The sequence below is a fragment of the Aegilops tauschii genome, chromosome 6 (assembly GCF_002575655.3).
Source record: "Aegilops tauschii subsp. strangulata cultivar AL8/78 chromosome 6, Aet v6.0, whole genome shotgun sequence".
In the NCBI taxonomy this organism is placed as follows: domain Eukaryota; kingdom Viridiplantae; phylum Streptophyta; class Magnoliopsida; order Poales; family Poaceae; genus Aegilops; species Aegilops tauschii.
The window spans coordinates 165,195,020-165,255,967 of NC_053040.3; the positions used below are offsets into that span (position 1 = coordinate 165,195,020).

The 60,948-nt window shown below is 45.8% G+C and overlaps 4 protein-coding genes across 7 annotated transcripts in view; 2 read left to right on the forward strand and 2 right to left on the reverse strand.

Moving 5' to 3' along the window:
• LOC109754604 (D-amino-acid transaminase, chloroplastic) overlaps positions 1 to 4,258 on the reverse strand; it is a 5,309-nt gene extending 1,051 nt beyond the window's left edge. Inside the window, exons 1-4 of one of the 3 annotated variants that reach the window (XM_020313522.4) lie at positions 3,986 to 4,258; positions 2,867 to 2,922; positions 359 to 537; positions 1 to 75 (exon numbers count right to left, since the gene is read on the reverse strand). The exon at positions 1 to 75 is cut by the window's left edge and continues 599 nt beyond it. In XM_020313522.4, the coding sequence (XP_020169111.1) occupies positions 1 to 75; positions 359 to 537; positions 2,867 to 2,922; positions 3,986 to 4,160 (485 nt within the window). In that variant the 5' untranslated portion in view covers positions 4,161 to 4,258. Of the gene's footprint in view, positions 76 to 358; positions 538 to 1,189; positions 2,923 to 3,985 lie in introns of all 3 variants that reach the window. The other 2 variants (XM_073501246.1, XM_020313523.3) reach the window with 2 other exon arrangements.
• An 8,023-nt stretch (positions 4,259 to 12,281) lies between these two features.
• On the forward strand, positions 12,282 to 14,095 carry LOC109754616 (serine/threonine/tyrosine-protein kinase HT1-like). The gene has a single exon (XM_020313533.4). The coding sequence runs from the start codon at positions 12,812 to 12,814 to the stop codon at positions 13,988 to 13,990; it is 1,179 nt and encodes a 392-aa protein (XP_020169122.1). The 5' UTR covers positions 12,282 to 12,811; the 3' UTR covers positions 13,991 to 14,095.
• A 24,732-nt stretch (positions 14,096 to 38,827) lies between these two features.
• On the forward strand, positions 38,828 to 44,177 carry LOC109754617 (double-stranded RNA-binding protein 4). Its single transcript, XM_020313534.4, has 5 exons — positions 38,828 to 39,044; positions 41,189 to 41,460; positions 42,091 to 42,307; positions 42,432 to 42,733; positions 43,918 to 44,177. Exons 1-4 carry the CDS (start codon positions 38,951 to 38,953, stop codon positions 42,701 to 42,703), a joined length of 855 nt encoding a protein of 284 aa, XP_020169123.1. The 5' UTR covers positions 38,828 to 38,950; the 3' UTR covers positions 42,704 to 42,733; positions 43,918 to 44,177.
• A 2,274-nt stretch (positions 44,178 to 46,451) lies between these two features.
• Positions 46,452 to 59,502, reverse strand: LOC109754591 (branched-chain-amino-acid aminotransferase-like protein 1). 2 transcript variants are annotated; one of them, XM_020313506.3, is made up of 19 exons: positions 59,194 to 59,502; positions 58,771 to 58,869; positions 58,191 to 58,262; positions 58,004 to 58,096; positions 57,727 to 57,864; positions 57,205 to 57,263; positions 56,983 to 57,085; positions 55,623 to 55,811; positions 55,418 to 55,518; positions 55,274 to 55,328; positions 54,980 to 55,066; positions 54,802 to 54,853; positions 54,193 to 54,278; positions 54,006 to 54,059; positions 53,812 to 53,895; positions 53,660 to 53,731; positions 52,634 to 52,714; positions 48,701 to 48,736; positions 46,452 to 47,002 (listed from the first exon to the last, which is right to left on the reverse strand). In XM_020313506.3, the coding sequence occupies exons 1-19, from the start codon at positions 59,287 to 59,289 to the stop codon at positions 46,874 to 46,876; spliced, it is 1,686 nt and encodes a 561-aa protein (XP_020169095.1). In that variant the 5' UTR covers positions 59,290 to 59,502; the 3' UTR covers positions 46,452 to 46,873. The 2 variants fall into 2 exon arrangements, with proteins under 2 accessions (XP_020169095.1, XP_020169096.1); XM_020313507.4 differs by having other exon boundaries at positions 58,191 to 58,267.
• Positions 59,503 to 60,948: the final 1,446 nt, after the last annotated feature.

Genomic DNA, 60,948 nt, shown 5'->3' on the forward strand with positions numbered 1-60,948 from the left:
AATGGCAATGGGATTTTGGCCATCTGTGCAGAATTCAGGAAGCGGTCGATATGCTGTTCTAACTCATAAAGGTGACTGCCAGTAATATGGAAAGAAAAAAAAGTTAAGTAATTGATACTGATGAAGTTTGGACCATTACTTAAAAGAAATTGAGTAAGAAGAATAAACCCTTGTTCACTTGCCAAATTCACACACAACTGCATGCATGTGCGTCGACAAGAAGAAACTTACAAACTTAAACTTTTTTTTTTGCGGGGTACAAACTTTAGTATATATACTAAGAGTAAATGACGGGTTAAGCAGAAAAAAGAGAGACATCTTAGAAATTCATGCTAGTTGATAGAAGCAGATTTCTTACCCATCCATAATAGCAGCAGTATCAAAAACACCATGTCCTCTATGGACCATGTGATCATCAATCGGTATCACCATTGCTGAGGGATCTGTGGTAATTCCACCAAAAATACTAGAGTACATGGCCAGGTAATTTTGGCTTCTAGCACCAGATGCTTGGAACGCATCAAGCCGTTCTGCAATCTATAGCAAAAAAAAGTTCATTTTTTCGTAAGTTTGTGTTGTGGCACCACTTTTCAAGAGAAGATCCTACTTTCATCAATCGCTTCGTCAATACATCTTAGACAAATATTAAACTGATGGGAATAAAAAAATCTAATGCAGTTCAGATGCATAATTCATGTTTCCCGTTTTTTCTATACAATCTGATAAAGAAGTATAGAACTTAAGAAATGCTCCAAGGCAGTCTCTACTTTCATGTAAGTACTAGGGTATGCCTTGAAGGAAAACTTCTGACTGGAAACTTGCCAAATTGAACCCAATGGCAATCCCCAAATGTCTTTCTATAACTCTGCATATTGTTTACTATTTTTTTGAAACAAAGAAGGTGGCTGACTGCCGACCTTATATTTCAAAACAGGCAAAGCCTGATGAAGTAACAGTTACAAAGCAAGACTTGGCCGGTGCACCAAGGTGCAAGGCACAAGCAAAAACAGAGCAGAAGCATAGGAAAGAGACGAAGGGGGAAGAGGTTACATCAGGCATTCACAGACTAAGCGGTTATTTTTTGGCACCAAAACTGTAGATCATCCCTAGCAAGCTGACTATGAGCTCTGTGGCTCCAGAGACGGAGCATATTTGCTGCATAGAAACGAATGTAGGTCGCAGTCCAAACCTTTGAGTTGAAGACCCTGTCATTCCGAGCGTGCCATAGGGTAAGAGCACACGCCGCGAAAGCAACATTCCATTTGCGTTTGAAACTGAGCTGGTGCTGTGCTTGTTCTACAAAAGCTAGAATGTCAGGAGCTGAACAAGCCAAAGTATCCAGCACCAGCTTTCCCCATAGAACGGATGCTGAAGCACATCGTAGCAACAGGTGATCAGCTGACTCAACCGCAGGGCAGGCATCACAATGTGCAAACGGAGCAACCACAGACCATCCCTTCTTTACCATATTATCTCTAGTGTTGAGACGTCCTCTGAAGGCAAGCCAAAGGAAGATCCTATGCTTGAGGGGGATCAAAGAATCCCAAACCCAGGGTTCAAAAGTTGTCAAAACCCCACGGAAAGTAAGCAGGCTGTAGAAGTGTCTTGTACTAAGCTGACCAGAGCCCAAGGAAGGGATGCGCTTGTCTTCATTCAGTAAATTGGGAGTAACATCTGACAACAGTTCGTGCAAGGCCAACAGCTCAGTCGAAGCCATTTGAGAAAGATTAGGATGTAGTTGTATGGCCCATGCTCCATTGACATATTGTGAGTGCACTGAGCAAGCTGGGTAAGACGCAAAGGAAAACAGCGTGGGTTACATCAGACATAGACGGCCCACGTCAAGCCATTGATCTTTCCAGAAGGAGACCAAAGTTCCAGATCCCAAATCACACCTAGAGGAGTTAATGACCAAAGGAATAAGATCCTTGAAACCTTTCCAAATTGCCGTGTCCCTGCTACTGGTACCTTGAGGAAGAGCAGCCCGGCAGTAATGTGTGGCGAACCATTTATAGCATGGTATGTCAGAACTTTGTAGGATCTTGGAAACAAACTTGCACATCATAGCTTGGTTGTGAGCTTGCAGTTGTCGTATACCCAAACCACCGTTAATACGAGGCAGAGAAACCGTATCCCAGGCTACTAAACATTGGCCACCCTTAACCTTGCTCTTGCCTTGCCAGAAAAAAGCTCGCAACAGACATTCCAACTTTCCGAGGGACTCCATGGGCCAGGCAAAGCAAGACATGAAATAGCTCGGAATACCAGCAAGCACCGAGTTAATGAGGGTCAGCCTTCCCCCTAAGGATAAGAAAGTAGCTAACCAGCCAGAAAGGCGACGATCAACCTTATGTATGACTGGCAGCAACATACCATGTGTGATTTTGTGCAAAGAGAGAGGCAGGCCCAAGTACGTACACGGAAAGGATGAAACTGGGCAGCCTAGAATCTGGGCAATAGCAGAGGCTGTATTCGGATCCACGGAGACAGGTACAAGAGTGCTCTTGTGGAAATTTATAGTGAGCCCAGAAAAGTCAGAGAAAGCCATATTGTTTACTAATCAAGAAAGCTAAGTGAAGATGAAACAGTGCTTTGAGGTTGCCAAATATACTGTGGTTGCAACAAACAGCTCTGAAGAACTTCAATGCAGAATAGTGTCCATCTAGCGCATGCTAACAGTGTAATGTATAGTGTAGACAATTGTGCGCTAACAAAAGCATTAACTACGACGAGTGCAGGAGTAATGAGAACAAGTAGGACAGTTTGTTTCGAAAAGATGAAAGCATCAAACTTCCATGTTTTGCAAATGCCAGCAAAAGGTTCCAATTAAACTATAGCAGACAAGACAAGAGACAAAGAAGTCCACCTCAGAGAAAGACAAGAGAGGGACATCAATTGGATTGACAATGGTGCCGGCCGGTGCTGCAGAACAAAGTAGCTGTTTAGTTTAATATTGTTGCAACAGGGACTGCTAAGAGTAGTGTTGGTCTCGATACACACAACGGATTTCATGTATGTGAGAGCAGAGAGCTGAGAATTATGATATTTCCAAAAGTATCTAAATACAACTAGAGATACCTAATAAAAGGTATCAAAGGGTGAAACACGACCATTTGTGTTCAACTCAGCTGGTGTTAAATATATGCTGTTATTTCAAGCCCAACAAAATCAAGATGTAAGGAATAGGAAATTATCACTAATTTGTAGAAATACAGTTTTTTGGGGGGAAATTTTAGAGATACAGTTAATTACAGATTCCCATGTTTGACTAGAGGAACTGGCCTCACATTGCATCAGCCTATCGTGAAGGATCATCATGAAACAGAGTCACTAAAACGAACAACACATATCCTAATCAACATGAGCTCACGATACAACAAAACTACACATAAACGCAACACATATCCAGTCAAAAAAAAATCCAGTCTTGGTTGATGGTTGATGAAAATTCAGGTGGGCAGTTTTCTCTGTCCCCGGTGACGCTTAAAAAAAAGTATCTTCGCGGACTTAAACTAGTTCATCTTACCAGGAGAAACTTTCATAGACATGTACTGTCACTTAAAATACTCACATTATTGTAGAAAGGTAAGCCCAATTCAGATCAATGATCCATTACACATGAAAAAGAGTTCCAATTCAGCAACCTTTATCAGCCCGAACAATATATGTTAACTCGTATAGAAAGGAAACAGACTCAAAATCCAGGGCACTTCAGGCAAACTTGGAACGGAACTAATGTTCGTAAATCATGACTGATGAAAGGATATGGCACTCTTTAAGTTCGGGCGAACAAAATGCATGACTGAACAAATTCACTGGGCCACGGGAAAGCAAGGCTGGAAAAATGTTTAGTCCTTCTCTGGCACCAACGAAAGGTACGAGACGGCAGCCGCACGAAGCCGATCAGCACGGAGCTGGGCACACCCCGACTGTAACGATGCAGGAAGAACGAAAGGACAGAAGCGAGAAACTGCACGCTACAAACCTGCCCGATTGGAGCTCGCGGCGGCTCTAGCCACCGCCGCCCTCCACGAAGGAAGCCCTGCCGGCGCGATGGCTCGGCCCGATGACGGCGCGATTTTCTTCAAAGCGAGGAACGGCCGATGCGAAGGGGAGACGCGGTGGCCGGCGGCAGCAGGCGGGGCGGAGGGGTGGGCCATCGGAGGAGAATTGGGCAGAGGTGGAAGTGCAACCGTAGGCTATCAGCGACTCGGCACTTCGTCAGAGTCCATTCTGTTTTATGCACAAGTTGGGGGCCGTTGTAACCTGGGACCTGGTGGTCGCACCTCATATGATTATTTGGATTATTCAATTCACATGACTATGCAATTATAAAAGATGCCACTAATGAATTTATAGGCCCTGATCTAATTTTCTCTACAAGAATAAACCTCTAAAATCCCATATACTTGTGCTTTTATCCACGGTTATTATTTGTTCTAGAATGCAAATATTTTATTTACACTATTCTGCTCGTTACTTGCTGCAGCTAGCAAAACTACAACCACGAAGACAATTTCTTGGACGCTCCTTGGTAAGTTGGTCCTCGAAAAAACAAAATCTTGTTGCTCTTTCCACCGCCGAAGCTGAATACATTGCAACCGCCAGTTGTGCAACTCAATTACTATGGGTGAGACAAACTTTGAAGGATTACGGTATCACCTATAGAAATGTGCCTCTTCTATGTGATAATGAAAGTGCCATCAACATTGCTGAGAATCCCAAAGATCATACCCGAACCAAGCACATTGATATTAGGTATCATTTCTTGAGAGATCATGTGAAAAAGGGTGACATTGATATTGCTCATGTTGGTACAGATATGCAACTTGCAGACATTTTCACCAAGCCATTTGATGAAGCAGGGTTTTGTCAACTTAGGCATGAATTTGGTATTTTGGAGCTTGACAACATTATGTGAAATCTAGTACCCATCCATGCATTCACTTCATGTCTTGTTTAGATGTAGGCATATATTTAAGGGGAGACACTCAACTCATGAGTACTCTCACCCTATATAATGCATAAAAAGAACAAACACTCTCAAAGTTACCATGTTCTTCGAACTACGGTACTTTAAATGATGGAGTAGTGTTAGTGAGCCCAAGGACATTATCTTCGCGGCTTCACGACACCTATACTCACACATGGTGGCCTTTTGGCCACCGACTCTTCTCAAAGGAAAGGCGGTCCAATCATGTTTAGGGGTCTTAACATGTGTGTCTTGTTGCTCACCATGTGGTATTTTACATGTCTGATTGCCCATAGTATTTTGTCATATACCCATTCTTGTATTTTGGTTCCTCTAGGTTTTCTTGTGCTATTTGCCAAAAACTTTTGCCACCGGTCGTCCGACGGTTATCGGACGTCCGATGACTCACAGTCTCCCGGTCGTCCGACGTCACTCGGCTGTCCGGTTGCTGTGCAGAAATCGTGCACAGCCCAAAACCATTCCCCAGGTCTCGGACGTCTGTGGTTCTTCGGTCGTCCGTCGCCTGGTGCATCCACTAGTGCCCGGACGTCTGACCCCGGTCGGTCGCCCGACGTAGTTTGCGGCCCACATATATATCGTCGGGGTCGGGTTTGAGCAGTTGCCCTATCCAGTCTTTTCCCCTCTTCTCATCTGCGTCCGCTGCTGCGCCGCCAGGAGGGCGATTTTGCCCTCGTCGTCGCCGGGGGGGGGGGGGGGGGGGGGGGGCTGCCGCTTTGCCGCGCCCCCAGCCTCTTCTTCCTCGCCTCGTCCTGATCTGGTACCTCCCTCTGTCAGTTCCTCGGCTATCTCCCTCGTCTCCGTCACTTGCACGGACTCACGGTAGTGATCCCCTTTCTCTCTTGGTTAATCCCTCAGGTGAGGTTCGTCTCACGATGGTAAAATTCAAGCACACCGCTCGCAAGGATGCTAGGGGTTCCTCTGCCAGCGCCTCTCGTCGTGGTGGTTCCGATGACTCTCAGGAGGAGTTGCATCCTCGCAAGCGTGCTGGGAAACATGCCATGATCGAGGAGTCCTCCTCTGCCGAGGGCTCTGACTATGAAGAAGAGATGGAGGAGGAGGAGCGTGGTGTGCGTGTGATGTTTTCGTCCCGCCCCCGCGGTTCTCGAAGGGCCACTCACATGCCTGCTCCTCCTCCCGATCAGCCGCATGTCGATGGTCGTCACATACCCCTTGAGGCTCCTCAACTTCATGGACGTATCCTCAAGGATTTCACCAAAGTGCCCAAGCCTGCATATCTTAAGTTCCGGCGTGATGTTAATCAATTCGAGGTGGTTCAAGACTCTCTGGATCAACGCTTTCGCACAAATGTTCATGCAGATATTTACACTTCTGTTGTCCTTCCAAAGGGTCTCTCTCTGCACCACTTCATTGACTTGGCTCATATTCGAAAACATCCCGTGAAGTATCCGGGTGCCATTGAGCTCATTGAGTCATCCGGTCTTGCTACTCCATTCGCATTTCAGCATGATTTCAATCAGGCTGCTATCCATCAGTTTTATGCCACCTGCTTCTTTGCTCCTAACAAGACCGTCACCTGGATGACCTCTGACACCGAGCTCACTGCCACTTATGCTCAATTTGTCGCTGCTCTTGGGTTTCCAGACAGTGGATTCAAGATCCATAAAGAGGACCCAAATCACAAACCCAAAGCAGTTGAGGTGTGTGGCTATCTTCTTAAGGAACTTGATGAACTTACTGAGGAGGAAAAGATGAAGGATCTGAATCAGGTTTCTATTTGGAGATCACCCTACTACATCATCTATCAATGTATCATTCGTACCATCTATCCTAAGATGGGTGACCGGGGATCTTGCAACAGTTATTGCATTGATCTTATGTCTCGTCTCCATGAGTCTCCCAAAGGCAAGATCAATGTGCCTCATTTCCTATGGCATGAAATCCGTCTTGCTAGCTTTCAGTATAAGCGTGCCTTTCCTCATGCTCCGTTCATTCAGGCTCTTATTGAGAGTGTGGCTCCATTCTCTCTTATCCGCACCCATGTGCATCAGAAGTGGATTATTCCTCCTCACATGGCCAACGATTTTGCTCCCAAGGGTACCTCCAAGTCTTCCCCTGCTCGTAGGTCTGCTGCTCGGTCTCACCCTACTACTGCCAGCTCTGCGTCCTTTGGGCATTTTTCTCGTTTTATCGGCAAAGCTCACTCTGCCATGATGAAGGCATTCTCCTTCAACTACACTCACAACCACGATGTCGTCACTCGCTTGATCACTTCCAAGAATTCCTTGAAGTCTCGTCTTCGTGACTCTGGTGCTACTGATGTGAGTGACGATGAGCACCTTCCGGCGGCTCCTCCTTCAGACTTTGGCTCTCCTTCGGGGCCTGAGTGGGCTGATTTCCTCAACGATGCTGGTGGTAGTGGAGCTCCTATTGATGATGATGATGATGACCTTTGACTGTCTATGGGTCCTCTCTGTCCCTTTTTAAGTAGTTGTTGCCAAGGGGGAGATCTAGTACTAGATATCTATGTTGAACCATTATGCTTTATGCTCTGTGTGGGTGTATGACATTATATCTATGACTTATGTTGTAATGATGAACCACTATGTCCTATGCCACTAGCTATGTCCTATGAATATTGAGATATTATGTTATTATGGTGATATGCATTTATGATGATGGATTTTATCAAGTTTTCTTGATATTGTGCTCATATATTCTTGATGGTTGTCTCTGTGAGGGGGAGCTCTCCATATAATGTTTGCAATAATTATGTTTGAGAGGGGGGACTCCTAAATAAATTTATCTTAAAAGCATAGAGCAACCTTATTTCTTTTATACTATGTGTATATTGTCATCAACTACCAAAAAGGGGGAGATTGAAAGTGCATGCCCTTAATATTATTTTGATGTTGATGACAATATACTCATAGGGGACTAACAAAGTTTGTCAAGTATATCTCAGGTTCTAGTCCCCTCGGAATCAATTTTGTGTGTGGATTATGTCTTCGGAAATATTTAACTTCATCAAGAACGAAGAAACAAGACTATATTTATGTTTGTTCTTGAGTATAGGGATCCCGCACTATTAAGAGGGGAACATAGGGTCTTGTGAAAGTCTTGCTCAAAATCCACTTCAGTCTCATTATCTAGTTCTCATATCTGTCGGACGACCGGTTCCCACCGGACGTCCGGCCCCTCCTAGACAGAGCCAAAACATTGAACGTCCGGTAGTCACCGGACATCCGGCAATCTTCCACCAGAGCCCAAACATCGGATGTCCGGTACCCTCCGGTCATCCGGTATATTATATGCAGTGGCAAAACATCAGACGTCCGGTCCCTGTCGGTTGTCCGTTGTCTGCCGAGCTCTCGGTCGTCCGATATTCTTCAGTCATCCGGTACTTTCTCCACCGAGTCTAAACATCGGGTGTCCGGGATCGTCCGGTCGTCCGGTACCTTCTATACCGTGCCAAAACATCGGACGTCCGGTCCCTGTCGGACGTCCGGTGCCTACTGAGCCTTCGGTCGTCCGTTGCACATCGGACGTCTGACGCTGCAGTGCTGTTTTGAGCTCCAACGGACACTTATTGAGGCATACTATAAATATCTCCCTCCTATCCCGTGTGAGGGTTGACCATTCACTTCATGCATCCTCAAGAACACATTTCACTCTCTCTCACTCTTCCACACCAAATCTTAGATCCCTAAGGAATTTGAGAGCATTTGAGAGAAGTTATCCACTCAAGTGATAGATCCACTCCTTCCCCTTTTTTGCACCAAAGGAATTTGTGATTTGAGCAAGTCTTGAGCTTTTCCCCATCGTTCTTGTTACTCTTGGAGGTTGGAGACTCCTAGGCGGTAGGAGTTTTTCGGAGAGGAATCGACCATTGTGATTACCCCCGGAAAAATTTGTGAGGGTTTGGAGACCACCCCAAGGTCTACCACTAGTGGTTGAGAAATGCCTTGATGGTGTTGTCTCAAAGGGAGAATAGGGTGAGCCTTCGTGGCGTTGGTGTGCCTTCGTGGTAACATCCACCTCTCTAATGGTGACGTAGCTTCCCTCCAAGGAAGTGAACATCGGCATACATCCTCGTCTCCCGGAGTTGCGGTCATTCCTAACCCTAACTCTCTACTTGTGGTTACTTGTCTCTCAGCACTTACTTACATCATATTGTGCTTGCTTACTCACCTATTTGTGTTACTTGTTTATCTGGCTTAGCTCTTATTAGCATCATACTTGCAATTGTTAGGCTCACTTTCATATTCCGCATTATTGCCTAAAATTGCTAAGTAACAATTAAAATTTGTAATTGTACCTATTCACCCCCCCTCTAGGTCCATCTCGATCCTTTTAGCCCCCCCCCCCCCAACAGGCCCCCAAGACGCCATTTTTAGTGCTGGCGCCGAAAAATCGCCCAGTCGCGCCCCCAACTCCTCGTGTATCACCGGTTTGGTCCGAGATAACAACCGGCGAACCCGAGCCGAACCCAGCCCCCCGGGGGGCGCCTGCGGGCGCCGGCCAAAGCAAAAAGGCGCGTGGGCCCGCGCTGTCGGCGACAGACATGCCTATTCCCGCCGTTTTCTCCTATTTTCCCTCTATTTCCTCATTGCTTCCCCCTTCTCCCTCGCCGCTCCCGCCATCCGACCACCATGCCACCGAAGAAGTATTCGGCCCCTCGCCCCGCTACCGATTCCACCCAGCCGAAGCAGAGGAAGCCGAGGGCGTTGATGGCAAGACCGCCGGGCTTGTCGAACACCGAGTGGAGGGCGGATGGTCAGCGCTGGGAGGCAGTCACAGCCGACCGGCGGAACTGGCTCATCACCAAGAGGGCCAGGGACGCGGCGGCGGTAGAGCAGGGAGAGGCGTCTCGCGCGGGGATGATGAATTCGCCCGACCACTGCCCACAAGCCACGTGGGGGACTCAGCAGAGCATCGCCGCCGCCGCCCTGGGGGTATGCACCCTCGCCTGGCTACTCCGACGGCAACGCACATGGCTGTTTCAACCCCAACATCACCTTTCCGCATGGCACACCGCAGCGTTCCTCCCCCTCCGGCTTCAACCCCGACCCGTGCACTCCCTCCCCCGCGTTCAACGCTGGTCTCAACACCCAGTACAGCTACTCGCCGCCGACGTACTAAGCCTCGCATGCGCCCCTCTGCGCCAGGGCCCCCTACCCTTCACACCCGGCTCGGCGCCACAGTTCAGCCACTCCGACGCCGACATGGACGAGATCATCACGAGCGGCTCGTTCACCGCCGCGTCCTGCCCCGGGTTTCGCGCACAAGACGAAACGATGGACACCACCATTGACATGGACGACGAGCTCGATGACGCCGAGGAGGAGGCGGAGGCGGAGCTGGAACCAGCGCTGAAAGGGAGAAAGAAGAAGCGGGCGCCCAACGCCAGGCCGTGCGAACCTCGTGTCAAGTGGACATCCAAGGAAGACGAGTGCCTCACCGAAGCGTGGAAGACCGTCAGCATTGACCCGATCACCTGCTCGAATCAGAACGCCGGCACGTACTGGAGAAGAATCAAGACGGCGTTCGATGAGCGCAAGCTGGTCGACCCTGACTTCACCAACATTCACATGGACCGCGGCGACAAGGCCATGGCGAATCACTAGGCGGCGATCCAGACGGCCTGCAACAAGTGGCATGGGATCGTCGAGGAGGTCGTGGCTCGCCCGGAAAGCGGCGCCAACATCGAGGGTCAGATATGGCCATAGTTCGCCGGCCCAGTTCGTCGCCGTGTACTTCGCCGACACGTTTTGTCCTCGGCTGTGCAGATGGTTCGGATGTTCAACATGTTTAGCCAGGACAACGACGACCAAGAGTTTAAGTTTCTTCACGTGTTCTCCAGGATCGAGTCGTGCGAGAAGTGGAGGGAGGTCCGGCTCACTCCCGCCAAGGCCAAGGAGATCTACAAGCCGGACGCGTCTGCCCCGGCGGCGGCAGAAGGGCGCCCTGAAGGCAATAAGAGAGCCAAAGCGGCGAGGGACGCGGCGCCCACTGCCGAACGGCTGCAATCTTTGATCGAGCAGTGCATCGCCGACGCCAAGAACAGCGCCGCCAAGAGGGAGGAGAAATCTGATGCGAGATGGTCGGCGTTGATGACGAAGCAGGACGTCAAGCTCGACCTTCTCAGGACCAACGTCGCCGCGAAGAAGAGGAACGCCGACCGGGCGTTCTTGATGGCGGCAGACATGTCGACGATGCACGAGTAGGTGAAGGCATGGTACCTGGCGGTGCGTGGCCTCATCTTGAACCAGATGCCCGGGCCGGGGGCGACCACCGCCCCTACGCGCACGATGACAATGCCCAGCCCGAGCAATGAAGCGGTGCCGACGCCGACGACCAGCCTGAGCACAGAAGCCATGCCGACGTCGAGCCCGACTATGCCCACGCCGACCCCGGCCAGTCCCGCGGCATAGGAGCCTGTCGTTTCATGCGTTCCATGTCTATGATTCCTTCCTTTTGATCGCCGAACTTTTGGGTGTGTTTGATCGCCGAACTGTGGCATGATGATCGTCGACTTGTGGCATGATGATCGCCGAACTTGTGGCATTTTTTGGCAGCGGGAAAGACAAGTTTGAATTTTTTGGCGTCGGGGGCGAAACCTTGGGTGCGCGGATGGAAACTCGATCGCCTCCAGAACGAAAAAACCGCCAGCACAAACCCCAAAAGGCATTCGCCGGATGCGCTGGGAGGCCAAACGGCTGGAGATGCTCTAAGCATGGCTGCACTGAGAAGAAAAGCGAAAAAGCAAAAAAGTGGATGAACAGTCCTACTTGGAAGAAATGACGCATTTGGTGAGCTAATATGAACGGGTCAGTGTCTACCAACTTTCCTTAAAACTGGCTAAGCGAGGGCATTTATCTCGTAATCAGTGTTGATTTAAAACAGCATTCTGGTTGAACAAAGTTTGAAACAAAATTGTGTGAAAAATAGTCGTGATTAGTAAAAAAATTACAACCGCTGTTCATTAATGTAAGATGTTTTTTAGACAGCACATGGCATGTGTGGTCAGCTATCTAAGTTAAGTTATGAAGAAGAACAAAAAGAAGGGGGAGAAGACGTTTTTTAGACTTATGGTCGTCTAATTAGATTATGCCTATCTTATCTGTCTAATTAGATTCTTGTTATTTCACAGTTTGGCATGGCGAATATTTTACTAATATTTTTGTCGCTAAGACTTTCACTTGTAAATTGGTTATAATCACAACAAAATCCAACCTAACTTCTCCCGGAAAAAAAAAATCCAACCTAACTTCTCACGGAATCTTGCGGTCCTTGGTTAAAAAAAAATCTCAAACTTCCCCTGTGCTAGCTTTCCTCCTGAAACTTTAACCTGTGATGGATGTCCTTGCTAATGAGTAGCGGAAGCAAGTTGATTCGTTTGAAGGCGGGCATAGCTGGGCAGACTTAACTTCCTCGATCCATCAGCTAGATTCATCACGAGACATCCTTGAATCGTCCCCTCTTTTATCGTGTCCTCATCGATCTCCATCGCCGCGAAAGCGACGACTAAATCTCCCGAATAATCCACCGTCTTGTCCATGCATCCATGTCGCCATGAACAACCCATGACTCCCTGGGCAGAGGTTGAGCACAAATCAAGATCACGAAACAGTAATCAGGAGCCATGCGTACATCTCCTCCTCAGCTAGAGGACGTACGTCCCACGAGGACGAGGCGAAGCATGCATGCGTGCAATGGCACATCGGCGGAAGCAAGTTGATTCGTTTTGGCGGGTCGTGTCTCCATAGATCGTCGCCTCACGCGCCCGCGGCGGCCAGCCATATGCACCGGCTCTCCTTGCTTGCTTGGATCGTCAGCTCTTGGTCGCTCCACTAATCAATGGCTTCCTGCTTCCGGGCGCGTCGGCACCCGGCAGCGCCAGTACCGCCGCCGCTGATTCCGTACGAGTCGTCGTACTCGGAGATGGAGGGAGCGATGGAGAATAAGAGGTGGAACAGCCTCGACTCGTGGTCGATGCTGCTTGACGCGGGAGGCGGCGCGGACCAGCAGCAGGCGAGCTCGTCGGCGGGGGAGGAGTGGATGGCGGACATGTCGCAGCTCTTCCTCGGGAACAAGTTCGCATCGGGGTCCAACAGCCGCATCTATCGCGGCATCTACCGACAGCGCGCGGTGGCCGTCAAGATGGTGCGCCTCCCGGAGCGCGACGAGGACCGGCGGCGCGCGCTGGAGGACCAGTTCAACTCGGAGGTGACCTTCCTCTCGCGGCTCCGCCACCCCAACGTGGTGCAGTTCGTCGCCGCCTGCAAGCGCCCGCCCGTGTACTGCATCATCACCGAGTACATGTCGCAGGGCACGCTCCGCATGTACCTCCACAACAAGGACCCCTACTCGCTCTCGCCGGAGACCGTGCTCCGCCTCGCGCTCGACGTCGCCCGCGGCATGGAGTACCTCCACGCGCAGGGCGTCATCCACCGCGACCTCAAGTCGCACAACCTGCTGCTCAACGACGAGATGCGCGTTAAGGTCGCCGACTTCGGCACCTCATGCCTAGAGGCGCACAGCTCACGCGCCGGCGCCGGAGCGGGACCGGGAGCCGGAGGCGGTGGCGGCGGCGGCGGCGAAGGGAAGGGTACCAACATGGGCACGTACAGGTGGATGGCACCCGAGATGGTCCGTGACAAGCCGTGCACCCGCAAGGTGGATGTGTACAGCTTCGGCATCGTGCTGTGGGAGCTCACCACCTGTCTCGTGCCGTTCCAGGGCATGACCCCCGTCCAGGCCGCCTACGCCGCCTGCGAGAAGAACGCTCGGCCGCCGTTGTCGCCGACGTGCCCGCCGGCGCTCAACAACCTCATCAAGATGTGCTGGGCCGCCAACCCGGCCAGGCGTCCTGAGTTTAGCTACGTCGTGTCCGTGCTGGAGAACTACGATCACTGCCTCCGGGAAGGGCTCCCGCTGGTTACGCCGCCGTCGCCAGTGTCCTCGTTTCTCAGCATCTTCAAGCTCGGCTCCTGCATAAGCACCACCAACCTCCCCTCCATGCCCGTCCACGTCTAATCATATCCATTCAAATTTATTGGTTCTTGCGGAACTGACACGAAAATTTATTTCAGTTGCCTGTGAATCACGGCTGTCTCTTGCATAATTATCTCTCTTGAAATAGATTCGCCAGACTTTTTATATAAAGCGATAGCTGAACAAAGTACACGGTTAAACGATACGAGATGATGAAGTTACCCTCAAACATAGCCGATCCAAGATAATCGGATCACACAGAACGCACGCGCTACGCTACCAATAGAGAACATAGGAAGATCCAAGAACAACGCCTGCTATGCCCTAATACACCTAAGGTGCACGACAACACCCACATGAGGGATAACGATGCTAAACGTCGCCGCTGCCAAGGTTTTCACCCGAAACCCATACCCCAAAGGAGCATCACGGCAACGTCTTCAAGAAGAAGCGGCGCCGCCGTCGGCAACAAAGCGCAAAGTTTTTGATCGGCAGAGACCTTGCGCCACCACGAGGTCTCCAGGGCAAGCACGATGAGATTAGAACTCCAGATCCGGATCAAGGCATCGCCACTGCTAGAGACCGAGAGTGCGCCCGAGCCACCCACGCTCGACCACTTGCCACCCACGCGACCAAGGGGAAAGACATCGTCGCCGCCACGCCCGCCAGAGAGCCAACCATGCAGACCGCCTTCCGGAGCCGCCGCCCCGGCATCCAAGGTCCGAAACACCGCCAACTGCCCAATTCATAACGCACAAACCATGGTAGGAGGAGCAGAGGTAATAATCCATTCCTAGCCGGACATCAGCCACTGAGATTGGATCAGTGCCCCCATGTTAGGAAGCGGCGAGGCATGTGTCCCCAGCCAATCCCGATGGACCAGGAGGGACACGATCCAGTGACTACCGATGGCTGCCGTGAAGAAACCCACGACTGTGGCTATCAGCGTCGATCTACCCGACGGTGCAGTGATGTCACGACCACCACCACCTCTGGCCGTGTCCATGAGGAGGACAACCTCACTGCCTGCCGGCACCACCCAGACCAATTGTCGGTGTTAAAACCAGCGGATTTTGGGTAGGGGGTCCCGAGCTGGTGGTCTCGGCTAGATGGTAACAGGAAGTAAAGAAGACTACCCAGGTTCGGGCCCTCTTGAAGAGGTAAAACCCTACGTCCTGCTTGTATTGTATTGATTGTCGATGGGATACAAAGTACATGATCTACCTCGAGATCGTATGAATGAGTTCTAATGAATATGTGATGATCTATTGACTAGCCTAGCCTTAGTTTATCTAATGTACTAGATGCCTAGGATTACAAGAGTTCTCTTCTAGTTTTTTTTAGCACATGAGAGTTCTCGTCTTGTACGCCAAGTCTTGTGGAGTCTCTCTTGTATGCGCTATGGACCTCTCCAAGTGGCTCATTAATGAACCACCACGGGGTCCTCGGCCCGGCGCTCCTGGTCGGGAGACGACATGGTGAGTACCCCCTAATCCAGGACACCGCCAGTAGCACCTGAATAGGTCTTCAAGTTGGCGACGCTCCTCGCTTATTCCGAATTGTTTTTCGTCTTCGGACGTCGATTTTTAAAGTTGGTTCAACAAATCTTCTTATCTCCAATCTCGAGGATCGACGAGGTGTATCTGAAGATTTCACATGTCGGGCATCTGAGGAGCCCCTTTAAGTTCTCGGCCTTTACAGATGCCTTGTTATTTTCATGCCACACCTCGGGCTTGAAGTTTTTTCCCGAGCGATGGTGTCCTCTTGCAGCCGAGCTCCAACACCAAACTACATCCAAGGTGTCTTCTTGCAGCTGAGCTCCAACACCAGACATCATTCGAGCTGTCATAGATCACCTTGGTTTTGAAAAAGTTGAAGGACTTTAGTCGAGCTTCACGACGGAAAATTCCCGTGTGTAGTCAACCGCTCGCACCCGAGCTCCAACGCTGGACAGCTTCCAAGGTGGTGCACCACCTCAGCCTTGGGCTGATTTTTTGCGAAGTTTTCTCGATTTGTGTAATTTATTCTCTGCCGAGATGTATAGCCAGTAGCCCTCAAGGTGTGTGACGGCCTAAAATCCGAGATGCACCTAAAGGATAACATAAAACCGCTGATCCCAGTAACCTCTGAGACTCAGGTTGATTCATGAAAATCGGCCTAAGGATTAAGTCCTTGCTCGATAGCATACTTTTAGGAACGGAAACGCGGTGCGCAATAGCATCCGAGATTTAGGTTGGGTGCGGCCGAGGATCTTAATCTCCTCGGAAACCGTTTTGCACTTTGAATTTTCTGCATTGAATCGTCAATGCAGTAGCCCCCGAGACTTGTGTTGGGCCACATGGCCGACCCTAGGATCGTATCTCCTCGGGAACTAGTTCAACCACCGTGTGTGTTTTGCCAATGCCGAAGTGCAGCTCGGTAGGAAAGATGCCGAACTGCGGGTCGGAAAAGATTTCCCGAGCAGAATTACCATGCAGGACACCTCGAGCAAAAGGATGTCCTGCCTCCTGAAAAAACTTACAAATAGGTTAAAATATTATAAGCTCAGAAAACCAGAAAACTTATGTAAAACCTTAAGCCTAAGTTTTTTTGGTGTCAATCCAAAATTGATCTCAAAATTAATTAGTGCTTCCATCGTGCTTTAACATAACACATCCGATCTCTAGACTTCAAGTGGGTCAGCCTTAGGCTTCAACCTCCCTTTCCCCGAAGGCAGAGTGCTTCTCAGACCAGTTTAGCAAACTAAACTCGAGCGGATTTAGAGAGAAACCAGGGTATCCGGCTATTCGACCATACACTGAGTCGAAAAAGGAGTGGTAGAAATAGACTTTGCATCGACTTAGAAGAAAATACTTAAAAACAACACATGTAAGTTTATGAGTCCCCAGTTAACCTGGTTAAAGGAAGTTGTTATTAACAAACATCGTTTTTAACGAACAACTTTTAAAAAAAAAATATAACGCTTGGTTGAATCGAACAAAAATTGAAAAATTGAAAAAAAATTGAGCATGAAAGCGACTTAACTAGTTAATGCGCTCAGTGTTGATGATGCGGCCCGGGCTTGCAGCGGGATGAAGACGTCCATAGAACTTTGACAGATTCGACATGGTGTGTAGTCCTTGGTCTGGCCAAGGTCCCAGCCCCCAAGCCCATCCCGATGAGGAGCTCGGCTTGATGAAGTGGCAGAGCAAAGAGCTTGGATTGACGATGTGGCGACGCGGAATGGTCGATGTGGCGAGGAGAATCCCCCAGTCTAGCCGAGGTGACGGAGGAGGTCGGCTAAGTGATGTCGAACTCCCTGAAGTAGTTTGATGAAGCAATGGTGAAGCCCCTGGTCCAGCCGAGGTGACGGAGCAGGTCGGCGGGGAGACGCCGAAGTGTAGGATCGAAAGTATGTCTAGAGGGAGGGGTGATTAGACTACTTGACCAAATAAAAATCTAGCCTTTTCCCAATTTTAATTCTTGGCATATTTTAGCAACTTAGAAAAGTCAAGCAATCAACCTACACATGCAATACTAAGAGTATAGCAGCGGAATATAAAATAATTGCATATGAAGGTAAAGGGAGGAGTTTGGAAGGAGCAAACGCAATGTAGACACGGAGATTTTTTATCCGTGGTTCCGATAGGTGGTGCTATCGTACATCCACGTTGATGGATATATATAGCCTCCATGAATGAAGAGTGGGTGGAGGGGTATATATAGCCTCCACACAAAATCTAACCGTTACACACAATTTACCAAACTCGGTGGGACCGATTTGGTTCATAATGTGACCGTTAGGATTTTCGATGGGACCGACAAGTCAACTCGGTGGGACCGATGTCATTAGGGTTAGGGCATAACGTAATCTCGGTGAGACCGATTACACAAACTTGGTGGGACCGATTTGGTAATAAACTAACCAGAGAGTTGGTCAGGCAAACTCGGTGGGACCGATTCGCTCATCTCGGTTGGACCGAAACGTTACGAAAGGGAAACAGAGAGTTTGCATTGCAATCTCGGTGGGACCGATTTCGGTTGGGGAACAAACTTCGTCTTGGGGTATTGATCTTCTTCCCACTCAACTCCATTGGCATTGAACTTTCGTTCAAAACCAACACCTTGATTCTTCCGGTGTCTTCCTTGCTTGCGTACAATTTCCTCAAATTGCTTACTCCCGGCAAGGCTCTTGTAAACACCTTTCTCTATAATTCCCTTCAATAAGCTATTTTCTTGCTCAAGTGTAACTTGGCTAAGAGAATCATTAGTGGAATCAAGAAAACTACTAGAAGCAACAATATTGGATTTTGCATGATTGTTGTTACTACTAGAGGAAGAATCTTTCTTGTTCTTATTGCTAGATTTAACTTATGGCATGTAAGTAGACAAGAGTAAACGCTTGGCAATGTAAGAAGAACTTTTCTTGCGAAGATCATCATTGATTGCCTTTAAAAACTCATGCTCTTGCTCAAGGTTGAGCTTTTCAAAGCGTAGCTTCTCATGAGTCTTTAAAAGTTCTCGATGATCTTCCAAGGTAGTTTCATGAGCTAACTTAAGAGTGTTTAGTTCTTTAGTTAGACGCTCAATCTCCTTCTTATCATTGTCATTCGTTTTATCTTGATTATCATGATTAATAGCAAGTTCATCATAGTTTTCATAACTAGAGTTGTCAACAAGTAAATCATCATCTCCTAGCAAATCATCTTCATCACTATTGAAATCAACATACTCGGGGTGTGTTACCTTTGGACCTTTAGCCATGAAGCATCTTCCAATTCCTTCATTTGGTGAGTCAAATATGTCGTAGGAGTTGGTTGTCACAAGTGCTAGTCCGGCAACACCTTCATCTTGAGTATATTCGGAGTCGGAGTGATAACTTCTTTCGGAGTGATGGTCGGAGTCGGAGCCGGATACCCATTCACCAACATGAGCTTGATGTCTTCGTTTTGTGTAGCTCCTTGATGACTTGTCCTTCCTCTCCGAATCCTTGCTTCTCCGAGAGGGTCTTCGTTCATAACGATCATCTCTACTCCTCTTCTCTCTTGATGGTGATTCTCCTCTCCTACTTCTTCTCTTGGGAGAATCTTCTCTTCTTTTGTATGAAGCCGTACACTCATTGGAATAGTGTCCGGGTCTTCCACAATTGTAGCAATTACGCTCACGACTAGAAGATCTTTTGTCATTGTAGGACCTTGACTTGGAACTTCTTTCCTTACTTCTACTCTTGTAGAACTTGTTGAAGTTCTTCACCATTAGGCTCAATTCTTCATTGAAGGTTTGCTTCTCACTTGATGATGTGGGGGCATCACATGAGGCTTTGTAAGCACCACTTGACTTGTTGTGAAGCTCTTCCTTATCCTTAAGTGACATCTCATGAGAAACAATTCTTCCAATGACTTCTATTGGGTTGAGATCTTTGTAGTTGGGCATCATTTGGATCAATGTGCACGCGGTATCATATTTTCCATCCAAGGCTCTTAGGATCTTCTTGATGATGAATCTATCGGTCATCTCTTCACTTCCTAAGCCGGCAATCTCATTTGTGATGAGAGCAAGCCTAGAGTACATTTCAGCGACACCTTCACCATCCTTCATTTTGAACTTGTCAAGTTGACTTTGTAGCACATCCAATTTGGATTCCTTGACGGAGTCGGTACCTTCGTGCATGTCAATCACAGTATCCCAAATTTCCTTTGCATTCTCAAGACGGCTGATTTTGCTGAATTCCTCGGGGCACAATCCGTTGAACAGAATATCACAAGCTTGAGCATTGTATTGCAGCATCTTCAACTCTTCCGCGGTAGCTTCACGGTTCGGTTCTCTCCCATCAAAGAATTCACCTTGCAAGCCAATACACACAATAGCCCAACCGGCGGGGTTATGTCCAAGAATATGCATTTTCATATTATGCTTCCAACTAGCAAAATTAGTACCATCAAAGTAAGGACCTCTACGGTGGTAATTTCCCTCGCTAGATGCCATACTCTCCTAGGTTGTGAAACCAAGGCTATGATCACCAAAAGCTATGGAAATCAAAGCAAATGGAGACCAAACCTCTGATACCACTTGTAGGATCGAAAGTATGTCTAGAGGGGGGTGCTTAGACTACTTGACCAAATAAAAATCCAGCCTTTTCCCAATTTTAATTCTTGGCAGATTTTAGCAACTTAGCACAAGTCAAGCAATCAACCTACACATGCAATTCTAAGAGTATAGCAGCAGAATGTAAAACAATTGCATATGAAGGTAAAGTGAGGAGTTTGGAAGGAGCAAACGCAATGTAGACACGGAGATTTTTTATCCGTGGTTCCGATAGGTGGTGCTATCGTACATCCACGTTGATGAAGACTTCAACCCACGAAGGGTAACGGTTGCGCGAGTCCATGGAGGGCTCCACCCACGAAGGGTCCACGAAGAAGCAACCTTGTCTATCCCACCATGGCCGTCGCCCACGAAGGACTTGCCTCACTAGGGTAGATCTTCACGAAGTAGGCGATCTCCTTGCCCGTACAAACTCCTTGGTTCAACTCCACAATCTTGACGGAGGCTCCCAAGTGACACCTAACCAATCTAGGAGACACCACTCTCCAAGAGGTAATAGATGGTGTGTTGATGATGAACTCCTTGCTCTTGTGCTTCAAATGATAGTCCCCCCAACACTCAACTCTCTCTCATAGGATTGGATTTGGTAGAAAGATGATTTGAGTGGAAAGAAACTCGGGGAAGGCTAGAGATCAAGATTTATGTGGTTGGAATGGAATATCTTGACCTCAACACAAGTGTAGGTGGTTCTCTCTCAGAAAATGTATGTTGGAAGTGTAGGCATGTTCTGATGGCTCTCTCCACGAATGAAGAGTGGGTGTAGGGGTATATATAGCCTCCACACAAAATCTAACCGTTACACACAATTTACCAAACTCAGTGGGACCGATTCAGAGAACTCGGTGGGACCGATTTGGTTCATAATGTGACCGTTAGGATTTTCGGTGGGACCGACATGTCAACTCGGTGGGACCGATGTCATTAGGGTTAGGGCATAACGTAATCTCGGTGAGACCGATTACACAAACTCGGTGGGACCGATTTGGTAATAAGCTAACCAGAGAGTTGGTCAGGCAAACTCGGTGGGACTGATTCGCTCATCTCGGTTGGACCGAAACGTTACGAAAGGGAAACAGAGAGTTTGCATTGCAATCTCGGTGGGACTGATCGCTCATCTCGGTTGGACCGAAACGTTATGAAGGGAAACAGAGAGATTACAATCCCATCTCGGTGAGACCGAGATCCCTATCGGTGAGACCGAAAAGACTAGGGTTTCTGGCAGTGGCTATGTCAAGAGAACTCGGTGGCGCCGGATAGATCAAATCGGTGGGGCCGAGTTTGACTTTTGGTTTGGGACATATTTGGAAGTGAGAAAGTAGTTGAGGGTTTTGGAGCATATCACTAAGCATTTTGAGCAAGAACCTCATTAAGCAACACCTCACCCCCTCTTAATAGTATTGGCTTTCCCATGGACTCAATGTGATCTTGGATCACTAAAATAGAAAATGCAGAGTCTTGAGCTTTGAGCTTCAGCCAATCCTTTTGTCCTTAATATTTTGAGGGTCCACTTTCTTTACCCATGCCATGCCAAACACTGAGCTTGTTGGGGAACGTAGCAGAAATTCAAAATTTTCTACGTATCACCAAGATCAATCTATGGAGTAATCTAGCAACGAGGGGAAGGGGAGTGCATCTACATACCCTTGTAGATCGTGATGCGGAAGCGTTGCAAGAACGCGGATGAAGGAGTCGTACTCGTAGCGATTCAGATCGCGTTTGGTTCCGATCTAAGCGCCGAACCACGGCGCCTCCGCGTTCAACACACGTGCAGCCCGGTGACGTCTCCCACGCCTTGATCCAGCAAGGAGAGAGGGAGAGGTTGGGGAAGACTCCGTCCAGCAGCAACACGATGGCGTGGTGGTGGTGGAGGAGCGCGGTACTCCAGCAGGGCTTCGCCAAGCACTGCGAGAGACGAGGAGGGAGAGGGGTAGGGCTGCGGCAAGAGAGAGAGATGTTCTCATGTCCATGGCAGCCCCAAAAACCCCACTATATATAGGGGAGGGGGAGGGGCTGCGCCCCCATCTAGGGTTCCCCCCAAGGGGTGCGGCCAGCCCTAGATGGGACTTGGGGGGCGGCCAAGGGGGGGAGAGAGGGGGGGCGCACCACTAGGTGGGCCTTAGGCCCATCTGAGCCTAGGGTTTCCCCCTTCCCCCCCTTCCTGCGCCCTGGGCCCCTTGTGGGAGGCGCACCAGCCCACCTAGGGGCTGGTCCCTTCCCACACTTGGCCCACGCAGCCCTCTGGGGCTAGTGGCCCCACCTGGTGGACCCCCGGGACCCTCCCGGTGGTCCCGGTACGTTACCGATAGCACCTGAAACTTTTCCGGTGACCAAAACAGGACTTCTCATATATAAATCTTTACCTCCGGACCATTCCAGAACTCCTCGTGACGTCCGGGATCTCATCCGGGACTCCGAACAACATTCGGTAACCACGTATATCTATTCCCTATAACCCTAGCGTCATCGAACCTTAAGTGTGTAGACCCTACGGGTTCGGGAACCATGCAGACATGACCGAGACGTTCTCCGGTCAATAACCAATAGCGGGATCTGGATACCCATGTTGGCTCCCACATGTTCCACGATGATCTCATCGGATGAACCACGATGTCAAGGATTCAATCAGTCCCGTATACAATTCCCTTTGTCAATCGGTATGTTACTTGCCCGAGATTCGATCGTCGGTATCCCGATACCTTGTTCAATCTCGTTACCGGCAAGTCTCTTTACTCGTTCCGTAACACATCATCCCGTGATCAACTCCTTGGTCACATTGTGCACATTATGATGATGTCCTACCGAGTGGGCCCAGAGATACCTCTCTGTTTACACGGAGTGACAAATCCCAGTCTCGATTCGTGCCAACCCAACAGACACTTTCGGAGATACCTGTAGTGCACCTTTATAGCCACCCAGTTACGTTGTGACGTTTGGTACACCCAAAGCATTCCTACGGTATCCGGGAGTTGCACAATCTCATGGTCTAAGGAAATGATACTTGACATTAGAAAAGCTTTTAGCAAACGAACTACACGATCTTGTGCTAGGCTTAGGATTGGGTCTTGTCCATCACATCATTCTCCTAATGATGTGATCCCGTTATAACGACATCCAATGTCCATGGTCAGGAAACCGTAACCATCTATTGATCAACGAGCTAGTCAACTAGAGGCTTACTAGGGACATGGTGTTGTCTATGTATCCACACATGTATCTGAGTTTCCTATCAATACAATTCTAGCATGGATAATAAACGATTATCATGAACAAGGAAATATAATAATAACCAATTTATTATTGCCTCTAGGGCATATTTCCAACAGAGCTTTCCTGAAATATTTATCTTGAAATGGCATTAGCTCAATGAGCTATATGTTGTTAGGAATTACCAAAACCATCCAGGGATAGTTGTACTTTCAATCTCCCCCTTTTTGGTAATCGATGACAACATATAGATCAATGCTTCGACAAATGATCATAAGATTGAAAAACATCGTCGCTTTGAGAAGTATGTGATAAGCAAGAGCTCCCCCTAAATTTTTGCATTATTTAGAAATTTTCTTTTGAATGCAAATGCACAACCGATTAGGATTATGGGTTACTCTTCCATGTCACATACATCTTGGTGGAGCGCTCAAAATGATATAACTTAAAAACATGCACTCATCACCAAGCAAGTGAATGATCATATAATGATATGAGAATATCATCCAACAAGCATAAAGGTAGCATATGATCAAACACAAGATCAACAAGTATCTCACAAGGACATAAAGTAGTATCTCACACAAGCGCACAATAAAGTAGTTCGACCAAAAAAGCAAGAGAGATAAAAAGCAACACTCTCTCTCGAAGCCTATGATCTATACATTTTTCTCCCCCTTTGGCAACAAGTTACCAAAAAGTTCAAAATGCATAGTACTAAACGTCTCTCAGGCTTGATCTTCGGTAGGTGGTGTAGAGATGACTCCAAGGACGAAAGCTTCTGTTGATGTAGCTGGAGCTGGTGGAGTGGCTGCTGGAGGTGGCACTGGAGCTGATGCTGTAGCTCTAATATCTGTGACTGGCACTGCAGTAGACCTCTGGCTTCGGGGCACTCTAGCAAAAGCATCTGTAGTTGACTTGCCCTTCTTCTCCTCCACTTTCTCCTGAAGTTGCTCAACTGCTGACTGAATCTCAGTTACTTTGACATCAAGATCATAGAATTTTTGCTCAATGATCCTCTCCAAGCTCTCCTGGTTTTGAGTCAGGGTGGCCAAGCCCTTCTCAATCCTCAAGGTGGATTGGATCAGATATCCAAGCTGATCTTGCTTGGATTTCAAGAACACTTGAGATGCCTCTTCAACAGTTGGCATTCTTGCAGCTTTCTCTGTCCTTGCTTTCTCTCTCTTCTCTTATGCTTGCACAGATGTGGGGTCTTTCTCATTCATCACAACAGTGTTATCTTCAAAATCAGGATGCAGAGGAAGGTGCTCCTTGTCCAACAAGTATGTACATGTGCCCATCTTGGAGTTGATGAGCTCCTGAATGTGTGGAGCATACCCACAGCTTCTCTTTTGGTCAGCAGCTATCCTCTTGATTGTTTCCACAATCAGACTCGTCACTTTGAACTTATGAGGCACATCAAATAAGTGTAGTAAATTGATAGCATGTCCTCTGATCATCTTGTGATCTCCAGACTTGGGTAGCAATGTGTGCCTAAGAATCCAGTTGATGGTAGGCAGACCAGACAACAAGAAGTGTACAGATCCAAGCTTGTGAGTCTCCAAAGCTTTATCTGGGATCTCCTTGTACATGTTGGCCATTGTGTTGTGGTCTTTCTTCTTGATGGCATACACATCCAAGTCATCTTCATGTTCTTCAGGGGCATTGATCAGCTTGGCCCATTCTTCAATTGTTGATTGGTACCTAGTACCCTCAGACATCCATATAATCCTCCCATCTGGATAGAAATGGGTTGTAGAATAGAATTGCATGATCAGCTCATCATTCCACTTAGTGAGCTTCTGTCCAACAAATGTATCTACTCCACAAGCCTTGAAGCTGTCATAGACTCCTGGATAGTGATCTTCATTTTCCTTGATGTACTCCCAGTCTACCCATCTCATGTCACATACTATGGGCTTCTTGTAAAGCAGGATTGTCACATAGAAATCTTGCTGTTCCTTTGTGTGGAACCTGTAATCAACTGATGTTCTCCTCCTGACAGCATATGGATCAGACTGTCTCCACAGTCTTAGTCCTGCATCATTTCTGATCCTCATATCTTCTGCAACGGGATATGCATCATTATGGTCAGGGATCTTTGGCTTCAACTTTCTCAAGACAAGAGAATCATCTTCTTCTGCTGCTGCTTCAGGCACTGGGGCCTTGTTCTTTTCCTCGGCTGGAATACTCCTGGTGTTCCTCTTGGGTTTTGGGGGCTTCTAAGTTTGAGCTCTGGGAGCAGACTTGGGCTTTGATGGAGCAGCCCATGATCTCATTGCATCTCCCATAAGCTTCTAAGCTTTTGGGTACTGGTGCAGCATCCTCTTCCTCTTCCTCTTTAGAGTCTCCCTCATTAAGGGCTTGCCAAGAACTCTGGCAGTAGTGGTTCTTGCCCTCTTCTTCTTCTTGTCTTCACCAGTTGCTTCTTCTTCAGATTCAATGGTGAACTTCATAGTTTCACCTGTTGCAACTTTCCTTGACTTTGACATTGGCATTCTGTGCCTTCTTGTTCAGTCCTGGCTTAACTGCAGCAGCTGTGCCATATTCCTTTTTCAGCACATTTTTCCTTGAAGTGACCTCATCCTCAATAGCCACATAATCCTCATCCTCAGATTCTGAGGTTCTTTTCTTTCTGGATCTGGTTGCTGCCTTTGGCAAGTTGCTTGGAGTGCTCCTACTTCCATCATCAGAAGTGCTGGAGGGATCTGAGCCCTCACTCATCTGCACCTGTTCCTCAGACTTGTTCTGACTGTCACTTTGATCAGACATCTTGCAGGCAAACTGTCAGCAGACCCTGTGAATAGGTTGTAGATGAGGTAGAGTAGATGAGCATCACAAAGTGCAGAGTTTTTGCAAAACAGATGACTTAAAAACTTAGTTTTAGTTCTTCACAGAAAGCATTTCGGATCTACCGATTTGTAAACTCGGTGATACCGAAGCAGCTTTTGGAACCTAAACTAGTGAACTCGGTCAGACCGAGTCACAGATCGGAGGCACCGAGACTGCTAGGGTTTCACAGAGAATCGAACTCGGTCACACCGATTTGCAATTTTCGGTCAGACCGAAAACGCATGTGCAATGGCCTAAGCCAAATTGGTGAGACCGATTTCTACAACTTGGTCGGTCCGAGATGAGTTCGGCGGAGACCTAACCCTAAATTTTCAAATCAAATCTAATCTACGGGATGCTTTCGCTGGACAGGATGATTTCATACGTGGACAGAATCATGGCAAAGCAATGTTCTATGAATCGGAGTTAAGGAATAGCACAAAGATCAAGTTCATACCCTACGTCGGCGCTGAACTTGTGTAACACCCCGGATGTAACTTTCCATATTTGTAACTCCAACTCTTGCCATTTTCGGCTATGTGTTATGATATTTCCTTCGTGGTCGGGTTTTGTTTTTCATTTTGCTTTTTGTTCATGTCATGCATCTCATATCATGTCATCATGTGCATCTCATTTGCATACGTGTTCGTCTCATGCATCCGAGCATTTTCCCCGTTGTCCGTTTTGCAATCCGGCACTCCCACATGCACCGGCGCACCCCTCTTGTTTCTTTTCATGAGCGGGTGTTGAACATTCTCGGAATGGACCGAGTCTTGCCAAGTGGCCTTGTTATACCACCGGTAGACCACCTGTTAAGTCTCGTTCCATTTGGAGGTCGTTTGATGCTCCAATGGTTAACCGGGTAACCGCAAAGTCCTTTTGTGTGTTGCAGCAAAACCCCCCTCCAAATAGCCCAAAACCCATCTAAGTCACTTCCATGCTCTAGGTCGTTCGATCACGATCGTGTGGGCGAAAACCGCACTCCATTTGGAGCCTCCTAGCTCCCTATGCCTATATAAACACCTCCCCCTCCGAAATTCGGGCGAAACCCTAGATCATTTCCCCTCCGCGCCGCCGGACGTTTCTTCCTCAGCCGCCGGACACGTCCGCCGCCGCCCCTCGCCCAATCGCCCGCTGCCACGTGTCCCTCCCGCGGCTCCTCCGCCGCGCGCCGCCGAAGCCCGCTCGGCTCGGGGCGGGCCCTCCCGGCCCGTACGCCGCCGCTGCCCCGCGGGAGCCCGAGCGCCGCGCCCCGCGCCGTCCCCGCCGCCGACGCCATCGCCGACCCCGCCGCCGTTCGCCGGTCGCCGCCGTTCCCCGCGGCCGCCCGTGCCCGCCGGCACTGGCGCCGTCCCCCGCGCCGCCGCCCGTCCCGCACCGGAGCCCGAGCCCCGGCGAGCTCCTCTCCTCCCTCCGCCTGGCCGCCCTCTCCCTCCTCCCTCTCCCGAGCTCACTCCGGCGAGCCCGCGCCGATCCGGATCGGGATCCAGTAGGGTTGACTTTCTCCCTCTCTCGAATTTCTCCAAGTCCAGTGATTTTCATATTCTATTGCATACTTCATCGCATCATAACTCTCTGCATATAGCTCCTCTTCATGCGTGTAATATATTGAAATGTTCGTCTCGAGATTCTCTTCATTTTGTTCCATTGCTCCATGTTCATTTGAGTCCATCTTGATGCCCAAATCTCTGGTGCAAGAGTGCTATATGTTGCTAACTGCTGTTACTTATCAGAACTTGAGGATTTGTTATTTTTGTTGCTATTGATGTGTGCATCTTATGGGCATGAGCTCTACATGTGTTTTGATGTATGCCATGCCATCTTTACAGAGATGTATGCCATATATTGTTTTGATCTATGTGGTGACTAGCACAATCATGCAAACCAGGCTTCGTGATGTTTCTGTTTTCAGAGACTTAGTAATTTTGCTAAGTATGTGACTGCTGTTATTTTGTTGCTATGTATACATGTAGCTACAGAGATATCCATGCTCCTTTTGGTGATGTTCAGTAAGGATGTTTTGTAGATATAGTTGTGTTCTATCCATCCGTGCCCCTGTTTGCATTTATGGAGTGCCATAGCATGTATTAATCTTGCTCTACTTTTGCTATAAAATATTTCTGGCAGATTGTTTACGTGTTATTCAATTTTGCCAACGTTGTTGTAGTTGTTTCATACATGCTATGTATTTTCTCTTGCCATGTATAGCTTCATGAACGTACCATATTGCTGTAGGTATGCTTGTTTTGTCATGCATTGCTTTGTGGTGAGTGCATCAAGTTCACCAAGATGCCTTCATATTACTGTTTCTGCCATGCTCTGTTTTCTGCCAAGTCTGAAACCTGTTAACGAAACTTGCTATGTTTACATGGTTGCCATCATATCTTCCAGTCCTTTTTGGATTATGGTCAGTAAAGGAATTTTGTTCTATGCATTTATTAGATTCATGTCATGCCTTGTTTTGCTATGTTAAGTTCTTGTAGCATGTGTTTTCTTGATCTGAACATTGCTACCTGATGCTGTTTCAGCCATGTTCAGTAATTTCACTAAGTCTGTGAACCTGTTATCTTTTGCACTTTTGCCATGCTTGTTCGAACCTGCTGTGGTGTGAACTAGCCATAGCTCAGTGTTCATCTTTTGTCAAGCATCTCCTGTAGATTACTGTCATATGCTTTGTTGCTATGTTGGAGTGTTGTGGCATAGTTACTTGATGTATTTTAAGTGCTATCATGTTGTTAATCGCAGATTTGTGTCATTCTTGTTTTGCTTGCCATTTGCAAACCCTGCATCCGTTTCCGGTGATCTTTATATCGATTTCGACCGAAATCATCTCATCTTTCCAGTGGCATACTTGGTTTGCCAAGTTACTGTCTTGTTCATCATTTTTCTTCCGGAGCACGCATATGCATCGCATACCACATCTCGCATATCATACATGTTTTGCATCATGTTGCTTGTGCATTTCCCGTGATTGATTGTGGTTCCGTTGCTTGTGTTCTTGTTTTGGGTAGTGCCGGGAGATGAGTTCGTGAACGAGGAACCTGTTGAGTACGCTTACGAGGATCAAGCTTTCGACAACTCTGAGTACCTTGCAGGCAAGATGACCATACCCTCGAAATCACTTCTATCTTTGCTTCGCTAGTTGTTCGCTCTATTGCCATGTTGTGCTACCTACCACTTGCTATATCATGCCTCCCATATTTGCCATGTTAAGCCTCTAACCATCCTTTCCTAGCAAACCTTTGTTTGGCTAAGTTATCGCTTTTGCTCAGCCCTTCTTATAGCGTTGCTAGTTGCAGGTGAAGTTGAAGTTGGTTCCATGTTGGAACATGGATATTTTGGAATATCACAATATCTCTTATTTAATTAATGCATCTTTATATTTGGTAAAGGGTGGAAGGCTCGGCCTTATGCCCGGTGTTTTGTTCCACTCTTGCCGCCCTAGTTTCCGTCATACCGGTATTATGTTCCTTGAGTTTGCGTTCCTTACGCGGTTGGGTGATTTATGGGACCCCCTTGACAGTTCGCCTTGAATAAAACTCCTCCAGCAAGGCCCAACCTTGGTTTTACCATTTGCCACCTAAGCCTTTTCCCTTGGGTTTTCGCGAGCCCGAGGGTCATCTTTATTTAAACCCCCGGGCCAGTGCTCCTCCGAGTGTTGGTCCAATCTAGAGCACCGTGCGGGACCGTCCCTTGGCAACTTGGGTTACGTTGGTACCTGTACGCTTAGCTTATCCGGTGTGCCCTGAGAACGAGATATGTGCAGCTTCTATCGGGATTTGTCGGCACAGCGGGTGGTCTTGCTGGTCTTGTTTTACCATTGTCGAAATGTCTTGTAAACCGGGATTCCGAGACTGATCGGGTCTTTCCGGGAGAAGGTTTATCCTTCGTTGACCGTGAGAGCTTATAATGGGCTAAGTTGGGACACCCCTGCAGGGTATTATCTTTCGAAAGCCGTGCCCGCGGTTATGAGGCAGATGGGAATTTGTTAATGTCCGGTTGTAGAGAACTTGTCACTTGACTTAAATAAAATACATCAACCGTGTGTGTAGCCGTGATGGTCTCTTCTCGGCGGAGTCCGGGAAGTGAACACGGTTTGAGTTATGCAGGAACGTAAGTAGTTTCAGGATCACTTCTTGATCATCTCTAGCTTCGCGACCATTGCGTTGCTTCTCTTCTCGCTCTCACTTGCGTATGTTGGCCACCATATATGCTTAGTGCCTGCTGCAGCTCCACCTCATTACACCATCCTTTCCTATAAGCTTAAATAGTCTTGATCTCGCGGGTGTGAGATTGCTGAGTCCTCGTGACTCACAGATTCTACCAAAACAGTTGCAGGTGCCGACGATGCCAGTGCAGATGACGCAACCGAGCTCAAGTGGGAGTTCGACGAGGAACGTGGTCGTTACTATGTTTCGTTTCCTGATGATCAGTAGTGGAGCCCAGTTGGGACGATCGGGGACCTAGCATTTGGGGTTATCTTATTTTCATTTGGATTTGACCGTAGTCGGTCTATGTGTGGATTTTGGATGATGTATGATTATATTTATGTATTGTGTGAAGTGGCGATTGTAAGCCAACTCTCGTTATCCCATTCTTGTTCATTACATGGGATTGTGTGAAGATGACCCTTCTTGCGACAAAACCACAATGCGGTTATGCCTCTAAGTCGTGCCTCGACACGTGGGAGATATAGCCGCATCATGGGCGTTACAACTTGCTACGGCGGCAACGGCGGGGCAGATTGCCGTTGATGGCGGCGGAGACCAGCGGCGGGAGGTTGCTGGCGGCGAGAGGACGATCCGGAGACCCGGAGATTGAAAACCTAGATCAACTTAGTGATCTCGGTATGACCGAGAAGGGTGAATCGGTCAGACCGAAATGCACAAAGAGGTTTTGGAAGTTTAAGTCTATGACGAATCGGGGACTCCGAGTGCTCCTCACACAGAGTGGTTCGAATCTGACTTGATCAAACTTTGTGATGTAGCATGAATAGAGTTTGAGGCGAGGAAAGCATAGATAGCTAGAGGGAGTTCTTAGGCATTCTTGTCCATCCATTTGGCAAAAGAGAAAAAGCCAAACAATCAAAGCAACAAATGGATGTCCTCGAATGAGTAAAATATGCATCCAACATGCTCACACAATAAAATGACAAATAAAATATGTGACAAAGCATGCACAAACACTCTAGCATCTATCAAGCAATTTGGCGATGACTAGGTCATCTATATATGAGTATATTGACTTAGGAGTCAAATGAGAACATTTGATCATAGGTCATACTTATCGTTTAAGCACAAGTGGGGTTACCACTTTTACATAAAGTATTGTTGTGCTCACATCATTAGAGTTGCTTTAGCTCAATTGATTAGAGTAAAGCTCCCCCTAGATGTGATATCCCCCCTAAGAGGGATGAACTAACCTTGGATTTTGTCGATGATGACTTCATGTAGGTGTTGAAGATGTTGGTGCTCAATGTTGATGTAGATCATTCGGAGCAATCCTTTGGAGTGAGTTGCACTTTCAATACCTACACGGGTTAGTCCCACAAGGAACAAGCAAGGATATCCATAGACATGGAGTGATATTCACACAAGATGATGTCCATGAATGCATTAGGTTACCTTGTCCCTTGTCTTACCAACAAGAGGGTTTGTGACTCCTTGAACTAGTGCAAGATGTGGAAGTTGTTTGCACTTGTCATTGCCAAAATGATAAGAGTGAAGTATGTTGGCGGAGTCACCCTCAAGAACTCTCTAGTTCTTCTTCTTCGGGATCCACACCATCTTGAGGGGAATCCTTGGAGTTGTAGTCGTACTTGATGAGGTAGAACTTGACGTAGTCTTGGGAACCCACTTGACAAGGCCTTAGGAGCTTCTTCAAATGCATCAATCTCCTCTTGAAGCTTGTCCTTGTCTTTTAGCTTGTGGTCTTGTGGTGGAAAATCATCTTGAGCTTGTGTTCCTTGGAAATAAGTAGGATCATACTTCTCTTGTTGGGGACAAACTTCGTCTTGGGGTATTGATCTTCTTCCCACTCAACTCCATTGGCATTGAACTTTCGTTCAAAACCAACACCTTGATTCTTCCGGTGTCTTCCTTGCTTGCGTACAATTTCCTCAAATTGCTTACTCCCGGCAAGGCTCTTGTAAACACCTTTCTCTATAATTCCCTTCAATAAGCTATTTTCTTGCTCAAGTGTAACTTGGCTAAGAGAATCATTAGTGGAATCAAGAGAACTACTAGAAGCAACAATATTGGATTTTGCATGATTTTTGTTACTACTAGAGGAAGAATCTTTCTTGTTCTTATTGCTAGATTTAACTTGTGGCATGTAAGTAGACAAGAGTAAACGCTTGGCAATGTAAGAAGAACTTTTCTTGCGAAGATCATCATTGATTGCCTTTAAAAACTCATGCTCTTGCTCAAGGTTGAGCTTTTCAAAGCGTAGCTTCTCATGAGTCTTTAAAAGTTCTCGATGATCTTCCAAGGTAGTTTCATGAGCTAACTTAAGAGTGTTTAGTTCTTTAGTTAGACGCTCAATCTCCTTCTTATCATTGTCATTCGTTTTATCTTGATTATCATGATTAATAGCAAGTTCATCATAGTTTTCATAACTAGAGTTGTCAACAAGTAAGTCATCATCTCCTAGCAAATCATCTTCATCACTATTGAAATCAACATACTCGGGGTGTGTTACCTTTGGACCTTTAGCCATGAAGCATCTTCCAATTCCTTCATTTGGTGAGTCAAATATGTCGTAGGAGTTGGTTGTCACAAGTGCTAGTCCGGCAACACCTTCATCTTGAGTATATTCGGAGTCGGAGTGATAACTTCTTTCGGAGTGATGGTCGGAGTCGGAGCCGGATACCCATTCACCAACATGAGCTTGATGTCTTCGTTTTGTGTAGCTCCTTGATGACTTGTCCTTCCTCTCCGAATCCTTGCTTCTCCGAGAGGGTCTTCGTTCATAACGATCATCTCTACTCCTCTTCTCTCTTGATGGTGATTCTCCTCTCCTACTTCTTCTCTTGGGAGAATCTTCTCTTCTTTTGTATGAATCCGTACACTCCTTTGAATAGTGTCCGGGTCTTCCACAATTGTAGCAATTACTCTCACGACTAGAAGATCTTTTGTCATTGTAGGACCTTGACTTGGAACTTCTTTCCTTACTTCTACTCTTGTAGAACTTGTTGAAGTTCTTCACCATTAGGCTCAATTCCTCATTGAAGGTTTGCTTCTCACTTGATGATGTGGGGGCATCACATGAGGCTTTGTAAGCACCACTTGACTTGTTGTGAAGCTCTTCCTTATCCTTAAGTGACATCTCATGAGAAACAATTCTTCCAATGACTTCTATTGGGTTGAGATCTTTGTAGTTGGGCATCATTTGGATCAATGTGCACGCGGTATCATATTTTCCATCCAAGGCTCTTAGGATCTTCTTGATGATGAATCTATCGGTCATCTCTTCACTTCCTAAGCCGGCAATCTCATTTGTGATGAGAGCAAGCCTAGAGTACATTTCAGCGACACCTTCACCATCCTTCATTTTGAACTTGTCAAGTTGACTTTGTAGCACATCCAATTTGGATTCCTTGACGGAGTCGGTACCTTCGTGCATGTCAATCAAAGTATCCCAAATTTCCTTTGCATTCTCAAGACGGCTGATTTTGCTGAATTCCTCGGGGCACAATCCGTTGAACAGAATATCACAAGCTTGAGCATTGTATTGCAGCATCTTCAACTCTTCCGCGGTAGCTTCACGGTTCGGTTCTCTCCCATCAAAGAATTCACCTTGCAAGCCAATACACACAATAGCCCAACCGGCGGGGTTATGTCCAAGAATATGCATTTTCATATTATGCTTCCAACTAGCAAAATTAGTACCATCAAAGTAAGGACCTCTATGGTGGTAATTTCCCTCGCTAGATGCCATACTCTCCTAGGTTGTGAAACCAAGGCTATGATCACCAAAAGCTATGGAAATCAAAGCAAATGGAGACCAAACCTCTGATACCACTTGTAGGATCGAAAGTATGTCTAGAGGGGGGGTGCTTAGACTACTTGACCAAATAAAAATCCAGCCTTTTCCCAATTTTAATTCTTGGCAGATTTTAGCAACTTAGCACAAGTCAAGCAATCAACCTACACATGCAATTCTAAGAGTATAGCAGCAGAATGTAAAACAATTGCATATGAAGGTAAAGGGAGGAGTTGGAAGGAGCAAACGCAATGTAGACACGGAGATTTTTTATCCGTGGTTCCGACAGGTGGTGCTATCGTACATCCACGTTGATGAAGACTTCAACCCACGAAGGGTAACGGTTGCGCGAGTCCATGGAGGGCTCCACCCACGAAGGGTCCACGAAGAAGCAACCTTGTCTATCCCACCATGGCCGTCGCCCACGAAGGACTTGCCTCACTAGGGTAGATCTTCACGAAGTAGGCGATCTCCTTGCCCGTACAAACTCCTTGGTTCAACTCCACAATCTTGACGGAGGCTCCCAAGTGACACCTAACCAATCTAGGAGACACCACTCTCCAAGAGGTAATAGATGGTGTGTTGATGATGAACTCCTTGCTCTTGTGCTTCAAATGATAGTCCCCCCAACACTCAACTCTCTCTCATAGGATTGGATTTGGTAGAAAGATGATTTGAGTGGAAAGAAACTCGAGGAAGGCTAGAGATCAAGATTTATGTGGTTGGAATGGAATATCTTGACCTCAACACAAGTGTAGGTGGTTCTCTCTCAGAAAATGTATGTTGGAAGTGTAGGCATGTTCTGATGGCTCTCTCCACGAATGAAGAGTGGGTGTAGGGGTATATATAGCCTCCACACAAAATCTAACCGTTACACACAATTTACCAAACTCAGTGGGACCGATTCAGAGAACTCGGTGGGACCGATTTGGTTCATAATGTGACCGTTAGGATTTTCGGTGGGACCGACATGTCAACTCGGTGGGACCGATGTCATTAGGGTTAGGGCATAACGTAATCTCGGTGAGACCGATTACACAAACTCGGTGGGACCGATTTGGTAATAAGCTAACCAGAGAGTTGGTCAGGCAAACTCGGTGGGACTGATTCGCTCATCTCGGTTGGACCGAAACGTTACGAAAGGGAAACAGAGAGTTTGCATTGCAATCTCGGTGGGACTGATCGCTCATCTCGGTTGGACCAAAACGTTACGAAGGGAAACAGAGAGATTACAATCCCATCTCGGTGAGACCGAGATCCCTATCGGTGAGACCGAAAAGACTAGGGTTTCTGGCAGTGGCTATGTCAAGAGAACTCGGTGGCGCCGGATAGATCAAATCGGTGGGGCCGAGTTTGACTTTTGGTTTGGGACATATTTGGAAGTGAGAAAGTAGTTGAGGGTTTTGGAGCATATCACTAAGCATTTTGAGCAAGAACCTCATTAAGCAACACCTCACCCCCTCTTAATAGTATTGGCTTTCCTATGGACTCAATGTGATCTTGGATCACTAAAGAAAATGCAGAGTCTTGAGCTTTGAGCTTCAGCCAATCCTTTTGTCCTTAATATTTTGAGGGGACCACTTTCTTTACCCATGCCATGCCAAACATTGAGCTTTCCTGAAATGTTTATCTTGAAATGGCATTAGCTCAATGAGCTATATGTTGTTAGGAATTACCAAAACCACCCAGGGATAGTTGTACTTTCACGAAGCCCCCATGTTAGCCGGCGTATCGAAGCAGGTTAGCGTGGTGGACGTTGGTTTGAAGAAGAGACGAGGTGACGATGATGACACAGGTCAAAATTTGTGACGCCGTCGATGCTGGTTTGATGAAGTGATTGTGCGGCGATGTCGGCGTGCCCACCCTATGTAATCTCTGGGGCTTTGGCGATGATTTAGCCCCTGTGGCTATAAATAGCCACCCCTTCCAACATGCACCATTGGCTGGTCCGTTTGATTATGAGAAGGTTGTGTGAGCAACCCCTCTCCCGAGTGATTTGAGTTTAAAATCCATCGAGAGAAAACCCTAGAGCCGAAAAAATATATAGTGGTTTTGCATCACTGGAATCTAAGTCAAGTACGCTCCACCTATTACTCTTGAGAGTTGCGAACTCTGTAGACGGTTAGGTGTCAAGTTCTTCAATGACCAAGAGTAATTGTGGTTCAAAAAGAAGAAGTATGTGAAGTTTGGAGATCGCCTCAAGCATCTACCATGAGTAACTGGTTGAGAATCAGTTGTCGAGAAGAATAGGACGATGAGAGTTTATCTTGTGTGTTCAATCACAAGTCCCTCCAACCAGACGTAGCTCTTGTGCAGAAGAGTGAACTGGTCGAACAAATACCCTGTCACCATCGAGCATCACCGATTAACTCTGTACCTTGTTTACTTTCAATTCTTCATCGTGAGTTATTTATCGAATATGTAGTTTTCCTTCGATGCATGCTCTAGTTCTACTTCGATAGTTTCCATTCGTGTTTACATTATGTGCAGTTTCCGCTGTTGTGTCTGAGAGATTTGAAGTTTCCTGGAAAAAAATTAAATCTCCCATTCACCCCACCTTTGGTAGACATACTTCGTTCCTACACGGGGCGTTAAATTCTAGGTGCGTGGTGGCAGGGCCCCTCTAGAGCCGCCATGAGAGGGACCTGTGAGGTATGTTATGATGCGTTATATTGGAACCTAGCAGCTTGGTCTATGACAGAGTTCTCTGTTCGCGATGAATGATACCAACAATATGGAGCACATGCTAGAAGGAGGGACATGGCTTAGCTACAACCAATCTAGTGTGTGAAATTGTGTGAAAACACCAGATTCCCAATAAGATAGAAAAATCCTTAGTGTGATGCAGAAAGAATTACGAGCCTTCCCCTCAATATAAACATGACAAATGACTTTGTAGCATTATATCACACAAAATCCTATTGTTTTTTATTCATTTTGTTTATTATGACGAATGGCAACACTGATGTGGAGCACAAACTAGAAGGGGATATGGACAAGTCTCATCTAGAACTAACCTAGTGTTGGATATTTGTGGAAACTTTGGATTCCCACCAAGACAAAAATCTTCACATGTCGCGCTCTCCATGCTATTGTTCCTGGTATGACGGTTTTAGCAAATAGATTTATTTGTGTCTCTTTGCAATGTAATGTTTGCCATCAGGGAGCGGATGATCTACGCCATCTTATGTCTAGTTGTAACAGAACTAAGGAAGTTTGGAGCGAGTTGAGTTAGCTAATGTTTGCACTAGCTAGTTACCGTAACTAGCTAGGAATTGTAAAAAAGGAGTGACAATTCTGGGAGAAGCTAGGGAGGGGGTCAATTATGGAAGAATTGCCCAAAAGAACTGGCCCTGAGAGTGTTATTGTGGAGAAACTACTTGCACAACAAAGAAAACAATCACCAGTACTCGATCACTTGGTTTTGAGCGAGTCGTTGGTCGTCGGGGCTTGGTACATTTGGTGGCAGAGGAAGAAAATTGTCAAGGGGGAGGGGAAGGTTTTGAATCCTTCAAGTATATCCTTTGCTATGCATGCGATCATGAGTAACTTCGTCGGATCAGTAGTCCAAAGTGAGTCAGAAACCTTCTATAAACTCATATAAGTTGAATGTTGATGTTGCTTACTTCGACAATTTATGGGGGTGGCTGCTGCTATCATCCGCAACAGCCACGGCGAGGCTCTCACCAGAGCTTCTTGGCTTGTGAATCATCTTCATGCTGCTACAACATCAAAAGTGATTGGGCTTCAACAAGGATTGGGCCTTGTGGAGAACCTCAAATGTTCACGAGTGATTGTGGAAGCAGCCTCATTAAAGTAATCAAAGCATGCCTCAATGTGATCAAACTTTTGAGTTTATACACTACTATCTAACAGACTATTTCAGAAAGCATATCGTATATGCCTAGTTTAATTCACTTGCTACCCTAGGGAAGCGAATATGTTGGCGCACAATCTTGTTTGACTAGCTTTTTTTCCACGAATACACAAAGCTTGGGTATTTTTCATTAATAGAAGAGTTGAACAAGAATACGAGGTCTCTGGCTCCAACACACAACGGGAGGCCGAGAGGGATGTGGGGCTTACAAACAACCACATGCAGATTGCTCAGTAATGATGTTGGCCAAGCCAAAAGCATCTGCACCCGCTCGCGCCGAAAGCCGAGCTTCGTCCTTGAGGGATGAGGACCCTTTTCAGCAGGAGGATGGGGACATGGCTAGGGCATCTCGCCACCACTCCAGGAAAGGGAAGTTGGGGTGGCGTAGAGCAACCGTTGAACCACACCACGCAAGCACCTTGTGCCAGAGTTGGCGGAAGAAGGAGCTGCTGACCAAGAGGTGGTATATTGCTCTGCCGTTCTTGGTCGCATGGGAGGCACCTATCCGCGTGAGGTAGACCATGACGAGCGAGTATTTTTACAGTGCAACATTGGACTTGGGAGGCCCGCCTCACGAAGATCTTTGACGCGAAAAGGCACCCATGTTTTCTAAGTCAGCCGTCAATGTGGATCTGGCAGCGAGCTAACGAACATGGCAGAGTAGCAGGAGGCGGCAGTGTAGACTCCTTAACTAGTCCAACATGAGATGCTTGTGTGGGTGCCAGGAAGTATGTTATGTCGAAGCAAACGCCAGGTCAACATACTGAACTATGACGGCAGGGCTTAGAGCACCCTACATGATAATTGTTTAATGATAATAAAGTGGCTTTCAAAAAAATAGAAATCCTTTGGCCAGTTTATTTTTCTGATCAACCGTATACACACCCTACAAAAATACATCCACCATGTACACCCCAAAAATTAGCGAGCAAGGCAGGTCCGTAGTTCACAGCCGAGGTCCGTAAACCCTTGGATTTCCTCCATCTCCACACCAGTGCGGCTCCAGTCCGTCCGAGACCGGCATGGCCACCACGGCCGCCGCCGCCGCCGCGGTCCCAGACGCTATTCCAGCCGCGGCGCCCGCGGCCCCGTCCGCGCAACCGCATCCCGTTCCAGGTAAGGCTCCCCCTCCCCTTGCCCCCCTCCTTGTTTCTTCCGCACTCCTTGGTTTTGCTCTCCGATGTTAGCTTCTTTGGCTGTCTCTCGCGGACTAAGATTTGCTAAGTTGTGTTCGTCGATTAGTCATGCGTTATCCTCCGATTGGTCGAAAATTCGTATGCCTAGAGCACGGACGGCCTAGGATTATGGTTCATGTGTAAATCACACAATCTAGGTGGACTCCTCAGGGCCTATATCAATGGAGGAATATTGTGTGGAGAGATTTGCTCTTTGTCTGCTATTCTTGTAGGGTGTGTATACGGTTGATGTATTTTTTCTTTTTCGAGATTGATATGGTTGAGGTAATGAACTAGAATGTAGTGGAACCGTTCTAGAGCCTAACCTCATTCCAGTGTTTGGCTCATAGAATCCTGCGAAGTGGAACTTAACCATGTGCTTCGCCTGATCGAATATTCCACGTATATGGGAACGAAGTGATAACTCAAAATCGATGGAACCAACTGATCCCGATCTGCTTCCACTAGTCAGGGGACCTCACGTGAGTGCCTCCTAATGATCTGGTCACCGATGCAAACTATTGTGAATATGGGCCTGTAGCCAGCAGTGGTGTGCATCTCCTAGGCAGAGGCCAAAGAGCGAGCGGTGCAGGCGGCTCACATCTCTCAGGCGGCAGGCGACAGCCACGGTGATGCACATCTCCTAAGCAGCAGAAAAAGTGCGCGCAGCGGCCGGCAGCGGAAGCGACGCTAGAGAAACTGCAATGCTGACAGGAAACTGTTGGATTTATCTTGTTTACACTGTTGGAGTACTAGAAATACAAATTAAATGGCGTTCAATTTTCGAGTAACATATTGTTGGAATGCAAATGAGTTATTATTGTGAAACATATACATGCATGTGCTAGAGGTAACCTCACCCTTCAGTGTAAGAGGTGATTTTAACCATATCCATTTTATCCCATCTCTCCAACAAACACTGAGATGGAACCATTCCATTCCATAATATTCCTTCTACCAAACAAACTCTAGAACTGTTCCCTTATTTATATCAATTCATACCAAACATAGGGATGGAACCATTCCATTTTGTCCCCCAACCAAACGCACCCATAGAGAATATAGTTGGGGATTTGCTTGTGGCTTATTAATCAGTTTAATTGTTTCATTTCTATTTTGTCCAAATTGTTTCATTTTAATTTACAAGAAGTGCAATAAGTGTACTCCATTGGTTTTTGTAGAGAAATGTTTATTTTCTGACTACCAGGGTTGTTGTTTCCCTTTCCCTTTCCGTATTATATTTTGCCCCGCTCTCTGTAGCACCTGGTTATTGCAGTTATCGAAACTACATTGTAATCTTTAACCTGGTATCACAAGTATATTATGTTAGTACAACTACAACATGAGGCTATTTAACCTAACTCATCCTGTGTTAAGCGTGCCAGAATGAATTGGCCAGGGTACAGCTGGCAAATGATTATTGGTCCAGCACTATATTGCATGGAGGGCTCCTGCATGTGAGTCTCGGGTCGTTAGCACGTTACCATTTGCATGCAGAACCGAATTCTGTTTGTTGTCTTCTTAACATTTTCTAGCCCGAATGGTGTTTATTTCAAGTTCGAGTCAATGCCGTAATATTGTCGCGTCTGCTTCTCTTTGTAAGATGAATAAACAAGTATTTGTATTGTATAAGATCAAGCATTTTCAGTTTCTAGAGGATACCTCGTGTGTTGCTGTGGGAATTCTTGCAATATATTTCAATGAGATTGGTTATATGAACATGAATATTTGGATTAAGAATATAAGAACTAAAACTGAAAATACATATGATTATTGTATAATTATAAAATATTTATTTAATATAAGTACTTAAGTAGCATAGTGTAATTAAAACATTTAAGACTTTTTGCATGCATGGTTTCACGTTGAGGTGGGCCTTTTTTCCCATGCGTAGTTGCTAGTTGAGGTGGCATAGTGGCATGTTGAGGTGGATATGTTAGTGGGGATCAACGACTTAGTTATACTAGATCTGGTCTGTTTGTATATCTTTTCCTGGCAAAATATTCTCGAGTCCAGGATCTTGTGATAGAATGATAACAATTAATGGATGCTCTATTGTACTTATTTGTGTGCTTTGTTATGCAGACAAATGTACGAATTATAAAAACCATTTGCAAGAGTGGACTCAAAGGAATGATCAGAAGTTGCCAGCTTATAATACTGAGTCGAAACGTGACCATCATCGACTTGAGTTCAGAAGCACCGTTGAGGTGGGTGGCGAGCGGTTTCAATCAGCTCGCAATCATAGCCGCCGCAAGGATGCAGAGCAGGATGCTGCCAGAGTGGCATATGAAATCTTGGTGACAAAGACAGTAAATGATGATGATCATACAGATGCGCTTGGGCTGATTGATCAGGTATTTTTTTGGTACAGTCCTTTTCGTTGTTTACCATCCATCAATTTCATGTTTAAATTTGTCCTGTGAATTGTGCTATATCACATCCTAATTCATGTCTCCTCCTCATTCTCCTTTTTTAGTTTGCCATACAATAGACGGCGCCACACAATTTGGTGTGTTTATCACTTTTCCCTCTTTCGCCTACTTGTGTTATATTTTCTAGTCATAGGTATAAAGATATTGCCACAAGAACCTGTGATTTCAGGGTATTGGAAGTGATAACATTTATCACTGCAGAATTCAGAGTTTTCCTGATCACTGCAAATGCATTCTTCTGGTTCATCTATACCATATACTGTACTCTTGTAACATAATAGCTCTTTTTGTCCTCTTCTGACTTTCTGGGTTTTGTAATTCATGTTTGTGTTAAACATAACTACTAATTGATATGTCCCAAGAACAGATAATCTCCTTTGTGTTCTTTATGTTTCAGATGTTATTGAATGATGAATCAGCTAATCTTACCATTTTATTATTACATGTGGATGTGTGTAGTAGCATCCTTTCATGTTAGCATTTTAATAATCATGCCTGAAATGAAGGAATTGATTTCAGTCTAACATAGATGTTCTCTTTTATTCTATTCAGGGCGTGCTGTTCTGCAAATCAATTCTCCATGAATTTGCTGTTAAGACAAAAGCTGAACAGCCCACTTACTCCGCAGATCATCCAGAAGGGGTATCACCCATGCCCCTGTTTGTTTCATCTGTGTTGTTTGCTGGGAACACTTATACTGGTGAAGCTGCAACATGTAAGAAGGACGCAGAGCAGAAGGCTGCTCGTGTTGCAGTCAAATCTATTTTAGGTAACTTATATTTCATTGTTCATGATTAGGAAGAAAGCTCCAAAACCTTTGTTTGTACTTATTGTATTTAGAATTAGTAGCGGGCTTTTTGGAGTAGAACTAATTATTCACTATGTTGTTGCAGCTACAAAGAACACTTGTATGCATCAAATTGTCAGATCAAAGAAAGAGCTTATCATTGCCATCACATCTTCTGGGTTCAACAAAGAAAGAGGAGTTGTAAGCCAGGAAAACTGCAATGCTCCAACAAATGCAATTACTCCTATAAAATTTGTGCCTGCTGGTGAAGCTGCTGGTCTAACTGCGGATCAAGGAGCGACCAACGTTCCTGAAGATGATCCATGTGCACAAGCTGTATCTGGCTCGGAAAAGCGCAAGAAGCACAGAAAGGTTTGATGAGAAGACTCTCACCCATCGTAACATGAGGTAAAATGACATTGATTTTATTGTGGACACCTATAGGAGCATTAGGTGAGTTGAGAGTTTAAGTCCCATTGGCGAAATACCTATTTTTAAGATCTGGTTCACGTAATCTCAAGCAGTTAAGTATCTATTCATATAGCTATTGCATAATGATAACAATAGCTTCCGGATTGCAAGCCCATTCCTGCAACAGTTCTCATCAACACCACTCACTATCATAATTGGATCACCTTGTATTGAGGTTCAAAGAGGTAGAAAATGGATAATTTTATGTTTTAATAGTAACGTCTGAATGCTTTGAAAAACATCATATCTTGTGTTTTCTTTTGCATCAGTGTCTTGCAGTCCCTCTAAAGAAATATAAGATCGTTTAGATCACTAAAGTAGTGATCTAAACGATCTTATATTTCTTTACAGAGGGAGTATCTTTTATATGTGGGAATATTTGTTGGCTCGAAGTTAATGGACAGGAATTTCAGTTTGTTGTATGTCTTGATCATCCACATAACTGTCAAGATGTATGAAATGAAATTAACTAATAGGTTGCTTGGTTGGTGCTGTCAAAATTTTGCTTTACATAATTGTCCCTCAGAAAAAGGTCGTCTTGTGGGATATCGTCCTTAATTTTCGTCCTTGCTGCATCAAACCATGCGGCATGGATATCCCTCAAGTGTTAAAAAGAGCTTTAAGAGTTACAGCAACTAAATAAAGTGTCTAATTAGCCATCATCAAGTTACCCTTTAGGGCGTGGATGAGGCATGTCTTATCCAGGAATGCACGAACAAACACCATTTAATATTTATGGAAGTTCTTATAGTCATGTAACTATTGCAAATCTGCAAGCTCCCATCTGCTTTAAACATATTTGGAACATTGCAATTCATCTTAAAGGCTTGCCGTCTTGATCAAGATTACTAGCTGGGATACTATTGTATATGCCAGTAAGTGTGCTAATTACTTAGGGAAATGTTTTGTTTACTTCATTCATTTGAAGTGCTCAATTACCTTGTCCAAGACCAGCTGAAATATCATCTAAATGTACTCGCCCTTTGCCACAAAATCACAAAATCTGGTACAATTGGATCGAGTAATTCGGTCGTTCTTCTAGCAATTTTGCTATCCCATATTTTGGCAGAAGTGCTCTTCCAGAGTGTTACACTGAACTGAGCTTCTTAATTTATCGGCAGATTTTGTCGTCTATGGTGGTGGAAGTGAAGGGGCTGCTGGTTATGTGGCGCTGTGTATGACATGTTTTTGGATCATTGCTAGGATGCTTGTTGGAATGACGTTGACTAAGGCATCCACTGTCCGTATGTTTCCGTGATTAGCTTAGCTTGGTATCAGGAACTCAGGTTTCTATCGAAGTGGCTTCGCTCTGTCGGGAACTCTGGATCTCTGTGATGTAACTTGTCGTTCGTCGTACCGTTTCCAACCTGTGTTTGTGTCAGATCAGATCTCTTGAGGACGTGTTTGGTTCAAGCAATATTACCCATCATCTGGACCAGCAACGACCTCGGTCTTCTCCGTATAGTCGCATAGGCTGTCATGCCCCAAAGTAGCGGATCGAGGGATTTGGGGATGAACTTGATCTAGGGTTCTTGTATAGCCCAACAATGGTTGAAGATGAACAGTAGAAAGTGAAGCTGAAACGTTACAGTAACTAGGCGAGCGAATGCCAGCCGTTGGATGGTCTGTCCGTTAACTGATCCTAAGCCAACTCCACCGCGCGACCCTATCCTGTCCGGTCCCGTCTGTTTGGGGTAAAACGGACAAACGAGGCGGCCCAGCGCGGGGAAGCAAACGGACTTTTGTCCGTTTTGTGTCCGCTTTCGACCCATCCGCGGCCCAAGTTTGCGCTGCTTTGGGGTGAAACGGACACCACGCGGACGCGCGAGTCGTCTGCGCTTGTCCTCCCCTGGCCCGCCCGTCGGTGGCACAGGGCGGGCCTTTTTCTATCCGCCCCCCTCCCTTCCTCCGGCCGCACCCCTTCCACTCTTCCCCTCGCTGTCGCCGCCGCCGCTGCCATTGCAGCTGTGCAGTTCGGACGCGAGCTCACCCAGCCCCTTCCCCTCGGCGCCGCCGAGCTACCCAACCACGACCACTTGGTTTGCGCACCCGCCGGCCGGATTTGGGGCGGATCTGGTTGGTCTTGAGCTCGCCCGGCTGTGGGAGGCCGGGCCGCGCCATGGACTGGCCGGGCACCTCGCCGGAAGGCCCTGGCAGGGCCGCAAGGCCACATGCAGGCAGTGCCTCCTCCTCTAGCCGCTCGGATCTGCACCTTCGGTGGTCCGCCGGCAGATACACGAATGGCGGTCGGCCGGGCTCGGTGCTTGCCCAAAAGCTCGCCGACGCACCGTTGCCACTCATTAAGTGCGACCACTGCCCAAGGATGGTCGTGCGCCGCGTGTCACAACGCCGGAACATCCCGGATGGGTGTTCATCAAGTGCTTAAACGATGGGGTATGCGCTTTTTTAGCTTCGGTTTGTGCTCTAGATTTGACTAGTTGTGCTAACTTCAAATTTTGTTGTGTAGAATGGATGCAAGTTTTGGTATTGGGAAGAAGAGTACATCGATATATTGATAGAGCGAAATTTAGTACATGTTCGTGCACTTTTAGCTAGCATAGAGGCTGTAAATAAGACAAGCGCACTTGTTGCTAGATTAGAGGCTAGACACGAGACTAGGTCTGAGGAAGCAACATCGACTTCTGGCTTGAAGAAGAAAGGAGGATACCAGATCGAGCCTCCTCCACAGATCAACAATGAGTGCATCGAGAAGGCCCTAACCCAACTCAAGGGAGCAGTTATGGAAGTTGGGTATCTTCTAAAATGTATTCTTGTGGTTCTTGTTTTCTTTGATCTTGCTTTACTAGTCAAAATGTGATGATGTATTTTTCATGTATCAAAAATGAATGATGAAATAAAGTAAAGGACTTGCAAAGAAATAATACGCGGACAGGATGTGGCCGGGATGCGTCCGCGCGCTGGGCGCACGGCCACCGCATCCCAGAACAGGCCCGGACACGATCCCATCGCCCTACCCAAACGGACAGAATCCGGACAAAAAGGACGTCCGTTTGGGGTCGCGCGGTGGAGTTGGCCTTTGACTGTGAGCGCCAGCTAAACATGCCCGACGTCTGCGGCCGCGGCTGCGGCTTTGATACCCTCGGTGCGTATTCCGCTGGCGTCCATGGCCTAGATTCTCTCACGTCACAGGCACAACCACATGAGTGGAGGCATTGGAGATGAGGCAGCGAAGGCCGGAGAGGAGTGTGTCGTGGTTGGCGGGGAGGCCGGTGAAGCAGCCAGCGATGTGGTCGGCAATGGTGCCTCCCAGCTCTGTGAGCGCATGCGTACTCTTGCGTCCGCAAGATCCAACCATCAGCTGGAAACGAGATGGGAGAAAAGGTGAGAGAAATTGAGGCGGCCACCATTTTCCCGTCCTTGTGTGCCCTCTTTCCTCACCGTAACTCGATTTCTTTACAGGCATGAACGAAACAAAACAGATATTTGTCCATTACTCCCTGTTTCCAGCGTGATCTAATTCCCTTACTTTTTGCGTTACCACCGTCTAATCCAAACACCTCCTTGTGTTTTTCCCTTTTGCCATTTCCCAGCATTACTTGGAAAGGTGGGAGACAGGGAGAAGCATGTGATGGATGTGCACGGACTTCACAACATCATCATAGTTCCAGTAAATTGATCGACGGATCGAAGAAAATCAAGCAGAAAATAAAACCGCATATAACATTCCATTTTCTGTTCTATATCCAGGACCAGCCACAGCTTCCAAATGACATGAACAGGTCCGGCGCACACAGGCACACACTAAATCATGAATTCACAGACCCAGCCAGTATTTTTCAAATACTCGGTTTTCTGTCCGGTGTGCCGCTTTCACTGGGTGCTTCTTTGAACGCTAGTTACTACTCCCTCCATCCGGAAATACCTGTCGGAGAAACAGATGTATCTAGACGTATTTTAGTTCTAGATACATTCAATTTTACCAATTTCTACAACAAGTAATTCCGGACGGAGGAAGTATTTATCATCATTACTCGAAACTGAACCCTGAAAGTCTGTCCATAGATAACAGGTACCTTCTCCTTTTCAAAAGGAAAAAAAAAATGTCTGCACAAATGATTATGCCTCCACATTCCTGGGAATTAGTACTCCTAACCCTGCTGTCAGGACTTTGTATGCGCTCTGGATTTGTCTTGTGACCGGACCGATTTTCCCATCACCAATTTCACGCCCGTCAATCATCACAACCTGTTGCAAATCAGAATAGTGGCCATCTAATTAGAATCATAAAATACTTTTCCTTGAACAGGACAGTTCCTGTAAAAACAAATAGCATGCTCAAACCATGAGTTGCATAACACATCACGGGGAAATTTTGACCATTTGATCTGAACACAGGTTCATACAAACCGATGTTTTTTGCTTCACAAGAAAACCATAAATGTAGAACATAACACATGCAAAAATTTGGGCAAACACATGATCATATTTCATATGTGCATTTGTACAGAATAATATTTTTGCACATGCAGATAAGCTAACATGCCTACATCTATTAACCGTTGACATTTTTAGCAACCAAAATGGGTTCATATGATCTGTTCATAGAAGTCGCATTTAAATGTTGCCCAATCTGTACTCATTTCAAAATTAAACAAACGACTGGGGTATTGGCCACAACCTATAACCAAATGTTGGGCGCAGCCCTCTCTCAATCTCTCAGCTCATTGTTGGTGGACACACCCACACACCCACATGACCAGGTAGAACAGATGGGAAGGCAGGGAAGAGATCTGCCTGAGCAACAAATGCCGTATTTAGTGCTTACCAACAAATGCTACATCTCTCTTACAAGCACAACAACTATTGCCTTACAGGCAACAAATGCATCGTCTCACATGATGCTCATCAGCAACACATGCTGTGAGGCTACATCCTTACATGCACTCCTCTTATACACACATGCATGACACACGTACATATGTGCTATATCCTGACACAAAGGCTTGCTACTACATCTTGGCCGGAAAGTGCATCTGGTGGCTGGGGTTCAGGGAGTCCCTTTTTTTTCAGCTTAAAAACATTTTCTACACCTCAAAGAAATCTGAAAAAAATTGTACACAAACATATATGTGTAGTGTATATGTACAAAATTTTCATGAACATATATGTTCTTATGTGATGTACACAAAAAAGACATACATAGATTGAAATGGGCTTTTGCTTTGTTGTATTTGGGCCAGATTTTTGTGTCTTGCGTAACTTGCAAATAATCGTATTATTTTATGAAAATATACATATACTCAGAGAACATGTAGATGTATTTGTAGAAAAAAATGAATTTTTCTGAAACTTCTAAATATATTCTGTTAAAAAAAGAGAGCTCCCTGGAGCCCGTCCTATAAAACGCTGCACTCCATCTTGGCTTGCTACTTAGATTCTCTCCATATGGGGTGCCCCTCCTTATATAGAGGTTTATACAGCGTTGTTCAGACACCACCATGCTACAGTACCCAACTGGACACTACTCATGCCTAGCTACTCCCTGTGCATAGGGCATGTATCATCAATTTAAGTAGCTATATTTGTATTATATGTAACAAAAAATATATTTAGAAATATGTATCCAGTGATATGCTTTTGATGACATATAGCACATTATTAGTTAGTCAAATTGACGACCTAGAACCACGCGCATGCCTTATGCACCGAGACGGATGGAGTAGCTTCCTTGCATATTAAACTTTACTTTTACTACTACTTGCTGCAGCTCTTTCTTACTCACTAAACAACTAGCAGTCAATTTTCTTTTTGACTACGCTCACTGCCATACTAGAGATGTCTTGCATCTTCTTGTCCAAGCCATAACAATATTAACTCCAACATGGTGGCAGTACAGAAATGGATAGAAAAACATGACCATATAGTGCAAAAAAGTCAGCTCACCGGTGTAATTTCACCCATTGTTCCGGTTGTCCACACCTGCATGTGAAAAACCACATTACCAGGGCAATAAATAGTGTATTTTAACTTACTGTAGTAGTTGAAAGTATGCAGCCTGCCTTATTATGGTAGTTCATAAACAAGGAGAGGGGTTAATTTTGAAGTTCTTCTAAAAGAAACAGCCAAATTTGCATGATTTATTCTACACATACATATGTCATGGAACTGAAACTTATAACTATAACTATAGCTATAGCATCATTTAGGTTTATTAACATTAAAGAGGAAAGTAAAACCTGCACAAAAAGGAAAAGAAGTAATTTCAAAATCTTAAAATGCTTAGTAATTGCTAACTTAGAAGTGGTCGAACTTCCAAAACTTCATAACAAATGTCTGCCGCCTCAAAGTTCTCGTTCGACATGTTTGGCTGGTGGGCGGTAGCCTCATTGTCATTGAAGTCTGACCATCCTGACCTCATCTCTCGTGTGTCCACATCGTCCCAATGTTATACGAACCTAAGATGTTAGTGTGGAATGTGCGCGGCCTCAATAATCGAGCTCGGCGTACGGGTGTTCGGAGCCTCGTCAGTTCAACAGGCACTTCCATTGTCTGTTTGCAGGAGACTAAGTTGGCAGTTGTAACCCCTACTATAGTTATGGAAGACTTTGGTGCGGATTTTGATGATTATTCTGCTTGCTTTTCGACAAAGGGCATCTTTATTGACTCACAATGAAGCGTCAAGCGGATACAATCACAATGAGTGAACACCCGGCCTCTGCATAGCTAAGATGCACACAGCCAACACCAAAAAATAAAATCACACCGGCAAAAAGCAAAGTCATAAAAGACCGAAGCGATGCCTTTGTGGAGATAAAAAAAGGAAAAAACCCGAAGCGATCAAACAACGATAGACGATATACAATGACGACCATGACAGCGGCCAACTATCACTTGACAACATAATGACTATGAAATCTTCAAAAGCAACGCCTCCAAGAAGGGAACGACGCACAAGCGCCGCCATCGCTGGATCCAACCTTCGAAGGCCCGATCGTGGGTTTTCACCCTGAAGTCCATGTCCGAGCAAACTCCAAGCAATGCCATCAACAGGGTAACGACGTAAAAACGCCGCCATTGCCAGGTATAACCAAGTCAGGCTAGACCTAGGGTTTTCACCCGGAGCTCGAGACCGGGTACTCGAGAAGCACCACCAAGTCAAAGTCAACCAATGTTGTCTCCTCCACTTGCCTCAATCCCAACAACAGCAACAGCAGCTGTTGCTGCCCACCGTCGCACACGATGAAATCTTTGATGAGAGAGGAATTTCACTCGCACCGCCAAAATCTCAAGTTTGGGACGCTTCGGCAGTGCCGTATCATATCCTCAGAAGTGGCAGCCGACGGGTGATCTGTATTAGACAACACCACTATGCGTGGCCACTAGCTCCATCATCATCATCATCGCCTATGGCAGCAGATCATAACGATGTGGCAATCACAGAGGCGAGGCAGTGCCAACCAGCCAGCCATGTTCGACACCGCCTGGATCCACAACGCCACCTGCACTCCCTAGAGCGGATCACCGCCATGACATGGGGAGCAGATGGCTACCGAAGAGGGCTTGCCGCAGGCGCCCGCGACCCAGCAGAACACGTGAGTATAGGACTGCGTGTTGCCTTCCCACAGACGCAGCCTTCCCGCCAGTGGCAAGGGCGACGACCACGGCATCTACCGGATTATTCTGCTTGCTGGCTACTGACACTCATGGGGGATTATTATAGTTGCGTGGGGTTTTGGTCTCCCCCTCCGAGAGGTGGGGGGGGGGGGGGGGGGGGGGGGAGTTCTTGGTGGTTGACTTGTGTCTACGGACCACAGGAGGACACAGAGAGGATTGTTTTCCTTGCCGAGCTGCGAGATGGGTGATTTACCCGGCCAGGTTCCTCGGTTGTTTGCGGTTATTTCAACATGATTTACCATGACGAAGACAAGAGCAATGACTACCTGCACAGTCACATGATGGGAAGGTTTAGACGCTTCCTAAATACTGCAAGCTCAAGGAGCTACAGTTGGTTGAATGAGTGTGGTGCCCCCACCTTGGTGAAGCTCGACAAGGTGTTCTACACAATAGATTGGGAGGACCTCCTCCCAAACTTCTCGTTGTAGTGTCTCCCCTGTGATATCCGACCACTGTCCTTTACTCCTCGACTTTTCGGCACCGCCTGTGGGCCATCGCCGATTCCAGTTCAAGCGGTTCTGGACTAAGATGGATGGATTTGGGGAGATGGTGGCCACAGCCTGGACTGTGGCTCTCGGGGAGCCTGACCCCTATCATCGCATTACGGCTAGACTCAAATCCACGGCTCGCCAGCTGATGAGTTGGAGCGATAAGGCTGGTCATAGTGGGAAGTAACTTAGACTAGTAATATGTTAATAGTCTGTGTTACTACCTTCATAGTGGGTAGTAACATATGTGTGGTATCATGCAAGCCTTCATTTATTTAGATGTAGACTCATTTTGCCTTGGCGTGTGTTATGTTACGGTAACATATATGTTACCACAAACACCTCTCTCATTAACTACATGGAACATAAGTAAACTTGTTTTGGGGTACATTATGTTACTAGCTAAGTTACTCCCACTATGACCAGCCTAAGAAGGTGGGTTGGGGTGCAGCTCATGATGGCTTGCGAGCTCATTTTTCGGTTCGATATGGCGATAGAGTCCCGTTTCTCTCCGCTACAGAGCGCCAGCTTCAAGCCTGCCTCAAGCATGCCTACTTGGGCTTGGCTTCCCTCGAGCGCACCATGGCTTTCCAGTGGGCCAAGATCGCCTGGGTTAGGGAGGGTGACGCCAACACAGTGTTCTTCCACCTGCATGCCTCATACCGGAAGCAGAAGAACGTGATCCACAATCTACAGGTTGATGGTGCGGTGGTTTTTGACCATGCGTCCATGGCTCAAGCTGCGTTTGATCGCTTCCTCTCCCTCTGGGTTCCTCAGAGGAGCGTGAGTTTTCTCGGGATCTTGATTTCTTTGGTTCTCGGGTGGTTGTGCGCCACTTACCGAGGAAGAGATTTGGGAGGTTGTGCGCAGCTCTCTTGGGAGAAGGCACCAGGGCCCAATGGTTTCACAGCGGAGTTCCTCCAATCATGTTGGGGGACGGTGAAGGCTGACTTCATGGCGGCCTTCGCTAAGTTCTTTTCGTGTCAACAAGGCGGAGCGCGACTGCCTCTTCGAGGAGCTGGAGGCGGAGGACAAGAACACGCCAGAACAAGACGACGACGATGGCTGCCTCATTCACACCGGAGCAGCATGATGACGATGCCTCTATAGATGGCCTCCGCCCCACCCGCTGTCCGCGCTCCGCCTCTTTGGCATTGTCGTCAATGAGGATACACAAATTTTGATGGCCTCTTTGGCATCGTCGTCAGCTCTACCTCGTTCACGCTGGCCGCCAACGACGACGAGACCGAACCGTCCAGCGCGGGGTTCCTCAACCTCACCTCCCACAGGGGGTAGATTAGAATAGTTTTTTTTAGTTGTTCTAGGGATCTTTTGCTATGTAAACTGTAACCCTGAAATCAATGAAAAATCTGTATCCACTTTATATTAGGTGACTCTGCTTGGATGGCCTCCATCCCACCCGCTGTCCGCGGACACGTCCGGACGTGTCCGCGGACATTTGGTGATGTCCAATAGGTGCTCCGCGTTGGAGATGCCCTAACATTCTTTTTCTATCAATGCATAGAAACGCAAGCCTTTGCGTTTTCTCAAAAGAAAAATGCTTAGTAGTTTAAAACATACTTCTGCTATTTTATCTTGTCTAGTTTAGTAGATAAGTGCACATTTCAGTATAAAGGATATTATACAGTTGCGAAGCAAAAAACCTCAGTAGAAGGACAAGATGAACAAATGTTCATGACATAAAATATCTAACCTCATCTGCAGCATGAAATTCAGATAGACTAATTCGCCGTTCACGTAATACCAGGTTTTCTTTCACAACAAGATCCATGACCTGATATTTTCATTCAATATGCAAAATATTAATTAGTAACTTCAATAAACAGGAAGATTGAGTTTTCTGTGGAACCATGTAAGTTCAGTTGTTCACCCTAGCAATGGGCACTATCGACTAATAAATTTCCTCTTCCATGCATGTAGGCAAACATATCATATTTATACATGTCATGATTTAGCAAAGCATATTAATCATACCTACTAAAAAATATAGCAATAGACAACCATCTTAGCGATAGACAAGCAAAGAATATTTATGCATATTCATGTCAAATGAAAAAAAAAAGGAACAGAAACCACTATCAAATAAGGCAACTGGGCAGAAGCTGCAGAACATATAGAGGAAGATGCTAAGGCTACAAAAATTGTGATGACTTTCCGCTTCCGCATTGTGAATATTTTACATTTTGTTTCAAAGATAGTTTAGAGCATGTCCATAATTCAAGAATCTCATTGTCTCCATAAAGAGGAAACTGGCCCCTCTCCAAATTGCACTGGGTTCTGTTTATCAAAGTGAGAAAAGACTGTTTATCTGATTGCCATAATTCATAAGAGTATATCAAACCCATATGTTGTCTTACCATGAGCAGATCGTATCCACTGGGCTGGGTAAATATAGGTATTTTTAATCAAGAATTCAAGATTTGCTTTTGTTTAAATGTGTTCTTTATATAGTAATTCGATATATTGCACCAGAACGCCATTTACTAGACCGATAAGAATCAAAAGGATCGAACTATGTATTTGTTGCTTGTATGTGAATCTTCCAGTGAATATCTAGTTGTATGAAGTACTGGTTCATGATATGAGTTGGGTACTGCTAAGCAGTATTGGGCCTTGACAGAAGTATTGGCACAGAACAAAACATGCCATTTCAAATTGGTGGGAACCACTTCTGTAGATTGGCTCCAATTATTTCCAAGTGGAAGATGAATAAGCTTACAGTTGCACGGGTAATTCCTGGAAGGCAGTAGTCCGCATGAGGTGTCAATACAATGCCCTTCTTAACCATAAACTGCAGTTAATGCACAAGCACTTTAAGAAAAACTATATGGCGAATATTGAGCTATTTGAACTGATCCTAATTGCACGTACTATGTTTGTTGCATTTGTTTCTGATACAAAACCATCTTGATCTAGCATGATAGCATCCTCAGCCTGTGCAAGATTACCTTCTATCTGCATAGAAGCAATAGTATTTGAGGCCCATTGCAATTTCCAATGCCTTCATTTTAGATAAGATTCAAGGAGCTTGCTAGATTAGAGCTTCAAATCTTAAGATAAATGACCTTTGCCAGAATGTTGTTAATAAGATTGTTGTGATGTATCTTCGAATCTACGCTCTGAAACAAGTCATGGAAACAACCAAGGTCAACATTTGTTCAATAAAGAGATAATAAAAGACGCTTCATATAAAAATAGAACAGATGAGAAACCAAAAGCCAAATTGTAAAGAAGTAGGTAAATGGGTCTTACATTTGGAGAATTACGACGTGTGGTGGCAGTTACCAACTTTATCCCATGTGAGTTATCATAAACTGGTGGTTTCCACTCTGCGAGTACTGAAAAAGACCAAATATAAGGTCTTACCATTATTAAGTCAGCCTAGTCTTCCAATGACAATTGACTGGACCAAATAGAGTCATAACGGCACACGTCATTTCGAACAATAAAGTACAGCAAACATGCCGACAGTGAAACCACAACCAGGCAGTCACCATTTACGAGTCATTACATTTTGGATGAAGCTCAGTGAATCGAATCGTATGGTCTTACACGCCAACACTGATTGCTAGTCACAAGAGATGATTACAGAATAGGATAATACTCCATCCGCTTCTAAATATAAGATCTTTTAGAGATTTTAATGCGGACCACGTGCGGATGTATATAGACATATTTTAGAATGTAGATTCACTCATTTTGCTACGAATGTAGTCCATACTGGAATCTCTACAAAGGTTTATATTCAGGAACGGAGGGAGTATAATTTAGTCAGAAACCAGAAAATAACAAACATGATGTACAGATTTAAGCACAAAAAACACAATCAAGTAAAAAAAAGTGGGATCAAAATGTGAATACCAATCAAGACACACCCATATAGATTGAAGGCTGGACTCATTCCAGATGTCACCTACAGTTAAGGCAGGCAGTGCACAAAATGGGTAAGTAGGTGATGGGAAGAAGATTGCAAACACACACTGTAGAACAGTGGAAGTGACAATGCTGATGAGTAATGAATCTATATCTATAGTAATACCTTCTTCCCACGGGTGAGAGTGAGCCTTATATGTGCATTATTGAACATCCCATTTGCGTTAAGAGTCTTAAATATTGCATCCTTAATCTGCATTAAAACACATGCATACCAAACACTCAGTTCAGTAGTTCAAATTTCAAAGTGAGCCTTCAGCAATCCTCTTAAATGAAAATTGGGAAACACATTAGTATTTTAAACCTAAACAAAAAGATGCCTGCCAAACAAGCAGCTACATGGTTCTTTCTTGCAATACTATAAATAACAAGTGAGAAGCATGTAAGTAGAAGTAGTTACCCAATCACGACTGGGCACATTGCTGAAGGCCATAGCTTTTGTAGAATCAAACAACCTAGAAGAGAATGATAAAGAGGGTTACTGCATAGTAGATCATAAGCAGAAAAGATATGGCAAGCCAAATAAAATATAGAAGTACTATACCTATCCAAGTGTTCTTCAAGTTTGAATACTTTCCCATCATATATACGCAATCCTTCCCACACAGCATCGCCTCCTTGTACAACTGAATCGAACACTGAAACCTTTACATCGCAGATGATTAGAAAAAAGAATTGGGAGAACTGATCAAGTGTGACCAGTTTAATGTTGCAATGCTGATTAAACAGCAAAAGTTACGAGTGCATACCCTTGCACTATCACGTGGCAAAAGTTCATCTCCAACCCAAACAAGAATTTTTTTATTTTCTGGTACAGGAAGAGGAGGATCAGGCGGTGGTGGCAGCAGGGATCCTGTTGTTCTCCGTACCTGGCGCTTCAGCATATTGTAGAAGGGCAAGCTTTGCTCAAGTAGGTCATAAAATGCAAATGGAAAAGTCTGCAATCAAATAAGGTCAATGTTAACAATAAGACATGTTTTAATTGCCAAATAACACATCGAAGCAAGATGAAGTCAATTGTATCTTGATAACTAGAGCAAGTCCAACAGCTCTTCTAAAATACACCCCTATATCTCCATATAGGCGCTCCTCTAAAAAGATTCCTCCAGTAAATTTTGCCCAAGTTTCAGGAAAACCAACAAATCTCATCCCCTATGTCACTCTCTAATTAGATAAATATACGTCCTCCGTTCCGTATTAATTGACGTTTTGGAAAACATCCAACAGATTAAGGAAAGTGGTAAAATCCCTTTGCTGCCCCTTACTAATCCTAAAAACGAATCCAGCGCCCCAAAATTGGAAACAGAGGAGGGAAAATGCGTGAGAAGTGGGGTGACCTGAGAGAGTGAGGGGCAAATTTGGAAACCTGCGGAAAATGCTAAGTGTAGTGCGCTAGGACGTCAATTAATTAAAAAAAAGAGCTTGAGGCCAGGACGTCAAATAATATGGAATGGAGGGAGTATTATATATGTTGGTCCCATCTATCATAAAGATGAGAAAAGATATAGGGGACACCGAGAAAGCCAGCAAACGCGATCCTGAGCAAGATATAGGGGCACCCCAGAAATGAGGAAGGTGATAGGGGAACTGCTGAAGCACCGTTTTTCTCACCTTCTTCCCTTCGTTGGGTCTAGGAGACGTGATAGACTGATAGGGGGACTGTCGGACTTGCTCTTAGAGACAACTTTTTTTAAAGGAATGGGATTCATTAAAAGGGTTAAATGCAATACCTAACCTTCTCATAAATACACCGGCTACTCTGTACACCAGAAGGAATTACGATAAGGCTTTATGGCCAGAGGTAATAATTCTTAGGCTCAGTTTTTGGTTGCTGAACTGTTCTTTGTTGTGCTTATTTATAATCTGCTGTGGAAAACTTGACATGGAAATAGGCGAAAGCAGGTCAAACAAACTCTCAAATAGGAAAAGCGGGTGGGATAAACGTGATTATGAGAATCCATCGCAATGTCAAATGCAGCCTTAGTGTCCATGTTTTTTAGTATGTCCTTTCTGATACAAGTATGACTGACTAAATATGCAAAGTTAGCTAGAATAGAAGTACTAATAAATTACTGGAAATCAAGAGAGAGACGTTTGATGCAGGCTTACCATAGGGTAACGACGGGATTTCGAGAAGCCCGTAGATGTATGTACACTTTCATACCACCAGGGGGCCCAAATACCATCAAAGTCCCTTGGGCCAGCTTTCCATCTACAAGTTAGAAACAATCCAAATGGTTTAAGAAAGCACACCACCTTCTTACTATGTGTGCTCTAAGCGAAAAACTAGGACAATGAAACCTATTTCATTCTTATGCACAACCCGCATACTTGAGCATTTGTGGCTGGAAAGGAATGCCTAGGTCCTCACAGAGTCCACTCAAGACGGCCTGCATTGGACGGGTAAACAAACTGCATTGAATTGGATTGCAATTTGCAAATGTAGTTATTATACAGTGAAGCAATGTTATACCATTAAAATGCCTTCATGCATTAAAATGTTAAATGTAATAAACATGGAAACTACTGCAGACATCATGATTGCAAACCATAAAACTGAAGTGAACTCAAATTGATCAGTTCGGTGTTTAGTAATCCTAATAGTTTGAAGCTGCACTGTCAGGCCCTTCAAGGCACTGCTACACAATAATATAGATGAGATAATTTATGAGTAAACTCAAAATTTCCAATTTGGTAAATATCCTAATAGATTGAGGATTCCAATACCAGATTCTTCGAAGCAACCTACCAAACAGTAACCGCAGATCCTATGCATACATTTATATTATTATTTGGTGCGATGGATAATCACCACAAAGATAAATACATTCAGACAACCAATAACAGATTTACCTCAGGATCTCTTTGGAGATCATCTGCATCTATCACAGGTGGAGGGCTCCCAAGCTCACACAACTCACTGTATATTGCGACAAGTTCTGCTACACCGAGCTCCAGGAAGGATGGTGGAACAACTTTATCAAATGATGGCTGAGGTATATGGAATGCTATTATCAGGAGGTTATATGTTTTGAATATGCAAAGCATAAGGAAAAGAGTAGCTCGTGCTGAATTAGCAAGAAATTAGGAACATGCATGAGTGTTACACGGAGAAATGGGGGGCACATACCAGGATATTCATAGGGTTACGTATTAATATAAAATGTTTTCCCTTCTTCATCAGGTCACCTGTGAGATTAGGGAGGTGCTGCTTCGCAATGTGCTACACATGAAAAATAATCAAGAGAGCAATGAATAGTGGCGTAATAATTAATCTATAGAGGTATGCGCTGACACTTTAAGAATTGAAATTGCACCTTGCAGTAACGATATGCTTTCTCTCCTGGTCCAAAAATAACTTCTTTGACAACTTTGTTGCCATCCGGATCCTGCACTGGAAATACTCAAATGTCTGAACTATACACAAGGCAGCATTCACAGAGTATAATCAGAATTGACGGTATGCAGAAGAGGTAAACAGGATCATGGTGCACCATAGCATTTTCCACATTAAATGGAAATTGATTAATAAGACAATGAGAATTTTCCTCTTAAATGGTCCTAAAGCCAGACAATGACTCGACACCAAATTAATATATGTTCAACTAGCATCTACATAAAGAGCTCCTGCCGTCTTTCAGGGAAAAAAAGCATGAAAATCCATATAAAGATAATGGAGTCTATATAAAGTAGTAATAACCAAAAAGCAGTTCCCCATTTCTCAACCAGCTCATTGGCTCAACCAAACCCTGATTCCGGATCAATCGACCTTATTTGTATGCTCACATAAATCATGAGCTCACTGTGGCATTCGGTGAATAACAGCAGCAAATCATTTATGGCTACGCAACGAACCCCCTCAAGTTGCAGACAACTCAAGCATGGTTCAAGTCTTACCATTTTAGAGAGAAGCTCCTGGCGGTAGGGCCTGTCAACGCCAGTGACACGCAGGAAGTTTGCGTAGAGAGGCTCGTCAAGCACATCCATGTCATCCCTCTGCAAAAGGAAAGATAGAGAGTTAAAAAAAATTCGACATGTCGTGTACCAACAGGGAGAGCGGGCATGACGATTTTTAGCTGTAATCAGCTTAATCTACTTGTTGCATTAATAAGCTACAAGTTGCAGTGTTATTCAGGGCGAAACGGCAGGGCAGCATAGAGCAGTTGACCACCGAACACACGAGCATTGGGTTTGGACGCCCCCATCTCCTCTCCCGTACATGTTCTCCCTCGGAATTCGCACGCGGGGCCAATAAGGAAGTGGCGAGAGGTCGATTCGCTCGTGCGGAGGAGGATTGGGGCGGAGGCGAGGCTCTCTCACCTCGGAGAAGGAGTACATGAGGCTGGTGCTGAGGGAGCGCGGCGCCGACCACGCGTGGATCACCGCCGGCTCCACCCCCTCCGGCGGCGACGCCATCCGCTCGGAGTCGGAGCTGACACTCGGCGTCTCGGACGGGACTCGGAGGGAGTCTTCTTTCCCTGGATTCGCTGGGATTCTTCTGATCCGATGAGGAGATTAGACGAGGGCTACCCAACAGTGGGCAGTGGCGATATGTTGTGAGTGACCTGCTGGTGCATCAGAGAGAGAGAGAGAGAGAGTAAAGAATGGGCCGATGGCGCGTGAGTTGTCAACTTGCGCATACGGACAAGTTCATTCTGTGTCATCGCAGCTTTGCCTAACTCTACACGTTGGCTCTCTCTAAAAAAAACTCTACACGTTGGCTCTCTCTAAAAAAAACTCTACACCTTGGCAGTGTTGGAGTTCATTCTTTAGGAGGCTGATAACGCCCACATGTGTGATGGGAGCGATATTCGCCCACACGCCCTATAACACACAGACTACGTCACATCACCGCATGCATACATGTGGAAACCTTTTGGATTTTCAGTTTTTAAACTTTTTTATCTCTTTAATGAAAAATCCGATTGAACATCCGTTTTCACCATTAAATCCATCGCGACGAGATCTTTGAAACTAGATCTCATATTAATATGTTTCGACGACTTTTAAAAGTTGCCATGTCTATTGTACATGAATTGCCATGGTGTTTACACTGAAGTTGCAATGATATGTTTCAGCTATTTTTTTCTCCATTTAAAAGTAAATTTTGACATATTATAAAATGAGGAATTAAGAAACTAGACTTGCCATGAACCATAAATTAAAATTTCCATGATACATGCCCTTAAAATTGCCATGGTTCATACAAAAAATAATTTTCATGGTCCAAGTACTCGAATTGCCATGGTCAAAATACTAAAATTGCCATGCTCTATAAACTAAAATTGCCACATGGCAACTTTAGTGTAACACTATGGCAAATACAGTGTAAACACCATGGCAACTTTTGGCAAAAAAAATTGTCGAAACATATCAACATGGGATCTAGTTTTGAAGATCTCGTCGAGACGGATTTAATGGTGAAAACGGATTTTTAGTTAGATTTTTTAATTAGGAGATAAAACATTTTTAAGCCGAAAATCAAAAAGATTCCCGCTGATGTCATCTGTTTTGATGTGGCAAAATGAATGGTACTGGAGGCGTTTGGGCCATGTTGCTTCATGCCACACGTGTGGGCGTTAACGTTTGCGTTTCTTTAAGCATAAGGGATTGAGATCCGGTGACTGGTTGTGGGCAAGTCACCAGTGAACAGTACGGTAACTGGCCCCCTCTCCACACCGTCCGATTCAGAACCGACGGGCAGATCTGCGTGAACAGTGCCGCATCTACAGTGCTTTGGTCTACAGTGTCCCTTCTACAGTGTTTTGGTCTGCAGTACTTTCGGCTACAGTATTTAAATCTGGATCGCCCCCCTACATCGAACGGCTGCTGGCCCGCCAGTTACGGCGTGACTGGCTGTGGGCAAGTCACTAGATCCCTGTCCAAGCATAAGCATAGGTGTTTATCTGAGGAGGCTGGAGGGCAGATGCTTAATTAGGCGCGTGTCTTTTGTAAAGATTAAATGACCTATTGCGTCTTTGGCACAAATACAATTGCAGCCAAGAAGCAAAGCAACTTATGAACAACATATTTTATGAACGTTACATATTAGGAGGAAAAACAAATGCAACCGAG

Coding starts and splice junctions, on each gene's coding strand:
- LOC109754617 (XM_020313534.4), top strand. CDS start 38,951: ATGGCCACCACGGCCGCCGCCGCCGCCGCGGTCCCAGACGCTATTCCA. Junction 41,461..42,090: donor CGCTTGGGCTGATTGATCAG/GTATTTTTTTGG, acceptor TATTCTATTCAG/GGCGTGCTGTTCTGCAAATC. Junction 42,308..42,431: donor TGCAGTCAAATCTATTTTAG/GTAACTTATATT, acceptor ATGTTGTTGCAG/CTACAAAGAACACTTGTATG.
- LOC109754616 (XM_020313533.4), top strand. CDS start 12,812: ATGGCTTCCTGCTTCCGGGCGCGTCGGCACCCGGCAGCGCCAGTACCG.
- LOC109754591 (XM_020313506.3), bottom strand. CDS start 59,289: ATGGCGTCGCCGCCGGAGGGGGTGGAGCCGGCGGTGATCCACGCGTGG. Junction 58,870..59,193: donor TCATGTACTCCTTCTCCGAG/GTGAGAGAGCCT, acceptor TTCCTTTTGCAG/AGGGATGACATGGATGTGCT. Junction 58,263..58,770: donor AGGAGCTTCTCTCTAAAATG/GTAAGACTTGAA, acceptor TTTCCAGTGCAG/GATCCGGATGGCAACAAAGT.